Here is a 60,434-nt window from a genome sequence, read left to right as displayed (position 1 = left end):
TTTTCCAAAAAAATTCTTCTAATTTTTTCATAAATATTTTTGGTGTCTTTTATGTTTTCAGGATGATTCTTTTTTTTAAAAATCGACAATTTTTTTTAAATATTTTCCATTTCTTTAATATTTTGAAAATTATTTTGTGTCTTTTATAATTTCAAGATGATTTTCCCAAAAATCACTTTTATTCTTAAATATTTTCTGTGTCTTCAATAGTTTGAGGATTATTTTCCAAGAAAATCATCAAGTTTTTGCAGATACATTGTCTGTGTTTTTTTTCAGAATTATTTTCCAAAAAATTGTCATTTTTTCTTTAAATATTTTCTGTGTTTACAATATTTTGACGATTATTTTCCAAAATAATCTTTAAATTTTTTCTGAAATTTTTTGAGTCTTCTATATGTATAGAATGATTTCTCCAAAAATCATCATTTTTTTCCTTAAATATTTTCTGTGTCTCTAATATTTTGAGGATTATTTTCCAAAAAGATCTTTGAATGTTTTCTGAAATATTTTTGTGTTTTTATATTTACAGTATGATATTCCAAAAAAATTGTCAATTTTTTCTTTAATATTTTCAGTGCCTTCAATATTTTGACGATTATTTTCCAAGAAAATCATGAAATTTTTGCTGATATATTTTCTGTGTCTTTATATTTTCCGGATTATTTTCCAAAAAATGGTAAATTTTTTGTAAAATATTTTGTGCCTTTAATATTTTGAGCATTATTTCCCAAAAAATCCACAATTTTTTCTTTAAATATTTTCTGTCTTTAATATATTGATTATTCGGTAAAAATAATTTACAATTTTTTTCTGAAATATTTTCTGTGTCCCAAAAATCGTCCATTTTTTAAAAATATTTTCTGTTTTTAATATTTTCAAGGTTATTTTTCAAAAAATCTTCAAATTTTTTGAAATATTTTCTGTCTCTTATATTTTCATGATTACTTTCTTGAAAACTGTTGAATTTTTTGGAAATATTTTCTGTCTCTATATTTTCAGAATTATTTTCAAAAAATTTGTCAATTTTTTTCCTTAAATATTTTCTGTGTCTTCAATATTTTGAGGATTATTTTCCAAAAAATCATCAATTTTTTTCCTTAAATAATTTCTGTTATTATATTGAAGATTATTTTGCAATAATATTTTCAATTTTTTTCTGAAATATTTTCTGTCTTTTATATTTTCAGGAAGATTTTCCAAAAACCTTCAAAATTTTTCTGAAATATTTTCTGCATCTTTAATAATTTCAGGAAGATTTTCCCAAAAATCCTTAATTATTTCCAGAAATATTTTCTGTGTTGTTTATAATTTCAGGATTATTTTCCCAGTAGTCCTCATTTTTTCCTTAAATATATTCTCTTTAATTTTTGAGAATTATTTTCTCAAAAAGCCTTCACATTTTTTCTTAAATATTTTCTGTGTCCTTTATATTTTGAGGATTAGTTTTCTGAAGTTTTTTTCTGTGTCTTTTGTATTTTCAGGATGATTTTCTCAAAAATTGTCAATTTTTACCTTAAATAATTTTTGTGTCTTAAACATTTTGAGGATTATTTTTAAAGAATTTCTTCAAATTTTTTTCATAAATATTTTCTGCGTGTCATAGTTCAGGATTATTTTCTAAAAAGAATCTTCAAGGTTTTTGTAAAGTATTTTCTGTGTCTTTTATATTTTCAGGAATATTTTCCCAAAAATAGTCATTTTTTCCTTAAATATTTTATGTGACTTTCATATTGTGAGCATTATCTTCCAAAAAATTCTTCAAATAATATTTTGAGGATTATTTTCTAAAAAAAGTCTTCAATTTTTTTCTGGTATATTTTCTGTCTTTTATATTTTCAAAATTATTTTCCAAAAAAATCGTGTATTTTTTCCTTAAATATTTTCTTTGCCTTTAATATTTTGAGGATTATTTTCCAAAAATAAAAATCTTTAATTTTTTTCTGAAATATTTTCTGTGTCTCTTATATTTTCAGGATTATTTTCCCTAAGATTGTCATTATTTTCCTTAAATTTTTTTCTGTCTTTAATATTTTCAGGATTATTTTCAAAAAAATCTTCAATTATTTGTTAAATATTTTCTTTGTCTTTTATATTTTCAAGATTATTTTCCCAAAAATCTTGAATTTTTTTCTGATATATTTCCTGTATCCTTTATATTTTCAGTATGATTTTCCCAAAATCATCAATTTTTTTTCCTTAAATATCTCTATCTTTAATATTTTCAGGATTTTTCCAAAAAAATCTTCAATTTTTTTCTGATATATTTTCTGTGTCTTTTATATTTTCAGGATGATTTTCTCAAAAATTGTCCATTTTTATCTTTAAATATTTCATGTATCTTCATATTTTGAGGGTTATTTTACTAAAAAATCTTTAATGTTTTTCTGAAATATTTTCTGTATCTTTTAGATTTTTAAAAAGATTTTTAAAAAAATCATTTTTTCCTTAAATATTTTGTCTTTAGTATATTTAGGATAATTACAAAAAAATAACCTTCAAACATTTTCTTTTTTTTTTTTTTTTTTTTGGTTCTTTTTTTCCAGAGCTGGGGACCGAACCCAGGGCCTTGCACTTCCTAGGTAAGCGCTCTACCACTGAGCTAAATCCCCAGCTCCAAACATTTTCTTAAATAATTTCTGTGTCTTTTATATTTTCAGGATGATTTTCCAAAAAAGAACCCTTCAATTATTTTCTGAAATATTTTCTCTGTCTTTTATATTTTCAGGATGATTTTCCAAAAAATTGTCATTTTTTTTCCTTAAATATTTTCTGTCTTTAATATTGTGAGGATTATTTTCCCATAAAAATTCAAAATTTTTCAGAGAAATTTTCTGTGTCTTTTATATTTTCAAGATTATTTTCCCAAAAATCTTGAATTTTTTCTGAAATATTTTCTGTCTCTTTTATAATTTCAGGATGATTTTCCCAAAAATCTTCAAATTTTTTTTCTGAAATATATTTTGCATCTTTTATATTTTCTGGATGATTTTCCAAAAAAACTCAATTTTTTTCTGAAATGTTTTCTGTGTCTTTTATATTTTCAGAATTATAAATTCAATGCAATGCCCATCAAAATTCCAACTCAATTTTTCATAGTGTTAGAAAGAACAATTTGCAAATTCATTTGGAATAACAGATAACCCAGGTTAGGGAAAACTCTCCTCTACTATAAAAGAACTTCTGGATGAATCACCATCCCTGATCTCAAGCTGTACAGAGCAATAGTGATTTTTAAAAAAAACCTGTATGATATTGGTATAGAGTCAGGCAGTCAGATCAATGGATTAGAATTGAAGACCCAGAAATGAACCCACGCACCTATGGTCATTTGCTCTGTGACAAAGGAGCAAACCATTTAGTGGGAAATAAGATAGTATTTTCAACAAATGGTGCTGGTTCAACTGGAGGTCAGCATGTAGAAGAATGCAAATCTATCCCTTCTTATCACCCTGTACAAAACTCAAATACAAGTGGTTTAAGGACATCCACACAAAACAAGATACACTTGAACTAATAGAAGAACAAATGCGGAAGAGCCTCCAGCCCACAGGAACTGGGGAAAATTTCCTGAACAGAACACCGATGGCTGATGCTTTAAGATCATGAATCAACAAATGGGTCCTCATAAAATTGCAAAGCTTCTCTAAGGCAAAGGACACTGTTATTAGGACAAATAGCAAGCAACAGATTGGGAAAAGATTTTTACCAATCCTACATGGGATAGATGGTTAATATCCAATATATACAAAGAACTCAAGCAGTTAGACTCCAAAGAATCAAATAACCCTATGAAAAATGGGGTACAGAGAGTTCAGCTGAGAAATACTTAAAGAAATGTTCAACATCTTTAGTCATCAGGGAAGTGCAAATCAAAACAACACCAAGATTCCACCTCACACCAGTCAGAATGGCTAAGATAAAAAACTCAGGTGACAAGAGATGCTGGCAAGGATGTGGAGAAAGAATACTCCTCCATTGTTGTTGGGAGTGCAAGCTGGTACAACCACTCTGGAAATTATACTGGAGGTTCCTCAGAAAATTGGACATAGTACTACCTGAGGACCCAGCTATACCACTCCTGGGCATATACCCAAAAGATTCTCCAACATACAACAAGAATACATGCTCCACTAAATTCACAGCAGCCTTACTTATAATAGCCAGAAGCTGGAAAGAACCCAATTGTCCTTCAACAGAGGAATAGATACAAAAAAGTAGTACACAAAGGAGTACTACTCAGCTATTAAAAACAAGAACTTCATGAAATTCATAGGCAAATGGATGGAACTCAAAAATATCATTCTGAGTGAGGTAACCCAATCACAATAAAAGCTCACATCGCATGCACTCACTGATAAGGGGATATTAGCCCCAAACCTTGGATTTCCCAAGATTCATCCACAGACCACATGAAGCTCAAGAAGGAGGACAACTTCTTCAGTCCTTCTTAGAAGGAAGAACAAAAATATTCATAGGAGGGGATATAGAGACAAAGTTTGGAGCATAGACTGAAGGAATGGCCATTCAGAACCTGCCTCACATGGAGATCCAGCCCATATACCTACAGCCACCATACCCACAAAATCTTGCTGATGCCAAGAAGTGCATGCTGACAGGAGCCTGATATAGCTATCTCCTGAAAGGATCTGCCAGAGCTTGACAAATACAGAAGTGAATGCTTGCAGCCAACCATTTAACTGAGAAAAGGGTCCCTATTGGAGGAGTTAGACTGAAGGAGCTGAAGGTGTTTGCAACCCCATAAGAACAACAATACCAAATCAACCAGAGCTCACAGGGTCTAAACCACCATCCAAAGAGTACATATGGATAGTCCTATGGCTCTAGTTGCATATGTAGCAGAGGATGGCCTTATTGGGCACCAGAGGGAGGCGAGGCCCTTGGTCTTGCCAAGGCTGGACACCCCATTGTAGGGGAATGTCAGGACAGGCAGGCAGGACGGGGTGGGTGGTTCAAAGGCAATAGCATTTGAAATGTAAATTTAAAAATTCAATAAAACAAATAAAGATAAGCACCACCAAAAAAAATTGAAAAATTTCAAGAACCAATAAGTTTGATATATATGCATAACTGCTCCATATGCTACAAGATATTGCAATTCCCACGGACCAACTGGCCAGATATAAGTATAGAACTGGTCCACATTATCTTTTACAACTGATGAAGTTGGTTGGATAGCTGGAGGTTTCCATGCATTTATGGCCTTCTTTTTCTGAAGCCTCTCCAAGATGTTGAACTGTCAAAACACTTATAAGATTCTCATAGGTACAGCTTGAGGTATACTTCTTATGATTTTATTCTTGGCAGTTTCATAATTTTAGCTTGTAAATTAAGGCCTTTGTTTCAGTTTGAATTTATACAGAGGGAGAAACATAGATTTAATTTTATTCTTCTGCAGGTGAATATCTTATTTGTTAGCACCATTTGTTAAGCAGATATCTTTCCCTCTTTTATTAAAAAATTGTTGAGGATTTCATAATGATGTATTTGATCCCATTAACCACAAATTCAGCCCATATCTGCACCACCACCTTTACACACCCAACTTTCTGTTTGCTTTCTTAAAAAATAAATGCATCAAATTTGAACTGTGCTATACATGTACTCTTAGGTATGTGGCCACCTATTGCAGCATGGTTGAGCCACTAGACTCACACAGTTAAAAATATGGCTCTTCTTCTTCCAATAGCTTCTTAGATAGGGGTGGGGCTTCATATTCACCTCCCCTCTCCATGGTTTTTGTTTGGCTTGAGTTTGGGCAAGACTAATTTCCCATTGTAACCATAGACTCATGTATCTCTTAACCCTCATTGGAGAAGCATGGCTATTTTTTAGTAGATGGCAATGAACACACAGATCTCCAATTGGCCAAGTGGAGAGATGAAGATGCTGAAAAATAAAGAATTAAGAATAATGGGGGTTGGGGATTTAGCTCAGTGGTAGAGCGCTTGCCTAGCAAGCGCAAGGCCCTGGGTTCAGTCCCCAGCTCAAAAAAAAATTAAGAATAGCTATAAATGGGCCACCTCTAGCATATGTCCCCCTCCTAAGGCCCATAGATCATCACAGAAGAGGTAGCATAAAGTTCATAAAATTCAGAGACTGTGACTACAAGAAGATGATGTGTGCTGCATAACATCGGAAGTTGCACATATGAGCCCACAGTAGCTAGGACAGAAGGCTGTCTTCAAAAACAAGTTTATGTTCAGATACTCTTGCCAAAACCACGTGGGTTTACTTCTGAATCCCCTATTCCATTTATGTTACCTACTTTTCTATTGCCATGATAAATATCATGACCAAGGCAACTTAGAGGGAAAAGGGTTTACTTGTACTTCTAGAGGATTTAAGAGTCCACGATGGTAACACGTGGCCGGCATTATGGCATGAACAGAGGCTATATGCTCACATCTTGAACCACAAGCAGGAGGCAGCAAGAGCAAATAGGAAATTGCATGAGGCTTTTATACCTCAAAACCTGGCCCAGATGATATGCTTCCCCCAGCAAGCCCAGATCTCCAAAGCATCTCCAAACAGCAATACTAGCTAGGGATCAAATATTCAAATGCCAGAGCCTATGGGGGATGGTCTCATTTAAAGTGCTACACCGTTATAGTATAGTTTGAGGCCATGTATTGTCATACTTTTAGCAGTGTTTACTCTGCGTATAATGGCTTTGTCTATGTGACATTTTGTGTTTCCATATACATTTTGAAATTTTCACAGTTCTATGAATATGATACCGAAAATTTGATAGGAATTACATTAGAATTTTGACAGTGTTCACAATAGTAATTCTGCCAACCCTGGACCATGGAAAGTCTCACCATCATTTCAACTTTCTTTAGTTTCTTTTTACACTGTCTTAAGTTTTTGTTGCAGAGGTCTTCCATTTCTTTTGTTATCACTATTCCTGGGTACTTTATTTTTTTTCAACTATCATGAGTGTGATACTTCCCCGATTTGATACTCAGCCAAGTTCATTTTTTTTGTATATATAGAAGATACTGAGTTTTACCTTAATTTTTATCCTGTTCCTTTACTGATCATGTTTATTATATATAAAAGATGTTTTTTGATAAAGTCTTGGGTTCTATTAAGCAGAGAATCATGTCATTTATAACCAGGAATAGTTGGACTTCTTTAGTTACCATATTTACCCCTTTAATAACTCTCTTGTCTTATTATAGCTAAGACTTCAAACATTAGATTACAAGATGCTGGTACACACATGCTAGTGATCTAAAAAGGAAAAAATGAGCATGGAAATAAAATCCAATCTCCAACCATAACATACTAATACATTACCCCAAAGGGCTTAAGCTCATGACATACCATGAAATGAAGAATACACATTGAAAAACTATAGTTTCTGATTTCCTTTATAAAATTATATATAAAGCTTTGTATGCTGAGTGCAGGTTTTCCTAACAGTAATAACATTTATTATTATTTTAAAGAACAGAAGATTTATTTGTTATATATGCCATTTGAAGTTAAATTATGCTTAAACGTGGTAATAGAGGTCTTAAAATTTTAAAGTTTTTCTGGACAAAATATAGAAAATGACAACGTGTGGATGGTTGGCTATTTCACTGATCATAAAATATAATAAATAGAATTATCAATCAAATAGTGAAGCTGAGCTTAGAGAAAGAGAACTTTCAATAATATAATAAAAGGAGCATAATCTACTTCATCATCAGATCAGTGTATTCAGATCTCAACATGAGGATCTGAATCCTGCACTCATGGGGATTTCTTAAGACTCAACAGGTGTGATTTGTTTCTATGTCAAAATAGAATGACCACGCTGTACAAAACTGGGGCTCTGTTTTCTGTGAGTTTTCTGTTGCAATAGAACTCAGGTATAGACTTATTCCTGTGCAATAAAATAAAGGGACAACTGAGAGATGTGATGCACAAGTAGAAAATGCTTTGTACTTCCCTTGAGCTGGTGAGATGGCATGTATGCAGGAAAGTATTTCAGAGTAAGAGCAGAGGATGACAATGAGGGATCCAGCTGCCAACGACACAGGTAAAAGATACACGACAAGAACCTCAAGGAGGTTGTCTGAACAGGCAAGTTGTAACACCTGATTAAGCTCACAGAAAAAAGTGATAAATTTTCAATTCTGTGCAGTAGGACAATTGTAAAACCATGAAGCCTTGTAATGAGACATGCAAGACATTGACTGTCCAGGATATCAGAACATTTAACACACAGAATCTGGGATTCATGACAACTTTGTAATGCAAGGGCTTACAAATGGCAACATATCAGTCATAAGCCATTATGGTAAATAGAAAGATATCCAGTCCCGAAAAGAATATGAAGGGAAGCATTTGGGTGATGCAGTTTTTATACATTGTGATTCAAGGTTCACTAGTATCTTCGGTACAGTGGTGGAGGAGAAACATATCCACAAGTGGCAAGTTGAAGAGGAGGAGTACATGGGTCTGTACAGGTAAGAGTCTGAGATGGTGAGCAAGATGATAAGCAAAGTCCCCAAGCACTGTAACTACGTACATGACCAGGAACAGTCTAAATAGGACAGGCTCCATTTGTGTCCTCTGAAATTCCCAGGAGAAGAAATTGTGAAATTTTTGTATCATTCTTTGCATCCACGTGGTTTAAATTACTAAAAATTGAAAACGAAACAGAAAAATGTAGCAATGTAATTATATTGAAACCTATCATATTCTACAGTCAATATTTTGTATACAATAATATTTTGTCTACCCATCTATGACATGGAAATCTTCACTAATTCTCAGAATTTTCTCAGTAAGTTACATACTGACATATTTAAACACTAACCCATGTCTCAATAGGCCTTGTCAACACTAAACCTAATCATTTCTGGGGAGAGAAAATATTAACTGGAAAAATGCCACCATAAGATTGACCTATGGACAAGCTTGTGGTGCATTCTCTTGATTGGTGGTCAATATGTGTGTACAACCCCATGTCAGACATGTGGTACCTCTCTGACCAGGTGGTTATGATATAAGAAAGATGTCTGAAGTTTAGCAGTTCTGGTCCCAAAGACATAGCAAAATCTAAAACATTTTTAAAATCTCTAAAGAAGATGATTTTACTAATAAGTTCTCAGACAATACTTAAACAAGGATGGTAAGTAGCCAAGGACCAAAGCAACCAAGATTCGGCCTCTTGTTATTCCACATATCCTGCAGCATATATGGTGACACATGGCTCTGAAGAAATAACACAATAGGACAAATAAGGAAGACACTTCAGGATATACTAACCTTTTGGCCAAAAGTATAAAAGAAGACAAAGAACATGGAGATCAGTTTGAGTGTGTGTGTGTGTGTGTGTGTGTGTGTGTGTGTGTGTGTGTGTGTGTGTGTTGGTGGGGGGGTGAGTATTTTGAAGGGGAAAGTATAGGATCACAATATATTGTATATAATTGTAAAAATAAATTTAAAAAATAGAGTCTGTAAAGGTATAAATGAGCAGAACTTGCTCCAAGGGGAAAATGAGGAGAAACAAAGTACCCTTGATGGTGCTAAAACATGAAGATACCAAAGTAGTGACTCTGATCAGGAGTTTCATTTGCATCTTAATGTGGCTGAAAAGTATTTTGTCAATTGAAATTACAATTTGTTATTTACAAGTGTCACTTTTTTTGTACCAGTTTCTTTAATATGTGTCCTTTGTTGAAATATATTGAGCCAACTTTGTCCTATCATATGTGATCTTGCCCCCACAGACAGACAAACCAGACAAACACATACACATAAAGCACACACATATATGAATGTACACAGTTCTTGAAAACAAGTCACAAACCATGACATTCATGGTTCTCATGTGCTTCTTGGTTTCTTACCAATATTATGTGATTCTTACTCCCATCATGTTATAGGCATTTTCCTTGTGTTATTCTAGAATTTTCAGCTTTAAAATCTTTGCTAAATCCAGTAAGCATATTCTGGTTCTGTCTTTTGTTTCATCCAACATGCACTTCCCCCAAAGCATGTTCTCTGGAATTCTTCATTCACCAGAAAACATCTCTCTCATATTGAATTCAATTCTGTGTGTAGTTAATCCCTCTGGCATCACATTGTACAAATCGTTATCATGTTCTGTGTCTGAACATTCTGGTGGGTAGACCTAATCTGCCTTGCTTATCTTTGTACTCTTATGGTGATAGTAAATATGTGTGCATTATATACTACAACAACATAAAACATAAAAAGAAAATTAAAAGGTATACAAATAATGACAATGGCTACAAAGTAAAAATTTCCAAACAGTTCTATGTTAAAGACTTGGACTGGTCATCAATAATTAAGTAATATATATATATATATATATATATATATATATATATATATGTGTGTGTGTGTGTGTGTGTGTGTGTGTTTCAACTATTTATCTGTGTATTTTGGAAATATTTTGCAACACAATCTCATAGCAGACTTTCTGGATTCCTGGCTCTTAAAATCTTTCTGTCCCTTATTCTGAGATGTTCCCTGAACCTTAGGTGTGAGGATTGTATTGTAGATATTAGTTGCAGTTGAGTAACTCCTAAAAAAATTGACAGGTGTTGGGAGCTATGCCATTAAAGCCCTCCATTATTTTTTTTCTTTTTTTTTTCAGAGCTGGGGACTAAACCCAGGGCCTTGCGCTTGCTAGGCAAGCACTCTACCACTGAGCTAAATCCCCAACCCCAAAGCCCTCCATTATTAATGTTAATATTATAGTTAAGAGTTAAGTGTGACTGGGTTCATGGAAAATCCCCAGCCAGCTGCAGAAGACTAATACAGATCTGGTGGTCAGGATGCCTAGTAATATGACAAACTTGTGTCCTTTCTGAGAAATACATCTGATATCAGGTTGCCTAACGATATGACAAACATGTGAAAAACTGAAGAAAAAAAAACTGAGAAACTGAAGAAATTAAGTTTCATAGATGTGAAAAACAAAGTTGTAAAAACAAGGTTTTGAGATATACATGTGACGTCAAGTTGCCTAATGTTATGACAAAGTTTTTTTTAAACAAATGGCTTTTTTAAAAAAAATATTTATTTATTATGTATACAGTGCTGTGCCTGCATGTCTGCCTGCAGTCCAGAAGAGGGCACCAGATCTCATTACAGATGGTTGTGAGCCACCATGTGGTTGCTGGGAATTGAACTCAGGACCCCTGGAAGAGCAGTCAGTGCTCTTAACCTCTGAGCCATCTCTCCAGCCCTACGATAAAGTTTTGGTGATAAAGATGTGAGCCACAAGAATGACCAGACTAGGGCTGGAGAGAATAAAAGTTGTGTGCTTTTTGAGCTTGGGGTTGCCTCTCCCTGTGTGGATGATCAACCCCATGTACGTGGAGTATCAATCCTCTTTATTACATCATTTCCTTTGTCAATTTGTGATCTGTGGGTTGCACTCCTGAGGTAAGGTCACTACGGGGTCTTACAACAAAACCAACATCCTTTGACATCAGCTGACAAGAGCCAGTGTCCTTGGCCTGCATAAATGTTTCCCAGTCCCCCCTCCCTCTGTTACCCCTGCTATGGTATAAATTCAACCTTGGGAAAAAATAAAATTTGTCGCCTTAATCAGACTCTTGTCTTGGCATCCTTCTTCGAGTCTCTTGTTCTCCATTCTCTCCTAGGTGGTCCTCAACCTCTGCTGACTGCCCTGAGGCAGACAGGGAAGCTGCATCCCTGAAACCTCAATACTGTGTCTGCCCAAACAAGATCCAAACAATATGATATCAGTAGACTTGTTAATGTATAAGGGGGAAATGTCATGGGCCCCATCCAGAGATGAAGATCTAGTCAATTAATGATTGCTTAGAATAGAATTAATCTTTCTCAGGGATGAATCCCCTACCCTCAATTAGTTATGCAGTACCAAGAGGCCAATCCTAAAAACATATAAGCAACAATGAAGGGAATCATCAGGTTGCATTTGCATATTTATGTACTATATAATGTTATGCATACACATATACTAATAATCAAAGAAAAAGGGGTATGAATTTGAAAGGGAGTGAGGGAGTGATAAAGGACATGAGAGGGGTCAGAGCAAGGAAATGGAGAAGAAAAATTATTTACTTATTGTACTGGCTGGTTTTGTGTGTCGACTTGACACAAGCTGGAGTTATCACAGAGAAAGGAGCCTCAGTGGAGGAAATGCCTCCACAGATCCAGCTGTAAGGCATTTGCTCAACTAGTGATCAAGGGGGGAGAGCCCAGCTCATTGTGTGTGGTGCCATCCCTAGGCTGATGCCATCCCTGGGCTGATGGTCTTGGGTTCTATAAAAGAGCAAGCTGAGCAGGCCAGGGGAAGCAAGCCAGTAAGACTAGGCCTAAGAATGAGGCAAGTCCAGGCAAGTCAGTCACTAGAAAAAAAAAACCCAGGCTTCAGGCAGCTAGTCAGAAACTGCCATGCCATCCGAAGCTGCCCGACACCTCGCCTGAAGCAAGGACAATTTCCAGACTTCCCAAGAAACAGTTTCCACCCCTGGGAATGACTGGAATGTCTGCAGATCTGGACCCAACAGATTAAGATAGAGATCATCTACCCCAAAATTCCCCTAATGTGCTTTAAATCAGGTCTTCAAGCTTACTTGGTGGTCTATCTTAGTTATGGGAGACCCCTGTTAGCATCAGAAGTGGTTTATAGTTAGTCTCCAAATCCAGTAATGACATCATCCCTTTCATTAAAAACCCTATTTCCTGGGAATTGTGCTGGCCCAGTGTGATCTGTTTAGAAACAAGCTGCCTTCCAACTAACATGTGATGTGGAAACTGGGGATTCATTAGTGACTAGCCCAGGTGGGCCAAGGCTCAGCCTCCAGCACCGCAGCAGCCACAGCCACCGCTGGGGTCATCACCGCCTGCAACAGGTACACCAGTTGTACGATCCCACTTTTTCTGCCACTGGACCATCAAACCTTCACACGAGCATTAGCAGATTGGTAAGGTTTTCATTCTGGTCAGTGGGGGGGGGGCTTCTTTCAGAGAGGTCTAGCCACCCTCTATGGGCTTAGGGGTGGGCTTTACATGGTCCCTATGACCACTGATGCACAAAATAAGACTTCGACCATTGGATGATTTCCCTCTGGAAAATGGTTTTCATGACCCCTTCCTCTGGGGTTCTAGTAGCCATAGGGGGAAAAAAAACTCCTGAGCTTAGGTGGGCCACTTTTTGCTGTGAGTCCAAGACTCAACCAGCCCCTAGCATCTGCATGATGACCCAATAAATCTAGACTGGCTTCACATTTGTATTAGTTGTTGAATTTTTCTTGGGATGCTGGTATGAATAGTTCAATAACATATACTCGTCACCCAGTGGATATCTTGTCATCTTCGATCATGCCTCCAGGTTCCCATCTGGCATGTATCCTGGCAAATCTCAAATCTCTAAAGCTAATGCCCAATTTGAGGGAGGGCATCAAACTTGTATACCTCTGCAATAAGGTCCGGATTTAGTACCCATTAGACAACGGCTCTAAGTGGCCACTTAATGGCACATTAGATCCAATCATTTTAGTCTGTATGAAGGAAAATAGAAAGAATTCCCCTATGCCCAAGCTTTTACCTATCTTCACTCCAAACCCTCTCTGTTCTTGTCCCCCAACTCAACTCTTAGCTATGAAACCTCTACCAGATGACACCACAACACTCAATCCAGCTAACAAACCAGCCCCTTGCCATTGCAGACTTGACTCTATATGCCTTTCAAAACCCCAACCACCTTAGCTTCTTCTTAGCAGACTTCATCAGAACCTCCTTGCTCGACCTCTCCAGACGCCCCCTCCTCCTGTGCCAGCTGCAGGCTGCTCCAATCCTCCTACCCTCTCACCTACTTTCAGCCCTCCCATCACTTGCTCTAAGTCCACAGCTAAACCCCCTATAAGTTCTTCTCCCCGAAGGACACTGAACCCAGCATTGGTCCTTCTTTTAAGGAAAGTTGCTTGGGTATATGGTCTAATCAGTATACATATTCCTTTCTTATTAAGTGAGCTTTCTCAAATAGAAAACAGACTGGGATCCTCTATCTTTAACTCCCCTGTCTTTATGAAAGAAGTTCACTATGTTACTCAGCCTTATAGCTTGACTTTCCACGATGTACATATGATTCTCACTAATAATTTGCTTACTGACAAATGAAGTGAGTTTGGGAACACCCAAGAATCCATGCAGACAAGACTCATCAAACAGATTCAACATATCCAATTGGATCTGAGGCAATACTTGATCAGGTTCCCTGATGGAATTCTAATTCCCCAGGTGGTATTTTTGTCAAAGATAGATTCATAACCTGCCTTCTGGCTGGTGTCCCTAGGGCAGCAGCATTAAAACCAGTAAATTTTGAAAAGCTCCAAGAGGTCATCGAAGATAAACAAGAAAACCTGTCACAATTTTTAGAGTGCCTTACAAAGACCATATTACAATAAACTAATTTAGACCCTGAAAACCCAGAAGGTAAGCAACTCTGGATGACCGACTTCATTTCCCAGAGCTACCCTGACATTAAAGCCAAACTTAGATGTTTGGAGAAGGGACCCCTAACACCACAGGCAGAAGTCTTGGTGCTGGACTTCAAAGTTTACCATCAGAGAGATGAAAAAGGCCTGCAGACAAAAATACCATATGCTGGCAAAGGCTGTCCAACCAGCCCCAGCCACTGCCCCGGACTCCTGGTCCTCTAAGGCTTAGAGACAACCAGGCTCCTGTTACAAGTGTGGTCAACAAGGTCATTGGGTGAGGGCTTGCCCTAATCCCTGCAAGCCAAAAGAGCCTGCCCTAGGTACAATCAGGAGGGACATTGGGGTATCGATTGCCCTTATGCCACTCAGGACAGAGGGACATCACTCCCAGGTAACCCTCCAGCTGATTTCTTAGACTTGGCTATGGACAACTGAAGAGACATGAGCTCCCTTGACGGACCGCTTCCATCACCAGCAGGATGCCCTGGGTAGTCATAATGGGTATGTGTGTGGCCAATCTTCCTCTTGAACACTGGGGCTACTTACCCAGTCCTGACGAAGTTTGGGAAATCCACCTCTTCTTCTTGTTCCCCTGTTGTCAGGGTAGGAGGACAACTGTACCTTCCTCACCAGATCCCACCACTTAGTTGCATTTTTAGGGGTGTTCTCACCTATTTCTTTTTGGTAGTGCCAACATGTCTTGTCCCCTTATTGGGAAGGGATCTTCTAGCTAAGCTGGGAGCCTCTATTTCCTTTGCCCTCCCTATTAGTGTAAACACAAGCTTGCCAGCAGTCCCTCTGCTCCTCCTTCTAGCCAGTCAACCTACTAACTCTAACGTGTTGCTTCTTTTGCCAGCTTCTTAGGTATATCCCCAAGCCTGGGATGTCCAGAAACCCTCTGTTGCTAAACATCATTCTCCTGTTGTCATCCAATTACTGGATCTATCAGGCACATCACCCAAGTTCAGTACCCTCTTTCTCTCCAGAGCCTTAGGGGATTTAAACCTACCATCTCTGACCTCTTAAGAAAAAAAACGCCTCCATCCTACCGCTTCCTTTTTTCACACCCTATACTAGCAGTTAAGAAACCTAATGGAACCTATCACCTGGTTCAACATCTCAGGTTCATTAACTCTGCAGTGGTTCCTCTCCATCCTGCTGTGGCTAATCCTTACACACTTCTTTCCACTATCCCCTTGGGACTTCACATTTATCAGTTCTTGATCTTAAGGATGTGTTTTTCTCTATCCTTCTAGATGCCCAGTCACAGAACATACCTGGATTGATCCTGACAACTGGACTGTTCTACCTCAGGGATTCTGGGACAGCCCACACCTATTTAGCCAGGCTCTGGCTTCTGACTTGCTCTCTCTGTCTCTCCCTAAATCTAAGATTGTCTATTACATAGAGGAAATTCTTCTTTGTAGTCCCTTTCTAGAAATTAGCTAAGCTGACACATCTGCTCTTCTAAATTTCCTGTTCAGTTGAGGCTACGGAGTCTCACCTTCTAAAGTCCAACTGACCACTCCTCACATTACCTATTTGGGACTAACTATTACCCCAACCCACAAAGCTATTAATTTAGTTAGGAATCTAATTCAGTTTCTAACTGTTCCTTCTACAAAGGAATAGCCAGTTTTTCTTTTACATTCCTGGGTTCCTTCCTTTCCCCTCCTTTCTCGCCCTTTATATGAAGCAGAGTTAAGCTCCACCCATGAACCTCTTCAATCCTTTTCAAAGGTTCCAATAGGCTCTCCGTAAGGATCTGGACTTACACCTCCCTGACTTGACTCATCATTTTTCCCTCTGTGTAACTGAAAATGGGATTTGCTCTTGGAGTCTTAGGCCACCAACTGGGGCCCTCTTTTGCACCTGTAGCATACATGTCAAAAAACCTAGATCTAACAGTCCAGGTATGGGCACCTTGTATTCATACCTTAGCAACCGCTGAACTTCTTATTCAAGAATCTAAAACACTAATCTTTGGGTTGCCTATAACTGTCTTCTTTTCTCATAACCTGTCACAACATCTAAGTTACCAAAGCTTACAAACTCTACCTCCTTCGAGGGTTCTTTTTCTTTAGGTAGCACTAATAGAAGATTTTATACTCACCTCCCAATCATGCCTGCCTCTTAATATTTCCAATCTTCTTCCTCAAACAAATATTAACCATTCCCTATCTCATTTCCGCTCTGAAACTTTAGAGGAAGTATATTACCTTATTCTTCACACACACAGGAGAACACATTACCTTAGACCATCTATACCTGGTATATAGATGGCAGCTCCTTTCTACATGACGGGGCCAGAAGAACTGACTATGCTATAGTGTCAGACACAGAGGTGGTTGAGGCACAGGCCCTCCCTGCTCATAGGCTGAATTGATAGCCCTTACTCATGCCTTGCAACTGGCACAGGGACAATTCCTCCACATCTACACAGACTCCAAATATGCTTTCCCTATCCTCCTGCCCCACACGGCTATCTGTAGTGAGTGCAGGTTACTTATGATGAAAGGAAGATCAGTAACGCAAACCGACTTATGGCCATGCTAAAGGCCTCCCCACCTTCCCACAGCGATTGGGATTGTCCACTGTACATCCCACCAGACAAATGGCTCTGTTGTCTCCAAGGGAAACAACCGAGCCGACGGGATAGCTAGAGCTGTGGTGGCCTTAGGGGCCTAGACTCATTTTACCCTCCTCAGAGCATTCTTACACCACAACCCACATCCGCACGCTCACTACGTGACACTTGTCAAACTGTGTCCTATCCTCACCAACTCTTTCACCCTGATAGCCAAGCATTGTCTTATTTTGGTACTCCTGAGGACTTATGTTTCTTAAAATCTATCATTGCCTCTTGCAAAATCTGTCAGATGTCAGACTGTCGTGCCCACCTCGTCCGGCAAGGAAGACGCAACACCGTCGGATTCTTCTTAACAGCCTTTATTGCAGGACCACCTCATTTGCTGATATGGGGACTTCAAGCAGCAAAAGCGCTCGCCTTATATAGACAGCAGGCTGAGGCTATGCTAATTGTCCTTCAGGGATTGGTGGAGCATGAATCACCTCATTAGCATGGTACTGCTCCCTCATTAGCATATTACTGGCCAACTGATGCCAGTGCAAAACCTGCGCATGCGCAGTACCGCTGTTCACCACAGGAGGGCGCCCTACATCAGACTCCAACTCCGGATATTGTAGCACCCCTTTTCCTACCCGTCAGGGTAGAGGTTCCATTTCTGCAACTCGCTGGAAACTTGACTTTACCCACATGCCCAGTGTCAAACATGTCAAGTACCTCCTGGTCTTGGAAATTTTCTTGCAGTGGGTAGAGGCATTTCCCACCACTAACAAAAGGCTTCATCCCATGATTCAGTGTTCTAGTCCCCCTCCAGGCAGACAATGGTCCTGAATCCATTTCCCAAAGTTTTCAAACTCTAGCTAAAACTCTAGACATCCCCTGGCATTTTCAAAATCCCTATCACCCCCAGTTCTCAGGTAAGGTGGAAAGAACTAACTGCTCTTTAAAAACCACTCTTGTCAAACTGTCACAGGAACATCAGCTCTATTGGGTAAAACTCCTACCTCTGGCTCTTTTTAGGCTACGGGGTCTCCCCAAGTGATGTCTCTTCATCTCAACTTTTGAACTCATGTATGGACATCTGGTCCTAACTCTTGGTCTTTCACTTAAGAGCTTCTCCTCACTGATCACCTACTTACCCCATGATTTTGCCCCTCTGCTCTCTCCTATGGAACTTTGCTGACAATTGTCTAGCAAGGCCACAAACTATCCCCTGTTCACTGCCTGTCAACATTGGAGACCAAGTTCTTCTATACTCTCCAGACCATTGGCCCTCACCTCTCTCTCCTAAATGGCAGGGCCATTTCAAGGTAATTCTTGTGACTCCTACAGCTGCTAAACTCGAGGGACTCTCTCATTGAGGTGAGGACTGTCTCACCTTAAACCTTTCACTCCTCCACCGTGAAATGACTCATTTTACTACACATTGACCCCAATAGGACCCTGCTCTCTTAAGCTCCAGAAGATGTCAGGACCACTCACGTTGTCCCCAATCCCAGAAAAATGAGAGTCTACTCCAGGAACTGTGCTTGATCCCACTGGATTAAACATGGGCTTCTCATCCTCTCCCTGCTGTTCATTTCCATGCAGGATAACCCTTACATCTGGAGATTCAAGGTTCAAAAAAACCCACACTGATAACAAAAAGTCTTTCTACATAAGGTCGGGAAACTGTTCCATAGCTAAAAGCTGATACAAATTGCTGTCAACCCTATTTCTGTCATTCCATCTAAGTATTATTACCTTGTTGTTTGTTTCTTCTTTGACCAGATGAAAGATGATTGTAAAATATAGCCTGACGAATATGGGGGCTGCCCATATTGGTCTTGCCAGATACATATGTTAGGATCATGGATCAATCGCTTCTTCTATCAACAGTGTAAGACCCTCTTCTTCTATATACAAGACCCATGGAATCCCAGGCGGCAAACAGGAGTTATTGGTAAGCTCTTCCGTAAAAACCAAACTGGGTCCCTAGTGAGTACTATTCACATCTACAGAACATATGTCTTAATTGCCCAACCTCTAGATAGCATAAAAGTAGGAAAAATAATCAAACACTCCTCCAACATCCTTACCTTCTTGATATTCCCCCCTCATAAATGGCACTAACTTGTAATTTTGCCTTTTGCTGCAGACCATGACCTTGCATACCAACTCCTTAATGCCACGTGACCTGGTCATAGAGATTGCTGGCTATGTGTACCCCCTGGAACTAACTCCCAATTGCCACTTACGATCTCTCCAGTGATACTACTAAGTAATCTCATCGTACCTTTTATAAGCTGCCCTGACTCCGATGTTGCCATGACCTCATACCTTTTCTTTTTTTTTCTTTTTTTTTAATTTTTATTTATCTAATGTATATTACAGATGGTTGTGAGCCACCATGTGGTTGCTGGGATTTGAACTCAGAACCTCTGGAAGAGCAATCAGTACTCTTAACCACTGAGCCATCTCTCCAGCCCCTCATACCTTTTCTTTATCCCCCTTTTTGGCATGGCAAACTGTTTTAAGACATCCAGGAAATGTTCTGTAGGAACGCCCAGCTCCCTAGACTGCAATAGAACCATGACCCTTGAGACCTCATCTATGCCACAGTGTTCTGCACTCCAAAACACATGAACCCTTTGTGGCACTCAAGTATATCATCGCCTACCTGCCTGCTGGTTAGGAGTTTGCATGTTGGTGTTCCTTTTCACTGAAGTAGGAGTAACCCAAGGAAAAGAACCTCTAGCAATCCTGGTTGTAGACATGATACCTGCCCAACATGACAAGAGGACAGTTTAAGTTGTGCCGCTCCTGATCGCTGTGGGAATAGCTATCGGTCCTGGTGCTGGGATGGCAGGGCTGGGCTGACTACTTACTTCCCTAACACTGTGCAGTAAGTTCTCTTCCTGGATTGACATTTTTTTTTTAAACAAATATCTGAAACCATGCTCACAATCCAGAAACACATCGATTGTTTGGCAGCAGTGCTGCTTCAGAATCAATGATTTATGTGCATAATTAGAGAGAAGGGTCTATTACCTTTCCTCAGCCTGTGGGTATCCAACTTTGTTAGTCTGGTTTATAGGATGAGAACTCCTAGATATAATGTTATCCATGTGTCTGTTTTTACGCTAGTACCATGATTATTTATTTGGTTTCTATAATTTGAAGTTGGGTGTGCTCCATCTGCAGTATCATTTTTGTTTAATTTTGCTTTGAATATCCTATGTCTTTTTACCTCCATATAAAATTTCGTATTTTCCCCACTATGGTTTTAAAGAATAGCATTGGATTTTTGATTGGAAATGCACTGAATCTATAAAATAACTTCAGCAGGATGGTCATTTTTGCAAGATTAGGTCTTTCAACCTATGAGCACAGGACGCTGTTCCTATCTTCTGGTATCTTCCTCAACTTCATTCTTTGGTGTCTTTTTATTTTATTTTATTTTATTTTATTTTATTTTGGTTCTTTTTTTTCGGAGCTGGGGACCGAACCCAGGGCCTTGCGCTTCCTAGGCAAACGCTCTACCGCTGAGCCAAATCCCCAATCCCGGTCTTTGGTGTCTTTAAAAATGTCACTTTAGACACTGCAGAAATCTTTCGTTTCCTTGGTTAGGTTTTTTTTTCTTAGATTTGTTTTTTATTACATTATTTTTTGTGGTTATTGTGTGATTTCTCTGATTTCTTTTTCAATCTTTTTGTTGTTGGTATATAGGAAGGCTACTGAGTGCTGTGTGTTAAGTTTGTATTATGCTACTTTCCTGAATATATTTATCAGCTTTAAGAATTTTAAGTGTGTATGTGTGTGTAAATTTATTTCTATTTCGTTAATTCCTGATGATTTTGATTATTTCTTCTCTCCTCTCATCTGATATTTGTTTTGTTCTTGTTTTTTCCAAAGTTTTAAGGTATAAAGTAGAAAAACTGAAATGCAATAGAGCCAAAATAGAAAAAAAAAGCCAAAAAGCTTCCAGTCTCAAATCCCAGGTGGTAATGAGCTGAATGCCATAACCAGGTAATAATCATAATGTGCAAAGTGCCTTGCTGCAGAAAGAGTGTCACTCTTTGTCACCAGAGGAACTTGTGATAGTGACAAGCGTTAATCCAGGGGAGTGACTTTTCTCTAACTGAGTCTTTTTCTTCATGGCAGACTAGACAGAAAGATAGGTTTCTCTTCATCACAATTATGGAGTGCTATAGCCAGAGGGCATATTAAACATATGGTTTCAAGGCTCAGTCAAAATGAAATAGGGAAATAGGGATGCAAACACAGCTTTTTTTTTTTGTAGCTGGTGTCCACAAGAGGCAGCTATTGAAACAAGCATGATTAGATGGAGATTCTATAAGAAAGTTAAGGAGGGGAGATAAGATTTAGGGATGGGGTAGCATGACCTGCATGCCTTTGGGAAGACGGACCTGCTCGGGACATGGAAAATGAGAGCGATGCATATGAGAGAGCTGGGACTGGGTGGACCCTGGGCTTTGCCGGAGATGCACCAGCTGCAAGAAACTTGGAACATTATTATCTCTAGCTGAGTGAGAAGGCAGGCCAGTTGTCGGAACACAGTTCAAGAATGAAGCTGTATGAGAGGGATTCTGAGTGTTTGTGAGAAAACTCACAAGAAAACAAAATTCCTGTGACCTTAGTTCCTTCAAAACGTAGGCTTATTCTTAGAATATGCTTTTGTGCTCCTCCCAGGTGTAGCAAAAAAAAAAAAAATGGAGTGAAGCTTTTTTCAGATTACTCCTTGCTGCTTATAATTGTGATTCAGATAATATTTCTACACACTTGTCCTTATAATCATACACAGCTTAAACTCATGTGAACTTTGCTCATATGATCTTGCTTAACCCTTAGAATATTGCCTGATGCTCTAAATAAATTTATTTATTGCACGGGACTTTTGTTCACCTCGCTTTTAGGCCCATTGTCCCAGGTCCCACTGCCTCCAGATCTTTGACAGTTAGGTGATCTTGGTAGTGGCTTTCTATAGGGGAGCAGTCTCAGGCTACATTCATCTGGAAACTATAAATGACACTTTCTTTACTTTCTGTCAACATTCATTCTCAGAGGAGAAGGCTTTACTATTCCCCCTCAGCCTGATCCCTTCGTTCCCATGGGTCTGAGGCACTGATGTCCTTAACATGGCTGTGCTCATATCAACAATACATACTCACACTTCATCTGTTTCTCATGATGGAGGATTTAGTTGTCTCATTCTCTGTGATGATGAATGAGTCCTGGTTCTTACAGATTTTCACAGAGAACAGGAGTTCGGAGCTCAGAACCAATGCTTAGCCTCCGAACAACTTTTGCCTAGGCTGTGTGTTCTGCACCATGAAACTGAGAACTCTGAGTCAACAAATCATTGGCTTTTTACAGCCTTCTCCTCACCATAATCAGTTTACTGGTCATAGCACTCTGAAAGCTCTGAGGAACTCGAGCAAGAATCCCAATTCCCTTTTTACTCATGTATTCTGACACTTCAAGGGACACTCCTGTTCTTTTTTTCTTCCCTCCGTGTAAGAAAATTGAGGTTTCTGTAGTGAGTAAATATACTACCTAATGATAACCTCAAAAGGCTCATTGACTTTGGCAGAGGCTTCTGTGAAAGCAAGGAGGTTTCTCAGCTGAATGAAGCCCTTTGCTGGCAAAGAACACCAATTAGGGAGGCGAGAACCAAGAGATCCTTTAGACAAGAACCCCCATCTGGTAAGTAAAGCACCTGTTAGCAGATTCCACAGCTAGTGGATGTCTTAGTCAGCGTTCGATTGCTGTAAAGAGTTACCATGGACTCAGCAACTATTACACAAGAAAGCATTTAGCTGGGGCTGGCTTACAGTTTCAGACGTTTACCTCGTTATTGTTATGGTAGATGGGACGACGGCAGAATGCAGACAGACACGTGCTAGAGAAGTATTCGGGAGTTCTACATGATCTGTAGGCAGCTAGAAGAGAGCTACTGGACCTGGTTTCAAACTCAGGCACGGGGCTCATGCATGTGCTGGGAAAGGCTTTCTCTTTGACGCCCCTACCCCAAATAAATATTGTGTTATGCTGAGTTAAAAAAAATCTTTATTTTTCTTTTAAAGGTGTGGAACCAGTTTCCTTTTGCCCTAACGTCTTTCCTCCTTCATCCCTTCTTTCCTGTCCTGTTCTCGTTGTGAAGCCCAGGATGAACCAGAACTTGGAGTTCTCCTAACTCCTCACCCTCCACAGTACTGGGATTATAGCTATGAGCCATCACCTCAGGAATAATCAAAACTTACTGTGGTAGTTTGAATGCACTGACTGGGGAGGTGGTGGACCATTTGGGACACTGAGCCTTGCTAGAGGAAGTAAGCCCCTGGGGGCCAACTGTGACAGTTTATACTTCTTCCTTATTTCCAGTTTTCCCGCTTTACGAGCTGGCCATGCTTTGACTGACGGTGCGATCTCTAAGCTTTGTGCTCTGGCCACCTGCTCCTACGTCTCCTCCACCATTACAGATTCCTCCTCTGGAACTGCGAGCCGAAATAAATTCTTCCTTCCGTAAGTTGCTTTGGGTCATGCTGTTTTATCATGACAACAAAAAGTAATAATACAGTTATTGAATACAGTACCATAGGCCCAGTGGCAGGTGGTTTATATGTATAATACATTGAGAGAATTGATTAATGAAAAACGTTTCTCAGTTTTGGATTGTGTTCAGGGACTAAAGGTCAGTGGTGTGATATGATCATAGCATGCAGGAGGGCTGGATTCAGTCTCCCCTTGTTTGCATTTGAAACCCAGTTCTCCCAATTAATAGCTCAGCAATCCCGGGCAAGCAATTTTCCCTATAAGTGGCAATCCCTTCACCTTAAAATGTATGCCCCACGGAATGGCTGGGAGGGTGAAATGTGTTAGCCACTGTCAGCACAGATTTGGAAGATTGCGAATTCTCAATGCAGCACTGGCTTCAGTGGTGCACCACTGCAATCCTAGCACTTGGGAGGCAGATGCAGGAAGAATAGGATTCCAAAGTTATCCTGAGTTATACAGAGAGACCCTGTTTAAAAACAAAACAAGGGATACCGGACAGTTTTTAGGCATAGAGCACTCACCTATCATTTATATGACCATCTCTTAGATCCCAACTACCACAAACCAATAAATAAATAAATAAATAAATAAATAAATAATAAAATAAACAAACACCCACTCCAAAGAACAAACACAAACACTTCCGTAAAACTAAACAAAATAATCTCTCAACATGGTGAAGACATCATGTTAAATCGACTAATTGTTAATACAAGGCACAGGAGCGGCTGACAAACTGAGCTGCTCCGGTTTCCTTTCAATAAAGAACTGATGATGCAGCTGCTAAAAGTGAACAGAATATCTGCTGTGGCTGAGTCAGTTGAGAGTAGGAAGGTCCTGATGTTTCCAGTGATGGCATCTGTCACAGCCTGAGGGTATCCCCACCCAATTAATCCTGCTCTTTCTTTTCTTGGGCATTATGCATCATGAAGCTTTAGTTCCCTTCATGTTGTATAAGTGTTTTATATTTGGAAGAGGAAACAAACCACACGGCCTTTAACGTCTCTGCACTTTTTTATTCCCATGATTTCCCTGCTTTGGGTCCTCTCACAATGGCGGAGAGGATTACACTGTGATGGATGACACAGTTCCCTGGCAGAGCAGAGTGTTTATGTAGCCCAGTCTGGTAAAGTTCTAGGGTTCTGGCACCAGATAGAACTGTCCTCTGCCCTGCTAGAATCTGGAAATGTGTTGTCCCCAGTACCCTACTTTCTCGGGTTATCGAGTGGTGGTGCTACCCATATCCCTAATGCATGCCCTACACACACTGTAGTTAAACTCTTGGGAGGCTGGCAAGATGGCTCATCATAATATACCAAACTGTGCTTGAGTAGATCTGAGTTTTTGGTCTGTTGTTTTTGTTCAGTCTGGGGGAGAATAGAAGTTTGTTCAAAAAGAATTCATAAGGAATTTAAGAAACCACTAGGAAGTAATCCTTAAAAGCTATTGTTTTGGGGATTGGAGTCCAACTGAATGCTCTGGAGAGCATTTTAACTATATTAATGCCTGGGTTTTAGATTCTGAATTCTGACTTCACTGGCTCCTTATTTCACTGTAAACCTTTGCTACAATGTCAGAAGTTACAACCACAAGTTCTGTGGTTTGTGATGCCTGAACTATGCCTGATATCCATGCATGCCCTGAGGCATTGTCAAACAGCTTTGCCTAGCTAAGATCAAAGAACAAATTCAAGACACACTCCCTTGTTCGGCTACATTGTTACAAGAGAAAATGTATTCTTTGCTTACCCGTCTGTATGAATGCCCCTTGCTTTCTTGGGATGATGACTTAATAACAGAGATTTAGTTGCTGTTTATGTTGGAAATAATAAAAAAAAAGTCCTGCAAACCCCAAAAGGACTACTTCTTCTTCTTCTTCTCCTTCTCCTTCTTCTTCTTCTCCTCCTCCTCCCTCTCCTCCTCCTCCTCCTTTTTCTTCTCTCTCCTCCTCCCTCTCCTCCTCCTCCTCCCTCTCCTCCGCCCTCTCCTCCTCCCCCTCCCCCAACTCCTCCTCCTTTTTCTTCTCTCCTCCTCCTCCCTCTCCTCCTCCTCCTTTTTCTTCTCCCTCCTCCTCCTCCCTCTCCTCTTCCTCATTCTCCTCCTCCTCCTCCTCCCTCCCCGATCCTCTTGTTTTGTTTTGGTTTTGAGATAGGGTTTCTCTGTGTAGCCCTGGCTATTTTGGAAGACCAGGCTGGCCACGAACTCACAGAGACAAGTAGGCCTCTGTTTGTGCTGGGATTAAAGGCCAAGGAACGGAAATATTTTGTATGTATGCGGGGTGCATTATACATGTTTTCAAATATTTCCTAAGATAAGCAATGAAAAGCAAGGCATTGTTTTTCCAAATGGTACTTTTTACAATCAAATTCAAATGCTTGTTTTGATTTTTTTTTTTTTTTAAGTGAATACTTACAATTGTTCTTGGAATACTTCGGACACGAACAATGTATATAGACTTATATACAATTCATAAATTTTTATATACTTCATCTACAAGGTTAAATGCAGACAAAAAGGAAGGAGGATCAGTCATAGGAACCCCTGTCTTAATTTATGCGTGAAAGAAAGGCCTTTTCATTCTGGCTCCATCTACCCTAGGTTGGAACACGAACTGTCATTCAGGGTGGGACCTGAAGCGCTACCCTATCAGAGGTACTAAGCTGAAGGCTACCCAATCAGACACACGGTCGGAGAGGAGGAGGCGGGCTTTCAGCCCTGCAGAGGTTGTTGCTAACCCCGCCATCTTGCCCTCTGTGGCCGCTTTCTTCTCCCATCTCTAAGTTCTGGATTGCACCCGGTATCTGTCGCCGCGTGACTCCCTACTGTCTGGACGCCCAGCAGGAGGCGGGCGCTCACTGGAGTCCCGAAATGGTGCGTTTACCCACGGCAGCGTCCCCAGCTCCGAGCCCCGCGTCAGGGTCGCTTGCGCCCCTGCCTCCTGCACTGTGGCCAGGCTGGGCCCCCTGCTGCAGCTCGGGGGTCTTGTCGCGTCTGCTCACGGGGTACCCGCAGTGACGCCCGTGACCAGGGCGGCTACAGATGCCTCCCAGGTAGGCTGGCCGGGGCCGCGGGACCTGTGACTGCCCGAGCGTGGCCCGGAGCTTGTCTGCTGCCTCCAGATCTGGTAGGACTTTGGCTAGCATGAGGGGATGCTGCAGACTTGGTCTCTGGGCTCTCAAGGCCATTGGCCTCCCCACAGTTTTTTCTGCAGCTGCCACCCTGCATCTTGCATCTCCACGTTTGTCCCTGGCTGCCCATGTCGCAATCTTGTGATGTATCTCTCTCTGAAACAACCTCTATGGGAGTCTGTGAGCAGAATCTTCCCCACCCCCTTCCTCCGCTCTTACTAGCATCTCTCAACACTTTTTTTCCCCCACGAGACCTGTCCTTCAGTCTCTGCGTGACCTGGAGTAGGTACTTCCCCCTCCTCTCAGCTGTTTCTTTCACTCTCCCTCTGTCTTCTGACTCTGTCTCTCAGTATTTCTAGGGATGGAATCTAGGAATTCATTCATGGAAGGTAGTGCTCTGCCCCAAGCCTTGTTTTACTTTCACGCTTTTAGTATTATATATTAACAGCGCATCGTAGTTACTTTCATTACATTTTATACCTGCGTGTAATGTATTTTCTTCACCCTAACCCCTATGACCCCCCAGTCTTTTTCCTACTCCCACAGATTCCCTTACTCTTTTCCAGTGCTTCCCCTTATTCTTAGATGTCTTTTTTTATGAACCCCGACTTTTACAGATGCATAGGAAGAGGGTTAGTTACAGGAGCATGGGCCTCACCATTGTCAACCCTACTATACTACTGAATAAAGAGGCTATCCTGAGCCTCCCCCAAGACAACCATTAACTGCCTATACATCCTCAAGGAGAAATGAGGCCTTGTGAGCTTCTTCCCATTTTTTTACAACTTCACTTTATTTACTTATTTTTATTTATTTATTTAAATCGGGGTTTGTGAGCCGCTTCCTATTTTTTTCCAATATTTATTTACTTATTTATGCATAATTTTAACTGTAGCACAGGTTGGCTTTGAGCTTAACTGTTCTCCTCCCTGAGCTGGGAACACAGGCCAGCCTTTTGTACTATTTGACAGGAGCCCAGGTACCGGCTGTCCTCCTTCCTTCACCTCTGCCCCCACATGCGCATTTGGGGGTTGGGGGACATCCTGGATGCTTCTGGCACACAGGTATAACTCACGTAGTGCAGTGTGGTGCTGGGGGAATTAAGGTGCAGGTAGCAAAAGAGGACTAGAGTCAGAGTAGACATGAGAGACAGCGTACAGCAAGACCTGCAGACATTAAAGGGAGGGGACTAGCCAGGTGCTTAGGGACGTTTGTGGCCTCATGTACTCCCTTTTTGGAATACAGCACTAGGCTTTCCAGGTTTTCCTTGGATACTGGTGTGGTTCCTGGGTGATGGAGGAGGAGTTTGGGAGACTCAGGGTGCAGGAAATGGGGGAGTGCATCCTAAACCCGAGCACTGCACTTCTCAGTCTCAGTCCTCTCTGTGCCTGCAAATCTGTCCCTGCATCCTTTGCTTCCTTCTGTGCCTTGTTTGTGGGATCCGTTTGTTCTTTGTATCTGATCTTTCATATAGGATCATACACTGTAGCATAGTCTGGTCTCAAGCATGTGATGACCCTCCTGCCATAGCCTTGAGATCCTTGGGGATTTTCCCACACGATGAATCAGGTCCATCTCCCTGCCTTGTATAGCCTCCTCTCTGTCTCTGTGTCTTCGCTCTGCCTCAGCTTCTGAAAGAGCCCTGCTCCGGAAGGTAGTTGGGCTGACTTTGAGCCCACTCAGAAGGATTTAATGTGGGAGTCCAGAAAGAGCCATGCGTAGAAGCTTCACCTCTTCCCCTTTTTCTTCTCTAGATGTCTCAATCCATGTTCTAATAAGGTGAGACAGGAGAGGGAGACCTATCTCTAGGTTCAAATCTCACCTCTAAGCCAGGCGGCCTGGTGGTACAGGCCAGCATATATAGATTGCAAGTTTGAGGACTGTAAAGTGAGTTCATGGTGGGCTTGGGCAATTTTGTGAAGCCTAACCTTACAGAAAAAGATACAAAGATACAAAGTTCAGTGATCTGTATGTGTGACGTGTGTGGTAGGTTCCATTCCCAACCATCTGTGGGACTTCAAAGAAGCCAGTACCTATCTTTAGATTCTGTCTTCTGGGCTGATGTCACCCCTTATCTCTTGTGCGGCCATAAAAAGAGCCGTGAAAAGAACGATGGATGCTTTAGTGCATGCAGACCTTTCACTCTGAGACCCTGAGACCAGAAGAAGGGTGCGATGTGAAGCTGTTCCCACCATAATGAGTGGAAAGCTGGTCCAGTCAGCGTCAGATGGCTGGGAGAGATGGTGCTGATGCGCTCTGGTTGCTGCGGATGCATGCGATACTAATGGTTCTGAGAGAGGAGAAGGACCTTGTGGGAGGAAGTGGTGGAGGGAATTCTCACTCCCACATACAGCCGTGTGGGACTGCCCATGTCCCAGATGCTGCTGACAGTAGGAACACCCATTGAAGACACACTTCTGTGACGTGAGAAGGCAGTGTCTGGCGACCTGGCATGATGCAGTGGAAGGAAGCGAGGGTTGAGCCTGTTCTGCGTCTATCTTTTTCTTGAGTGTCCTCCTGTTCATGAAATTTCCAGCCTCCACAACGGCCTAACGGTAGTCTCAGGAATCAAGGACGTGGTATATGGATGACCAACTCTTTGGCCTCCCCTCTTCCCTATGGGTAAACTGTTTTCCCTGATGAGCCTTTCAGTTGTGTAGGAAGCAAGCTTGAAAACCCAGAATCCTGCCTAGTACCTCCAACACCCTCTGTGTTTCTGCTAACAAATTCCTAAAATGTCCTTTTCCTTTTGCTTGTGTGAATGAATTTATAGGCACCACACGCATGCAGTAGTCTGAAGAAGCCGGAAGAGGGCCTCAGACTCATAGGAACTGGAGTTGCAGACAGCTGGCTACTGTGTAATGCTGGTAACTAAGCTTCAGTCCTCTGCAAGAACAGTAAATGCTCCTTAACTACTGAACCACATTTCCAGCCCTATCATCATCTCTTTTCCATAATATTAGAGCTATTCGTTTCATGTAATATATAATTTATTGAAACAGACATGTCTTTATTTTTTTCTCCCTGAGTCCTACTATCTGTGGCTAGTTGAAGATTTTAATTCTGATCATGAACATGACACATGAGAGGAGAGCTGAGGAGACTTACATGTGTTTCTCTCCTGTCTTCCCTACAGACAGAAACCTCATCTGGTGACATTGTGTTGAGCTTATCACTAGGAAACAAACTGTAGTGTGATGTACCCCCATCCCAGTATTTGTACTTCCTGGTATCAAGTGCCCATGGAAGCTGTGTCTGATCATTTGGAGTGTCTAGTGAATACCAGCCCTTGGGTTCTCTTCTACCAGGCAATCTCATATGTATGCTCTGTATGTAGAAGGAATGTCCTGCCATCCCCTCATCTAAGGGACACTTCACTATTAGCATTCTTGGCAGCAGTGTATGTGGCTGTGAAACCATTTCTTCACCTTTAGATTTCTCTTGCATCCATTCTAGCCATCGTGGTGTTGGATCATATGGAAGATCTGTGTTTACATTTTTACAGTGCTTAAATACTACTTTGAAAAATGACTGTACCAACTTTACACATCAATGCAAGAACACCCGAGTTTCCTTTTTGCCATGTCCCGTTGTGATCTGACCTTTGAAATCTGTCATTGCTTTGACATGATCACTCTATTGGCTTTACTGACGCTGCAGGAAGTGTGCTCTGTGCTACATCTATCCCCTGGGGCAAATTTGTTACAATTTAGGCTGTACAAAAGCGTCTAAAAGAACTGATAACTTCTGGGACTAGACAGCAGTTTGTCTTGTCATCCTTTTCTGTATTATTGCTGGATTTTAGACAGTTGTTTTTCTAGATCTATGGAGATTTGCATGTGCCAGATTGCTCTGTTCGTAGATCTTGGAAATTTAGCATATATTCCCACAAGTAGATCCAATCTAAAGCTGAGGTATTGAGTGAGTGCAGACAGTTGTATAAAATTATTAATCCCAATCCGGGGTTTCTATCCTACCTTGATCATTCACTTTCCGGATAAAAGACCCACAACTTTTTATTATTCACAATAAGCCTTAAACATCATACAAGCTGGGCTGATATTTATCCTTTTTGCTATTAGAATCTATTTTCCAATTGATAAACCCAAATTACTTACTATGAATTATCTGGGCTGCTCTTAACTCCAATTGGCCAGCCCTCAGGCTCACCTTTTTATAAACTCAACCCATGATGGCTGCTCTTCCTCCTCACGGTCTTCTGGCCATGTACTCATAGTCCGTCTCCCCTAATGGCAGCTTCTCTCCACCTTCTCCTCCTTCCTTTGGTCTCTCCTCCTCTAACCAGGTCACTCTAAACCCACCTACCTCCCATCCCTCCAGTAATTGGCTGTATCCAGTTTTATTTAACTAATTGTTTTAAATCAGGGAATAAAGTTTGTACAACAAAAGCTTGTAAACTGGAGAAGTTGCTTGTAGGCTTAGACCTTCTGGTATAAGACTTTTTAGCCTTATAATAGCCGTAGATCAAATCTCAACAGCAGACTCCTTCCATGAACAGCTAGTAGTCGTGGAGATGTTGTATGGTGAGCAGTGGAGGGGCTCTAACTCCCATCGAGGCTACCAGAGGATACTATAGCACCACCCCCCACCCCCTTTGTTATTCTTGAGAGACAAAGTAAAACCTCAGCTACCAGTAATAGCAATAGACTTGCTGGAGAGGAGCAAGACTTACAGGGAGAAGCAGGGTCTTAGAATTTTAACCTCTTTTCTTTCCTGATCCGAGGTGCTGAGGCCAGAGGAAATACTTGTATTAGCATGTGAAACCACGATTTTTCTCAGCTTCCTAGAGGGGTGTGCGGGTCCATGTATTCATTATTTTCCCATCCTCTGGATGACCTCAGGAGCAGAGAATCATTTCCTCTTGTATGGCACGCCATCCAAGTTGAGTTGTTGCTCATGTGTAAGCATTTCTGAGCTCTCGGTGTGATTGTTTCCTCAGTTGGCCAGTGTAGAGAGGGCAGGCAGGTAATTTATGCTTTTAAGACCGAAATGATACGTAGAAATGCTTTCTAGGGGTTGGGGATTTAGCTCAGTGGTAGAGCGCTTGCCTAGCAAGCGCAAGGCCTTGGGTTCGGTCCCCAACTCCGAAAAAAAAAAAAGGGAAAAAAAAAAAAGAAATGCTTTCTACTTAGTGATCTCTTTTTTGCCTGAGAAACTGTGTGAGCTCTAAACTCATAAAATAGGAGTACAAATCAAACATTTGTGTTATAATAATCTTATACACATTTTAAAATATTTTCTTATAATTTTACTAACTGCAAAAGATAAGATGAACTTTGCATACAGATGAAATTCATGCGCTCGTTCCTGTAACACACTAGTCGAATGTATGCTGTTTCCATACTTAGGGAACAAAGGATAAAGTTGAGAATGCATTTAAAATCTTTCATTTCTGTGTGACACTGGCAAGACACAAACCCCCAGGGAAGTGGACTCTGTTTCCGGTACTGAGGCCTGGGGCTGACGAGTAGTGTGTCATTGCAGGGATTGGTGTCATTTGAGGACGTAGCCGTGGACTTCACTTGGCAGGAATGGCAGGAGCTGGATGCTGCCCAGAGGACCCTCTACAGGGATGTGATGCTGGAGAACTACAGCAGCCTGGTGTCCTTGGGTGAGTCTCATTCCCTGGCAGCCCTCAGCAGTTTCCTCTTGGTCGAGAACTGCAGGAATTAATGCAGACTTTTAATATAATACTAAGTTGTTCACATTTTAGCTGGCCTGTGTTAATGCCGTGCATTTATAAAGATCTGTGTGTCTTGGGGTTACACTTAGATAATGTATGCTCATCTGATGAGGACGGCTGGTAAGTCTGCCAGCTTAGACACAACCCGTTTATGGTAGGAACATTTAAATTCTCCCTGATAGCTACTTTGAAAGCTTTAATTAATTGTTGTCAAATATATTTATTATCATCCTGTAGAACATAAATTCGGTGTCCCATGCCTGTATCCTTGGAGCAAATACCTGCTGTCTCCCCAGTCTCTATCTATGTTCTACTCTCGTAACTGCCATTTTTTCTATTTCTTCGAGGTCACCTTAAACTTGCAGATATCATGAGGGCATGTGGGATTTTGTTTTTCGTGACAGACGTAGTTCATTTATTTTGTGTCTGTCTTAAGTAGACATCATCTGTAAGAGATCATCGATTTATCCCACCTAAGACAATATCCATCTCTTCCAGTCTGGTGAATCAGAGAGTGTATTTGTTGTAGACAGCTAAAGTGACTCTCAGACGGTAACCCTAAAAATACCACATCTTACTCAGTTTTGCCCTCTCCAACACATGTACTTGGGCAGAAGGAGTCTGGATTAGAACCTGTCTTGAGGGCTTCGTCAAGTGTTCTGGGGGAATGTTAGAGGTGCCATGACCATGGCTTTGCTGTATCTTTTTATTTTATTGCTCTATTTGGGTACCAAGCTCTCTTGTGGGTTACCAGTTACTCAGCTTTAAGGTAGTGGTGGTCGTTGCAGGCTCAGAAATAATGGCAAACAGCCTCACAGTGTGCTCTCCAGCTGTGTTCCGGGACAGAGGTTTCGGTTTGTGTGGCGATGCCCAGGAAAGGATGTTAGGATGTCAGTACCTCCTCCTTTTGCTCTGTCTGTAGTGGGGTGAGGAACAGAGCTCAGGCACTGATGCATTTTCTGTGCAGATGATTTTGGATCTGGTGTGATCCCATTCGCCGATTTTGCTTTGATGATTGCGCATTTGGCAGACACCAAAATACTCTGTTTGCCTCACTGTCCTGAAGTGTTTACCGCACTCCTCAACCTTCCTAATGCCGTGTTAATTCAGTTCCTTATATTGTGGTGGTTCCCAATCATAAAATTAGTGTTGCTACTTCCTAACTGTAACCTTGCTACTGTTGTGACTTGTAATTTAAATTTGATATGCAGAATGTCTGATGGCCAACTCCTATGAAGGGTCCATCTACCCACAAAGGGTAGACTATACAATAGTTTATCGAATGTTCTAGGGGCATCATTATATCAGGTCTTACTTTGATTTACTTTTGGGGTTTTCTTTTTCCTCGTTATGCATTTGCAGTGTTGTTTCTCAGGCTGACTTTGAATTTTTGTAGCCAAGATTCTTGTCTTTCTGATACTCTTGCTCCGTCTCCTAAGTGCATGCTAGCACACTCAGAATTGAGCACACTCAGAACTTGATCTGTTATTTGATTTCTGTATAAGGTTTCGAGAGAGAAATCTGTTGCCTTTTATCAGCCGAATAGTCCATGTTTCTCTGCAAGATGAGAACGTCTTCCCTACAATATGCTGCTTACTTCCCAGCTCCCAGAAAGCAAGGAAAGGGGGTTCTGATGGGCCAGCATCCCTTTTTGGGGCATCTCCCCATGACCTCATTTCCTTCTTCTAGACTGTTCCTGCTAATGCTATCAGACTGGTAACCGTGAATTCAGCATCCAGTCCTCCAAATCCATTTCCAGTCCCCGTATAGCCCTGAATAAGTATGGTTTTCCAGTCCCCGTATAGCCCTGAATAAGTATGGTTTTCAAGTCCCCGTATAACCCTGAATAAGTATGGTTTTCAAGCCCCCGTATAGCCCTGAATAAGTATGGTTTTCAAGTCCCCGTATAACCCTGAATAAGTATGGTTTTCAAGTCCCCGTATAACCCTGAATAAGTATGGTTTTCCAGTCCCCGTATAGCCCTGAATAAGTATGGTTTTCAAGTCCCCGTATAGCCCTGAATAAGTATGGTTTTCAAGCCCCCGTATAGCCCTGAATAAGTATGGTTTTCAAGCCCCCGTATAACCCTGAATAAGTATGGTTTTCAAGTCCCCGTATAACCCTGAATAAGTATGGTTTTCAAGCCCCCGTATAACCCTGAATAAGTATGGTTTTCAAGCCCCCGGATAACCCTGAATAAGTATGGTTTTCAAGTCCCCGGATAACCCTGAATAAGTATGGTTTTCAAGTCCCCGGATAACCCTGAATAAGTATGGTTTTCAAGTCCCCGTATAACCCTGAATAAGTATGGTTTTCAAGTCCCCGTATAACCCTGAATAAGTATGGTTTTCAAGTCCCCGTATAATCCTGAATAAGTATGGTTTTCAAGCCCCCGTATAACCCTGAATAAGTATGGTTTTCAAGTCCCCGTATAACCCTGAATAAGTATGGTTTTCCAGTCCCCGTATAGCCCTGAATAAGTATGGTTTTCAAGTCCCCGTATAGCCCTGAATAAGTATGGTTTTCAAGCCCCCGTATAGCCCTGAATAAGTATGGTTTTCAAGCCCCCGTATAACCCTGAATAAGTATGGTTTTCAAGTCCCCGTATAACCCTGAATAAGTATGGTTTTCAAGCCCCCGTATAACCCTGAATAAGTATGGTTTTCAAGCCCCCGGATAACCCTGAATAAGTATGGTTTTCAAGTCCCCGGATAACCCTGAATAAGTATGGTTTTCAAGTCCCCGGATAACCCTGAATAAGTATGGTTTTCAAGTCCCCGTATAACCCTGAATAAGTATGGTTTTCAAGTCCCCGTATAACCCTGAATAAGTATGGTTTTCAAGTCCCCGTATAATCCTGAATAAGTATGGTTTTCAAGCCCCCGTATAACCCTGAATAAGTATGGTTTTCAAGCCCCCGTATAACCCTGAATAAGTATGGTTTTCAAGCCCCCGGATAACCCTGAATAAGTATGGTTTTCAAGTCCCCGGATAACCCTGAATAAGTATGGTTTTCAAGTCCCCGGATAACCCTGAATAAGTATGGTTTTCAAGTCCCCGTATAACCCTGAATAAGTATGGTTTTCAAGTCCCCGTATAACCCTGAATAAGTATGGTTTTCAAGTCCCCGTATAATCCTGAATAAGTATGGTTTTCAAGTCCCCGTATAACCCTGAATAAGTATGGTTTTCAAGCCCCCGTATAACCCTGAATAAGTATGGTTTTCCAGTCCCCGTATAGCCCTGAATAAGGTTTTGTTTGGGGCCGTCCATTCTCTTCCAGTGCGTCTGTGTCTCTTTGTGGCAGTTCCTACCGTCTCTCTAGAGTGGGTTTGAAGGTAGATATCGAGAGCTACACGTCTGTCCTTTCTGACCAGGATGCTTTGCTCCCTTCAGGTCTTTATAGTGCTTTCACACTCTATTTAAGACATGGTTTGGTACAGCATTTTTCTGTTTATGTGGAGAAGTGCATAGATTTTACCACAAGGACATTATTGAGTCTGCAAACCACTTTAAAAGTGTGGGGATTGTTTCCTTCAATATTTCTTCCAATTTGTTCACATGTAACATAGTGACCTATTTTTCGTGTCTTACCCTGGGTATCCACCCACCCTGTGCATCAAGTCCTCTTCAGGGTTCAGAATATCTCCCTCTGGGGCCAGACAAAGCAGCCCTGTTGGGGAACAGATTTCACAGATAGGCAACAGCTTTAGGGATAGTCCTGCTCCAGTCGTTGGGGGACCCTCATAGAGACTGAGCTGTACATCTGCTACATATGTGACGGGGGTTCTTGGTTCAGCCCATATATGCCTTTTGGTTGGTGGTTCAGTCTCTGAGAGCTCCCAAGGGTCCAGGTTAGTTGACTCTGTTGGTCTTTCAGTGGAGTTCAGATCCCCTTCAGGGCCTTCAGTCCTTCCCCCAGTTCTGCCATAAGATTCCTTGACCTCTGTCCAGTGTTTGGCTGTGAGTATCTGCATCTGGACTAGTCAGCCGCTCTGATGATTTCGTGCACATATGTGATGTATTCTCAGTTTTACAGTCTGCTATCCTTGTACTGGGCACACTCTTCTTTACGGTCTCTGTCTACCTTCTCTCTCTTCTCTCCACTGAGTTTGATTCTTTGCATGAACATGGGATGTGGTGGGTTAATTCTTGAAATGTGGGCATTTTTTTTTTCTTGGTTTTCTGAGCCACAGTTTTACTATTCGTCCCAGCTTGCCTTGACCTTGCTGTATAGTGTAAAATATTTTCAAACTTAGAACAGCCCTGCTGTCTCAGCATATTGCATCCTGGGATCTTTCCATCTGGTACAGGGGAGGGTGTGACCTCTTTTAACTTCTCAGTGTTTGGGAATTTCAGACTCCTTGGTTAATAAGTTATACAATAGAACTGGGAACATAGCTCAGTGACAATTGATCTGCCAAGCATATTCAAGTCCGTCAATTTAACCCCTAGTATCACAAAATTAAAAAAACAATAAGTAAATAATAAAATCATTGAATGTTTTAAGATTCCTTTAAATTTTTTAAGGTTTTTAATTATTAAAAATAGACTTTTCATATACTATATTCTGATTATTATTACCCCTCTCCCAACCCCTCCCAGATCCTCCTGACCTCCCCACCCAAATCCACACTCTTTCTTGCTCCCTCTCATTAGAAAACAAGCAGGCATCTAAAAATACAAAAAAGAGAAAAATATTTAGGTAGCTCTTCTGAATGGGAATGTAAAATTGAAACTTCTCAGCATTTTTCTTTGATTACATATATTCTATGTTAGTTTTTTTTGACTCTTTGTTTTTTTGTTCTTTTTTTTTTTCCTGAGTCCTTTAAGCTTTTCTCTATGTAGCTCTCTTTACCGTTCACAGCTCAAATGGAGCAGTGTTCCATCAGTGAAAGGACTTCTTGGCAAGAGTTTATGTATCATTTTCCGTCTACAGGGCACTGTGTAACCAAACCGGAGTTGATCTTGAGGTTGGAGCATGGATTCCGGCCATGGAGCATCGGAGGAGACGCTTCTGTCTGGAGTCTCCCAGGTCAGTGACTGAACTGGGGAGGGGACGTCAACGTGGACGACTGCTCACAGGGCATTGGTCATCTTGGACTTGGACTGTCCTCACCATTTATTTTATACAGTTTCCAAACGAGGATCTTTGTGTCAGTTTGTGTCCTTTGTTGTTGTTGTTGAAGTCAATTTTCCTAAATTTACTTTAAAAAAAATCATCTTTGTTCTCTTAGATATTTTTGTCATTGCTTTGAGATGGGGTCTAATATAACTTAGACTGCCCTGCAGCTTGCCCTGCAGCTTGCTATATAGGCAAGACGGAGCTCAAACTCTGCGTTTTCCTCCACCTCCCACTATCAGGATGTGTCGTCATACTTGGCCTTGTCTGTAGATTTGTTAGTTAGATACTTTGCCTAAAAGTTTTATCTGAATTCTTAATTGTAATATTGAAGATTCCTTACTTTAGGGCGTGGTCTTGATCTGGAAGTTTAATAGCAATAATTAACACTCAGATGCATCTCTTCTTGAAGGGGCTTACAGTCAGCGAGGGGAGAGCGACACAGTCATATAACGTACCACAGAGAGATGAAAGACACAAAGAGTATTAACCCAGAGAAAGGCAAAAGAGCAGATGGAGTTTTATTTTAAGAAAGGCATAAAGACGCTGTTGAGGAAATACTCATTTATTTTATTTTAGTGTTGTGATTACTCTTTTTAAAAACTTTGAACTAGCTGTGTGGTGGTGGTGGTGGTGGTAGCACAAACCTTTGATCCCAGCACTCAGGAGGCAGAAGCAGGCAGATCTCTCTTGAATTTGAGGCCAGCCTGGTCTACAGAGTGAGTTCTAGGATATCCAGGGCTACACAGAGAAACCCTGTGTTGAAAGAAAGACAGAGAGGTGGAAGGGGGGAAGTGGGAGGGGGAAGGAGCGAGGGGAAGTTAGAATGGGAATTGGTAGCCTAAAAACTATTAACTGAATTTTTTTTTTTAATTAGAAAAGAAAGTACTGGAAGTTTAAGGATGGGATTGCAGATAAGTTTTTTTCTATGCTAGTACGTGAATGCCCAATGTCATTGTCACAAATGAGAGAATGTTTTCCAAGGAGAGCAAGAGAGAAAGAACATTTGGGATCAAGAGGTGACAGGGCAGTATGCCCTAGAACAGAAAAGCTATTGAGGAAAGTATACACGTGTCACAACGTCTATCCACAAATCCCAAGTAGTAATGAGCTGAATGCTACGACTAGGTAGTGACATAGTGTACAAAGTGCTCTGCTCTGATCAAGTGGCATTCCTTGTCGTGGAAGAAACCTGTGACACTGGCAAGTGTTAATAGAGAAGTAACTTCTGTGATGGTGTCTTGTATATTCTGGCTTAATAGATTGAAAAATAAACTAATTGCATTTATCCACATGTAGAATGTTAAACCAGAGGCTATCCACGCTGGGGACGTGTATAGTTAAGATCAGTCAGAAACTCAGGAAACTGGGGACATACTAGCAGTTTCACTGTGGGTATAAGGAGTGGCCATGGAAACGTACATGGTGAGATGCAGGCTCCTCGAGAAAGGAGCATGGAGTATTAAGTATGGAGTCTCACGTTTCTGGTGAGGATATGCCCGTTCCTCATAAACATTGTCAGAGTGTAAGAAGAGTGGGCCCAGTGTCAGCCCGTTGCTTGGTTTCTATACTATTTTCCATCTCAGTATGTTTACTGTACCTTAGGACTAAAGGATTTGAGCCTAGGGACAAGAATTCTTTAGGCTTTCACAGCTGTCTTCCAACTAGAATGTGCTCATTGGGTTCCAAAGGACCTGAGAAACCCAGAGTCTCCTTAACCTTCTTTCTGCCCTAGTCTAACACTCTAAAGACACCCATGTCTTTTTGTTTTCCATCAGTGAGTGCAGAAATACTGAAGTTTCTGAAGGAATAGTATTACCACACTGGCTGACACCCTCATAAGCCTAAGTTTTACTGTCATAAACGTTCTGCATACTGATAGTTTTATATCAGTTTAAAAATTTTAAAATATTATTTCTATATCTTGTTTGTTCTGTTGTTGCTCTTTGAGCATTTTGATTTCTCTCTGAGCTTGTGTCAGGAGTTGAAGCCACAGGTGAGCACGGCTGAGAGTACCCTTTTTTGTAAGATGAGGGGTGATTTCCATCCCCATTCTTACAAAGTGACAATTGAGGACAAAAAAAAAAAAATCCTAATATATATGGCAGCAATCAGGCAAATAGTGCTATGTATTGGAAAATCTAAGACATCTTCAATAATCTCAATTCTTAGGATTTTAGAAATAGCGAAGTATTAGGCATAAAATGCAAAAGCGTGGTTTTAGTAATGATCCTTACAATAAAATAGTAGTCAAATAAACAGGTTCAGCAAACAGGGATAATTATAGAAAATACAAACTTAAAGAACAGGACCAAGAAGCTCAGTAAGTAAAGCGTTCATTAGAAAGCAGCATTCACTGGAGTAGACTGTAGGAAAAAAAATATGAGGAATGAAGATAAGGTTGAGAAATTATTTTAGTGAGAGAACCATATAGGAAAATGAAGAAGAGTCATGACTGCAACATTTAATCCCTGGAGCTATGGTAAAGAGGAAATACAAAATAGACTAAAGACACAGAAAGTATACTCCATGGCCTACAGCTTAAAATAGCATAAATCCATGGAAAGAACAAAAAAGCAAAACCAGAAAACATACACCGAGGGACTCAGCCATTCAGAAGCGGGTCACGGTTGTAGTTAAAATGCAGAGTACAGAATAGAGAAAGATAGCTTGCAGCATAAGAGGCAAGGACTTAGGTACTAGGATAGCAAGTCCCTTTAGTCTTGTGATCTTTTAACCGAGTCCCTGATACCAGAAAGCATGGACTCCTAAATTTTCAAGCTCTGAAACAAATTAATTGCCAACTAAGTTACCTCTTTCCAGCAGTGTTACCCTGTAAACTGTAAGATAAGTGAAGAACTACAGATCTTTCTTCATGAATATAAAACACATCGCACTGAATATTAAGAGGAATACCATGAATACTTCAAGAAACATTGCACAGGAACCAAAAAGGCGAATGTAATCATAGTTTGAGTGATGGCTCAAGGGTTAAGTGCACTGACTGCTCTTTCAGAGGGCCCGGGTTCAATTCCTAGCAATTGATGCCTTCTTCTAGCCTCTGCAGATACTGCATGCCTATGGTACATAGACAAAGCACCTGTGATGGTTTGTATATATTTGGCCAAGGGGAATGGCACTATCAGGAGGTGTGGCCTTGTTGGAGGAAGTGTGTCATTGTGGGCATGGGCTTTAATACCTGCTAGTTGCCTGGAAGCCAATATTCTGCTAGCAGCCTTCAGATGAAAATGTAGAACTCCCAGCTCCTCCTTCACCATGCCTGCCTGGATGCTGCCATGGTCCCATCTTGATGATAATGGACTGAACCTCTGAACCTGTAAGCCAGCCCCAATTAAATGTTGTCCTTATTAGAGTTGCCTTGGTCATGGTATCTTTTCACAGACAGCAGTGAAACCCTAACTAGGACAGCACCCAAACACATAAAATAAAAGTAAATCAAATCTCAGAAAAAAATCAAAACAATGGGTGCAGTCAAGAGCCTTGGAAAGAATTATACTTCACTAATAAAAACATCAGAGTGAAGGAAAGTGCTAGACATTATTAACTCAGTAAACTAGCAGACCTCTAAGATGGAGAAATAAAAATTTAATAATTGTTCTTTAATAAGACTAATTGTAACTGAGTTTTCCAACTCATAGCTGAACACTGACAGCCTGGATTTAAAGAAAAACACTTCCAGCTCCTGCTAAAATGTGAGCTTATAATACCGGTGAAGACGGACTCAGAAAAAGGAAAAATGCTTTGGAGCAAACAGAGTATGAACTCAACAGTAGCCATACTTACATTAGTCAAACCATAGTGTATGCCAGAGTAAACCAGAAGTTTCTTACACATGAAATATTGGACTAGTGCATTATGATGACCACTAATAAAAGAGAATCTACCCAAATTAATAAGATTGGTGAAATGGACTATTTCAACAGACATTTTTTGAGATAAGAAAGATTTGTTGGGAATATTTTTAGAGTGTGTATTTTGGGGTTAGAGAATAGAAAACTTGAATAGATATTTATTTGTGTATATGTATGACCTATCAAAATTCTACAAAATGCCTATACTACATTAATCAGTAAGAAGCGCTGCCATTGAGGCAACAATAGGGTGCCACAACTAATCAAAGCCCCTTGTAAAATCTCTTTGACTAGTTCATCTACCAGTCAGGTGTAAAAGTGTCTCTGCTCATCAGACTCATTCATAAAATGGAAAAGGAATATGGGAGTTTTCAAAACTTGCTATATAGGGGTTGGGGATTTAGCTCAGTGGTAGAGCGCTTGCCTAGGAAGCGCAAGGCCCTGGGTTCAGTCCCCAGCTCCGAAAAAAAGAACCAAAAAAAAAAAAAACCAAAAAAAAACTTGCTATATAACCAGTAGTAGAAAGATAGCAGAAGTAGGCAGGAATATGAGAACAAAATATACATGTAAAAGTCTTCAGTAAAATACCAGAATTCTTTAAGACAATTGCAGAGATGCCAGGTAGTTTAATTTATGGGAAACATTATATGTGGCGTGCATGTAATTAGCGTTTGGAACATACACGCTTATTTCATTTGACTATCTGATAGAATTTGGCATCTCTTCAAAGTTAAAACTTTTTCAAGTGGCCAATGAAAGGAAGATGCCAGCATAATATCACAGTCTAGACAACTGTATGCTGAATGTAGAAAAGAAGAAAACATTTCGTCTAAATAACAACACAAATCGTAGTCTCCTTTCCCTCTCGTTTGCATTGTTTTGAGAATTTCATATTTGCACAAACGATGTGAGCTTCCTTTCCTTTCCTTCCATCCAACCCCTTTCATATCCTACTATCACATCTCCCTCCCACATTCATGCGCTCTACTTTTTTTTTTTTTTTTTTAAAGATTTATTTATTATATATAAGTACACTGTAGCTGTCTTCAGACACACCAGAAGAGGGCATCGGATCTCTTTACAGATGGTTGTGAGCCACCATGTGGTTGCTGGGAATTGAACTCATGACCTCTGGAAGAGCAGTCGGGTGCTCTTAACCGCTGAGCCATCTCTCCAGCCCTGCGCTCTACTTTTTAACCCACTGAATCCACTTTGAGCTACCAGTGTGTGTGAGGGCATAGGGCTGTTCATGGAGCTTGGGTACCCTCTTGGGGGCCACATCCCTGTAGAAACCTCAACTCTCCATCACCTAGTAGCTGACAGTTACCAGTTGCTTCTTAGTTATTAATGGGACTTTATCAGTCCCTTCTTCATGTATGTTGGGATTTTGGTTAGCTTTATCCTGCAAAGGCTTTACACATATAGTCCTAGCTATTGTGAATTCATGTGCATGGTGGCATTGTCTTTTGCATGGTGGCAAAATCATCTACCACTTCTGTCCCTACAGTCTTTTGATGATCCCTGACCTTTGGGAGGAAAGTGTGCCAAAGATATCTCATTTAGGATTGGGCACTCTGACAAGCTGCATGTGTGTATAAAGATAAGTACTTAGGGGGCTAATTTAATACTATAGCTATGTAGAAAAAAGCTTGAGGTAGCTTGTGTCTGACAGTCTGTGACGTATCCACCCACAGGTTCTCGACCCAGTTACAAAGCAAGAGTTCTATCTCATGGAGTGAGCCTTAACTCCATGAGTGGTTGGTTATCCCTATATATTTCATGCCACTATTGTGAAACTAGGTATATCTTGTTGGGCCAGTTATTATTGTAGCTTTCAGGGTTCACAGCTGGCGAAGAATGTTGATAACTTTCTTCTTTTAGTATTGTGATCGCGCTTCCCAGCACTACAAGAGCAAGCCAGTAGGCATGAAGCTTCCAGATCAGTGTCAGGTTGATTTTCCATGTTCTTTCTATAACTGCAGTTTAAAGTTTCTTAAGAAATGGGGTCTTACCATCAAGTTCTGGAGGGTAACTAAGAACAATAGCAATATTGTTGAATGTTGGTGCAGCGGTGGTCTTGGGGAATTACACTGTCAATACCTTGAAAATAGATTACCCCAGAGCACTAAACATTTTGTTCAATAGTCAATGGCATCTGGGGCATTGTATTTCTCCCCCGATAATGTGTCTCCATTCTATCTATCTCTATATCTGTCTGTCTGTCTATCGATCATCTTTCTTTTCCTTCCTTCCCTCCCTCCCTCCCTCCCTCCCTCCCTCCCTCCCTCCCTCCCTCCCTCCCTTCTTTCTTTCTTTCTTTCTTTCTTTCTTTCTTTCTTTCTTTCTTTCTTTCTTTCTTTCTTTCTTCCTAACCTTTCTTTTAGAACATTCCAAAGTAGGTTCCATGAGGCTTTTAAAGAAAGGCTTTTTAGTGTTAGTTATCCCGCCCTATGTACCTCCTCTCTGCCCTCTCACCCCACCTCTCTGAACCCTACCTGCACCATTATTCCCCTTTACTCCTTTATAACATTTGTGTTATATCCCCCATTCTTTATCTCTCCTCTTTTTTTCCCCCCTGACTTCTATAGGTCCTCCTATTTAAGCACACACATCTAAAGACTCAAAGCTAGGATCCACATATGAGAGAGACCTTAGGTCATTTTTCAGGATCCCGATTATCTTTCATTGAATAATCTATTTCTAGCTTATTTATTTACCTGTAAAGTTCATAATTTAACTTTTATTTATAATGTAAAAATTTTATGTATAAATAAATATATATCATATTTTACTTATTTATTTATTAGATAATGGACATCTATGCTCATTTCAGTTTTCTAGCTTTGAACAGTAATGCATGTGTGTGTTAATCATTATTGACTGCAATTAGAAGCCTTTTAGATCAAGTTTGAGAGCAGTGTAAACCGTAGATAGAAACATAGCTGTTTGGAAGACAGCTTGATAGTATGAACATTCAAAAGACAAAGTAGGTTCTTCCTTAAGGACTCTGACTTCTCAAGCTGTGAGTTGGATAAATTATGTCCAAAATTTTGTACAATTAGTATGTACTTAAAGACACCTAGAAAAGTGTACTTGACATTTTTTATGTACAGGCACATACCAGTCCAGAATTGCAACATTATCGTTTCTTAGCATTTATTTTTAATAAAATGGTTTATTTTCAAAATGTATCTTTGTCCAAGAGGCAAAGAGATATGTTGAACAAAAGATGGATTACACGGAGCTTCTGATCACACTGTCCTCTAGTGTGAGATAAGGGTATGTAATGACCAATGGAAGACAGACAGACCCTGCTGTGGCTTTTCAGGGCAAAGGAATCAAATTTATAATAAATATATAATAATTCTTTAATGAACCTACATTCTTGCTCATAAAACAGAATATGAAGCCTGCGTCGTGTGGGTAGCTAGTGAAAGAAAATCTCCCCACCTCACATGGGAGAGGTGTGATATCAGATACAGTGTGTACAATTAAGGTGATAGAGGACTGGAGTTCAGGTTAACAACAGAGTACAAACAAGTGTGCCAGAAACAGTAGCTAAAAGTAGGTCAGTAACTTCTTTCTATTTATTTCTCAAGAATAAAAGCAGTGAAGGAACACGACTTAGGACTGCTTTGCCTGTTTGTGTAAAATTTCCCTCAGTAAGTTGAAGAATCATGAAGAAACTTCACAATTGTATTTGAACTGAATAAATAATATATTTGATTTATGGATAGTAATGGGTTTTTAATATCGTTTCAGGTGTTCTTGAAGTGTATACTCCAGATGAGAGTTGCCTGGAAAATCCAGAGAGTCATATGTGGCCAGTGGGAAGCATCAGCAGAAATCTTTCAAATAAAGAGATGATTGAAGTAGGTAAAATGTGACCGTGAACATAGCCTTCACAATTTGATTGTGGACATAAGGAGAATTGCTCATAAATATTTTTTAAGGAAGCTATCCTGTGGCAGAATGTGTCTGTAGTGAGCCTAATGTGATGCCGATTAGTGACAACCCTGATAATATAACTGATAAACCCCTCTGGCACCCTGAGCATCTTTTTCTCCCCAACATGGTTGAAAGTTCACATTATGATATTCATAATATTTGACTGGGGATATACAGCTACGCAAAAACAGTGTTACTGATATCTAAGAAGTTTTATATTTAAGAAACTTCTAGTTTCATGGATTGGAAATCTTTTTTTGTTTGTGTAAAGTTAACTGTGCAAAACATATGTCATGTAAGGAAAATGTTTCATATAGCCAGACTCAGAACAGAACATGGTAAAGTATGGGGCTAAGAGATAGCTGTTAGGTTCCCAGCACATGTTGTGTGGCTCTTAACCAGCTGGTAACTCCAACTCCAGGATAATAAGACACCTCTGGCCTCTGTGGACACCTGCATCTGAACGCACATATCCCTACATGTATGCCTAATTTAAAATGGTAGAAAGAAATTAATCTTATTTTAAGTGACAAGTTATATACCAGGGAAAATTGTGAGTGTACTTTGTGTAAAACTTTTAAGATGTTATCATCCTCACAGAACATTATCAGTAAGTACATGCTAGAAAAAAGGCCCATTAATACAAAACCCTGACAGATTCTTTTGTCTTAAGGCAGAAATGAAGGTTCAACTGGAACTTTACCGAGGTACAAAACCCTGTGAATGTAAACCGTGTATGAAAATGGTTAGCCTGCCATTGCAGCGCAACGAGCAGCATGCCTACTATGCACGCGTGAAACCCTACGAATGGAAGGAGTGTCAGAAAGCCTTCTGTTACAAGTCAGCGCTAACTCAGCACCAGAGACCTCGTACAAGATTGAAGATCTATCAGTGTACAGAATGCAGGAAAGCGTTCCCCTCCAAGTCAGAACTCACTGTGCATCATAGAATTCATACTGGTGAGAAGCCCCATGAATGTGACGAATGTGGTAAAGCTTTCTATCGTAAGTCAACCCTTACCGTACATCAGAAGACTCATAGAGGTGAGAAACCTTATGAATGTAAGGAGTGTTGCAAAGCTTTCTATTATAAGTCAACCCTCACTGAACATCAGCGAATTCATACCGGCGAGAAGCCTTATGTGTGTAAAGAGTGTGGCAAAGCTTTCTTCTACAAGTCAAACTTAACTCGCCATCATAGAACTCACACAGGTGAGAAGCCTTATGAATGTGAAGAGTGCAGGAAAGGTTTTTCCTCCAAGTCAGAGCTCACTTCACATCATAGAACTCATACCGGTGAGAAGCCCTATCAGTGTGAAGAGTGTGGTAAAGCTTTTTACTGCAAGTCAACCCTCCGTGTACACCAAAAAATACATACAGGCGAAAAGCCTTATGAGTGTAAGGAATGTCAGAAATCTTTCTATTATAAGTCAACTCTTACTGAACATCAGAGAACTCATACAGGCGAGAAGCCCTACGAATGTAAAGACTGTGGCAAAGCTTTCTTCTACAAGTCACAGTTAACACGCCATCATCGAATTCATACAGGTGAGAAGCCTTATGAATGTGAAGAGTGCAGGAAAGCGTTCTCCTCCAAGTCAGAGCTCACTGCTCATCATAGAACTCATACTGGTGAGAAGCCCTATGAATGTGAAGAATGTGGCAAATGTTTCTGTCGCAAGTCACACTTAACTCTTCACCATAGAATCCATACAGGTGAGAAGCCCTATGAATGTAAAGATTGCAGAAAAGCTTTTTTCTGTAAGTCAGGACTTGCCCGACATCTGGGTACTCATACACATGGTACTAATACAAAGAATAGAGAAAAGCATTTTCCTGCAACTCAGAGCTCAGTGAATATCAGAAATGATACACAAGTTCGAAACCCAGTGGCTATAAAGAATGAAGAAAAACACTCTACTATAAATCAGTCCTCAGTCCATATGATGGACTTCTTAGAGTTGAGAAGTCCTATAGATGTACATAATGCAGGAAAACTTGCCTTCTTAACTCATACCTCATTCAATATGAACGAACTTAGGTGAGACACACAGAGAAGATTAGAAAGTGTGTAGTCAACCAGGATCACTTGACATCAGAGAATGCCTGTAGAAGGAATACAGCAAAGAACTGCCACAAGGGAGACCTCTCAACATCAGAAGAACATTTTGTCTGGAAAGAATACAGGAAAGCTCTACCATAGTTGTCTCAATGCAAGCAACTCAAACATGGAAAGAAGCTTATGAATTAAAAGCCAAAAGTTTGAATTTATGTAATGAAGAACCCTGAGAATCTATAAAAATCAAAAACATTTTCCAGTGTAGACTAGTATCTATGTACTAACCTTGAAAAACAAACATTTAAAAGACCCTTTTAAAGAACATAGAAAAACTTTGATAAGTCAGATCACATTCTACATCAAAAAAGTCATACAGGTGAGAGACTATGTACAAATCAATTTTTCATTCCATTTCATTGAGACATAGATATTCAAGATTAGGGACATCATATCCTCTCCAATTCTGGGTGGGCCTAGAGTGTTTAAGGGCATGTGTAGAAATGTGATGTTTTGAAGTGGTGTTAAGGTATCTTGGAAATGACTGATTCTGTATCTGGTAGGAGGTAGTGGCTTACTTTGTAGGACTGCTAAAGTCACTGGTAATCGGTGTTTTCTGATTCTCATTTGCAAGAGAAAAATGTGGTAAATCTTCTGATAAAGTCATTTTAATCTGACAGTCAATGGCATAGGAGGTCCAGAAATTAACAGTGGTTATTTCCTGATCTCAGAGAAGTGACGATTGAGAATGGTAACATTTATACCAAATTAGTAGCACAGGAGAGTTCAAGGTAGTTGGGGTTTGTACCACACTTTGCAGATACAGAAGGGAATCCAGACCAGTGCCTAAGATAACAAACCAAGTGAGTGTCAGAGCCAGGACCGAATATCCTATCTCCGCTCAGTGTTGCTTGCGTCAACCCTGCACCATTTTACTTGACCAGTTTATACAGCTTCCTGTTGGTGGGTGAAGGGAGGAGAGTCTTCATTATCATTTTCCAACTCTGGCAGAAGAGAATCTCAATAATATTGTCATGAGGGACTGTCTTAAGCCAAGCAATAGCCATCTCAGGGAATTCAGCTGTGTCCCCTTCCAAAAGCTCATCCCAACTGGGCTTATTGATGGTCTCTACTCTCTTCTCCTCCCAGCATCTAACTGCTCCCTACCAACTGGCAGTTCTGCAGACTGCCTAGGGGAAGATTTAAAGTGAGTGCCAGGGAAGACGAGGGAAGGGGTCACATCCTCCATCTATGCTGTTTTGGGGGGGAAAATCCCATTCTTGCTGAGTAAGGCTTTCTAGTTGTGGCCCACTAGGGGCAGTATACCGATACCCTTGTAAGTATCCTTACCAGTGCTCTGTAAGGAAGCCAAATAAAGTCTTTGGTTTATTTATGAACTTTGTGGAATCCTGGCTCTCTTTGTCATTAGTACCTTAGGGGAAGAGGTAGAGATTTCTTTACACCTCCCCCTGCAAAGGAATTTATAGCAACATGGACTCCCCATTAGGATGAATCTTAACTCAAGATGAGGCAGTAGCATTGAGCATCCCTATGGTAGGTTGGATCTCTAGGAAGTCAGGGTGATCTTCTTATTATCCAAATCCAGCCTTTCTTTCCGTTTCCCTTGTTAGTTATCGATACTCCATTAGAAAGAGTAGATAATGCAAGAAAATTTTATGCTCAGAAAATTCTACACTTAGGTCGAATTGAAGAGGTACTGATTAGAAGAAGTTTACACAAGATATGTTAAAATATTACTATTTACTTTAATATCTTCCAAGAATCTCAGTAATCTTCCCTGACTCAGTGTAGTGAGAAAATGAGAGGGTGACTTCTGGAAACAAGTTAATGAGTTTTTAGTTGAGTAACCTTCTGGGCCATGAATGGGTACTGAGGTATGGGCATTTATTATCATTTCTACGACTGTGTTGGCACAGTGTCATTCCTTTACTTGCCACCTTTCTCACTGACCTGGTGCTTCTGGATCTTCGTGAAGGATTATGTGGATGTGTGTAGGGAGCTGCGACGTGCCACGCCTCAAAGATGGCGCTGGTTTCTGCCTTCCACCTTCCCAACGGTGAGCACTCCTTGTAGTAAACAAGTCCTCATTTGGCTATGCCTGCCTGGCCTGCTAGCTTCCGCATAGTGACAGCCTATCTACATGACCCACGTGGCTTGCTAGGTTTGGCCAGCGCTAGCTATTTAAGTGTGGTGCAGGGGCTCCCTGGGGTCAGAAGATTGTATCAAGGTTTCTGAGTAAAACTGTTTGAAGAAGATCTTCGCTGGTCGTGTCTTCCTTGCTGGTTGAGGTTGGGCGCAGCAGATGTGAATAATCCTGGAGTCAAGAGTTTTGAGACAACTTAGGAAGAAGTCTCAAAATCTTAGTGCATAGAAAATGTCCTTCCAGAAGAGTCTCAAATCTGAGATTATGATCTAGGCTTTTCAGAGTCATATAATCTTGACACGATACAAACCACCCAACCTTTAACATGTCTGAGTATACACACATGTCAGGTTTTCGATGACTTATACTTAGTTTCTTGTGTGGGATGGTAAAAGGTAGCCTGTGTTCTTCCTAAATCTGGGAAAAACTAGTGGCTAGTACTCAGCTTACTGTTTGAATCCACATGTTCCCAGCCTGTGGTCAGAGATTTAGAATTATGACCAGTTCCTGTTTTTCTTCTAGAAGAAAAAGCCTGGCATATAATGACCAGCCTTTTTCACACACATCTGACTGTACAAGGTTCTGGAAATAGCGCAAGTGGTAGAGGGTATGGCAGCAATGATGAAAGGGGGATTTTGATAGACTCTGGCTGCTTGCCCACCAGGGCAATATTACACAGTTTTGAAAATATACAGATGGTGAGCAGCTAGCTGTCTTATATAGTTCAGGGTAGGAATGGGAGTGTGGTAGTCATCCTCCAGCTCACCCTATTCGCTTATTAGGTTTTCAAAGATACAAAAATTACACATCAGGATCAAAAGAGGGTTTGTGGATGGGACTAGAAGCATAGACAACTAGTGGTGTGTGTGTGTGTGTGTGTGTGTGTGTGTGTGTGTGTGTGTGTTCTTGTGTGTGTTCTTGTGTGCACACATGCTTTGTAAATTCAAGAGTAAACAATGGTTTATATCCTTGCCTATATTAAGAAGGCTCTAGCAAGAAGTCTGAGAGGACATCATCTACTTGCCATCACCTTATAACATTCTCATCAAGCAAGAAAGTACATAATCCCATGAATAAGCAAACATGGAACCAGAAAAGAGAAATTTTCAAGCTATATTTAGGGAAATAGAACAATCCTTTCACAGGGGTAAGAAGTTACTAAGACCATTGGCAGGTAGAGATATTTACATCATGGTTCATAATAGTAGCACAATATAAAATAGCAATGGAAATAATTTTATAGTTGGCTGATAAAAGCTAGTTGGTATCTGAATTCCATAGAATTAGTTAGTAAGACTCAAGGATACAATAGTTAATGTGCAAAATGTTTAGAAGTTCTTTTAAAGTTAGGCAATCACCTATCTTACTCAGAGAACCAAAACCTTGATAGTTACTGTTGTAACTAAGAACTGAATCTTTAAACAAATATCCATCCTACTATATGTGGAGATATTACTGTATTTCAGATTTTAAATGTCGATCAGGATGTTGGGAGGATCACAGTGGGTAGACTATAGTAAGTGCGCATGTATGTGTGGCACACTGATTGAAGAAGTCATGGAAGGTGCGGAGTCAAGTAACAAGCAGGCTTCTGACTGTTCTCCAGCTATCAGACTGCACAAACTACTCCAGTTGCCAAATACGTTGTTAATCACAGGTATACAAGTTTGCAATTATCAAAGTACTCTTGGAAGGGAATACATTATAGATAAGTGGGACTGATTCCTACAGTCTAATTGGGTAATTTGTAAATGAAAATGCTCTAACAAACACTGTGCCCGTGTATAATTGGGATCATCAATATGAACCTATCCTCATTCCACACTTTAATCACTTTGTGACTATATTTCCCTGCACTCCCTTTGAACCAATATTGATACATTTTCTTGTGTTATAATCATGCACATGAATATGTTTTTCTGTATTGTATCATTGGTAGAATATCAAATATATTTACCAGCTAATTTTGCTAAATGAATAATAATTTATATTTAAATTTTTATTAATGAGTATTCACTTATTCTAACTTCACAGGTCGGGGTTTTAAAAAAAATTTTTTTCAAGTTAAGATATATTCTTCTCTTTCCTCCGTCCAATCTTTCTCATGTACTCCTTGTACTCTCAAATTCATGGTCTCTTCAATTTTTGTTACAGATATGCATCACACACACACACACACACACACACACACACACACACACACACACACACACAGAGTCGCTTAAGTCTGCATAATGTTATTTGTATGTGTGTGATTTTAGGGTATTGGCTAACCTGTTGGTTGGTGTGTTCTTCCCTTGGGAAGATTATTTCTCCTCAGCATTCCTTAGTTATCTATAGTCCTTTGTATAGAGTTAGGACCTTGTGAAATTACTGCCTGCCCCATGTTAGAATGTCTGTTGATGCTATCCTTTAAAGAGAGATTTTAAAAATTGTATGTGTATGACTGTTTTACTTTCCATTACGTTAATACGCCACGTACATGCTTGTTACCTGCAGATTCCAGAAGAAAATGTTGGATTCCCTGGAACTAGAGTTAATAGATGGTTGTGGGTAATATGGACACTGAGAACTGAGCCTAGGTCTTCTGCAGAAACAGCAAGTACTCTTCACTACCGAGCCGATGCTTCAGCCCATGCCACTGGTGTTTTAGTTTGCATTTACATTGATTTCTCTAATTTCTAAACATATTGAGGGTAATTTATGATATTAAACACTTATATGCAATGTAGCCGTTCAATTTTCTTGCCTATTTTTATGTTCTGAGCTGTCTAGCTTTTCCTTTTATTTTTTAAAGTATTTGAAGGTGGCCCAAGTTTTAATCCTATCAGTTGGGAGAGAGAGGTAGATGGATTTCTGTGAGTTCAAGTTCAGCCTGGTCTACTTAGTGAGTTCCAGAACAGCCAGGGCTATGTAGAGAATAAACAAAACAAAGTAGTCGATCTATATAACATGATGCGGCTTCTCCTAGTGTGTTATTTCTTCTTACCCTTAAACTATATAGTCTGATGAATAGTCTTTTTTAAAAAGTCATTGCATTTTAAATACTTTCTAAAGTCATGGCTTTAGGCAAATTTGAAAGGAAGTCATACACGTGAAGATCAATTTCTTTATCAAGTTATTAAGTTTTAATGCTGATCTAGTATCATGGTAATAAAATTCTTAGATACTCAGAACAGCAGAAAGATCTGTCACCCAGAGGGACTAACACCCAGTACAGCTGTGCACCTGACAACACTTAGGATTTAGTCTTCTGAGGCCTTGGCTTTCCTAGAATTCACTGTGTGAAACAGGCTTCCCTTAGCCATGCTAGAATCTTCTGCCTCTCAAATGTTGGGATTGTATGCCTTGTTCGACCACATCCAACTGCATTCAGTCTTAAAAGTGTGATTATTAGAGGGGCTCTAGATGCAACTGTGAATATCTAAATGGTTCTACTACCCAGAAGAACTGCAAACCAGGAACAGTACATGCAATAACTTGGTTATTAGAGTTTCGAGATGTTCTCTTACAGATGTTCTCTGTGTCTGAAGCCTGTTTATATATGTGACAGTGTTGAGGTGCTAAATTAAGTATGAAGTCTCTACTGGTCCTTCCCATCAGACAGATTTTTATCCCTCCTCCTTCTTCCCTTCCTCTTTTCATCCTTAGCACTGGTTAGATGACCACTATCTCTTAACAACAATTTAAGCTCCTAGACTCCAAATTTATTAACTATAGTTCTTATACATAATTACCAGTTAAAGTACTCCATTATTCTAAAAGAGTTTAGCATCACACACACACACACACACACACACACACACACACACACACACTCACACACACACACACACTATTTATATAAATATATGATATATTTATGTTCTTCAAGGAAGCAATTGCTCTTGATTTTTATTAATTTGCGCTTCCCTGGGGAAAAAAATGACCTGTGGCAAGAAAATGTAAAAGAAGAATGCTTATTTTGCTTCCTGGTTTTCAAGAGTTATCAATCCATCATAACAGAAAGGTGTATTAACAGGATTAGCTAAGTACCAGGTAGTGAGAGCTGGGAGTGTCCACTTCTCACATGATAGAGGGCAGGGAAGCAGAGACTGAAGGCCAGATCCATTAGTAGGTATGAACTTCAAAAGTCTTTGAGTAATGATAAACTTCCACAGACTCAAACTCATCACTGTAAGTTGGGAGCCCAATGGAAGATTGAACTAAAACAAGAACAACAGTTATCATAAGAAACACCCAAAACTTCAGTTTCATAACTAGCAGCTAAGAGTTGTATTGAGATCATCTGGTCCCCACTATGACATCTCCACCCTTCAGATCTGCTTCCTATAATGCATGTTACCTCTATCTTTGTTCAGCTTCACATCATGCATAGACCCTTAGCTGGGTCTCCTAAGCTGGGTCTCCTACATGCAGTGTCCTCAGGATTTCCTTACAGTGAATTGGAGCTCCAAGGCACTGCTTGTCCTCTGTAGCATTCTGAATCATCAGTAAGAGCTTCCATAACCCCTTCATGTATCTCTTACTCCTACTTGCAAACCAGTCTTGGTTTGAAAGTGTGACCTGACCCCTGGTGCCCTAGACCCAGTGGCCTCTGCATGATGATCCAAGGGAATATTTATTTAGTTGACCTTTCTCTACAAGGAAGCATTTGGTTAGCATTCTCAGGTCAGATACATTTCAAAGAAACTTGTGTTTTCAGATTGTTCTTACTGGTACTCTCAGGGGACCCCCCTGGTTGTTTTGGTTTAATGTTTAACCTAACAGTTTCAGAAGCTAGAGCATGACTTGGCTACAATTTTAAACTTGCCAGGATATGGAATTAATTATTTTAGTTCTTTGGTTCTTTGGAAATGTTACGCAATGTGTTTTGAAACTTTAATCCCTTCCCCAAATCCCTGCAGATCTACTACCCATGCCTTGCCCACTCACTTTTATGTCTGCCATTTTTCAACAACAAAAAAATCTATTTTGTACTTTCTATGGATTCTTTGATGTGTGGGCTTCCGCTGGAGTATAGTTGAAGTTACCAGATGTCTTAGTCAGGGTTTCTATTCCTGCACAAATATGACCAAGAAGCAAGTTGGGGAGGAAAGGGTTTATTCAGCTTACACTTCCACATTGCTGTTCATCACCAAAGAAGTCAGGTTTGGAACTCAAGCAGGTCAGGAAGCAGGAGCTGATGCAGAGGCCATGGAGGGATGTTACTTACTGGCTTGCTCAGCTTGCTTTCTTATAGACCCAAGACTACTAGTCCAGGGAGGGCACCTCCCACCTTGAACACTAGTTGAGAAAATGCCCTACAGCTGGGTCTCATGGAGACATTTTCTCCACTGAGTTTCCTTCCTCTGCGATAACTCCAGTTTGTGTCAAGTCGATGCACAAAACTAGTCAGTACAATTGGCCCCTTGTCATCTTGACACACAAACATATTGCTATTAAGCCTCAACCCTTCCTTTCTTCTTCATCCCCAAGATCTAAATAACTTTAAGAGTTCCACAGTCTTTACAAATTCTTACATGTTAAAATTTCAATCCCTTTAAAATATCCAATCTCATTTAAAATTCAAAGTCTCTTACCTGTGGGCCCCAATGAAATACTTTCTTCCTTCAAGAGGGAAAAATATCAGGGCACAGTCACAATCGAAAGTGAAATCAAACGGTTGTCCAGTGTTTGGGATCCACTCATGATCTTCTGGGTTCCTCCAAGGGCTTGGGTTACTTCTCTAGCTCTGCCCTTTGTAGCGCACACCTTGTCTTCTGGGCTCAAGATGCCTGTTCTCCACTGCTGCTGCTGCTCTTGGTGGTCATCTCATGGTACTGGCATCTCCGAAACACTGTTGTCTTCTCCTGTAACTAGACTTTACCAATAGCCTCTCACAAGCTCTCTTCATGGTGCCAGACCTCAACTCCTTTGCGTGACCCATTTCAGTCCTGGTCCATCAATTGTAACTGAGGCTGCACCTTCACCAATGGCTTCTTAGAATGCCCAGCCTCAGCTGCTTTCAAAACCAGTACCACCTGGGTGATTCTTACACACTACCAAGTCCAGCCACGGCATGAGGCTTGCATCTCTGGAACACAGCTTTCAAAAAACACCTCCCAGAAGATACCACCTCAATGAAGCTGCTTGATCACTGCTAATTTCTTAGCTCCAGCTGACCAGTATCAATTGTCCCAGTAACTCAAATGTTCACTTCAGTAGTTCTGGTATCTTGTTAATCACAGCTGATTCTTCAGCCCCAGCTAACCAAAAGCACAGAATCTTCACAATCAAAACAACATGGCCTTATAAGAGTCTTTAATCTTCCCTCTGAAATTTCTCAAGCCAGGCCTCCATCTTCTGCACTGTTCTCAACATTATCTTCCAAGCTCCTACAAGAGCTCTTAACATCCCAATAGTTCTTCTAGCTCAAAGTTCCAAAGTCCTTCCACAGTCCTCCCCAAAACATGGTCAGCTTGCCACAGGAATACCCCACTATGCTGGTACCAATTTGTCTTAGGGTTTCTATTCTTGCATGAACATCCTGACCAAGAAGCTAACTGGGGAGGAAAGGGTTTATTCAGCTCACACCTCCATGTTCATCACCACAGGAAGTCAGGACTGGAACTCAAGTAAGCCAGTAAGTAACATCCCTCCGTGGCCTGTGCATCAGCTCCTGCTTCCTGACCTGCTTGAGTTCCAATGTCTGACCTGGAACTTGGTATGGAGATCTTGAGGCAAAGTGGCTATGAGTCCCAGGAGCTTAAGGCCGGGAGATCTCTGAGTTCTAGGTCACCTGGGACAAAGCATTCCCAGATCCAGGCGTGGTGGGACACGCCTTTAATCTGGGACACACCTTCTGCTAGAGACTTACGTAAGGACATTGGAAAAAGGAAGACTCTTGTCTTTTCCATGCCTCCCTGCTTTGCAGGACTGAACTAGATCCACTGCTAGATCCACTGCTGCTGCTAATCATTGTTGGGGAGTTGGACTACAGACTGTAAGGCCAATTCTCATACTATGTAGAGACTGCCCAAAAGTTCTGTGACTCTAGAGAACCCTGGCCAAGACAGTAACTTAGTATTTCCATGCTACAAAATGAGTGGGAAGAGTCATAGTAATGAAGGAAAGAGTGCATTCCTAGGAGAATGAGCAATGAGGAGCCTTAAGTCAAGAAACGAGTGCCAGGGCTTGTGTAATATAGGAAAACAGAAAGGCAATGTAGCAAGAAGGAAACAGCCCACACTTTTTAAAATTTTTATTGGTTATTTTATTTATTTACATTTCAAATGTTATCCCCCTACTCAGTTTCCCCTCCACAAGCTTCCTATCCCCTCCCCTCCCTCCTCCTTCCTACCTCTATGAGGTTGCTCCCACACCTGCTCCCCCACTCCTGCCTCAGCACCCTAGCATTCCCCTGCCCTGGGTCATCTAGCCTTGACAGGACCAAAGCTCGCCTCCCAGTGACGCCTGATAAGGCAATCCTCTGCTATATATCCACCTGGAACCATGGATACGCCATGTGTACTCTTTGGTTGGTGGTTTAGTCCCTGGGAGCTTTGGAGGGGGATTCTGCTTGGTTGATAGTGTTTGTCCTATGGGGTTGCAAACCCCTTCAGTTCCTTCAGTCCTTTTCCTAACTTTTCTATTGGGTTCCCTGTGTCCAATGGTTGGCTTTGTGCTTCCACATCTATATTGGTCAGGCTTTAGCACAGCCTCTCAGGGGACAGCTGTAACCAGGCTCCTGTCAGCAAGCACTTGGCATCTACAATAGCTTGGTGTCCGCAGATGGGATGGATCCCTAGGTGGGGCAGGCTATGGATGGCCTTTCCTTCAGTTTCTGCTCCACTCTTTGTCCCTACATTTCCTTTTGACAGGAGCAATTCTGGATTCATATTTTTGAGGTGGGTGGGTGGCCCCATCCCTCAACCAGAGGTTATGCCTATCCACTGGATATGGTCTCTATAGGTTCTATCTTCCCTTTGTTGGGTTTTTAAGCTAATGTCCTCCCTGTCCTTTGCTTTCCAGTTTCATGAGGTTCCATTTATCAACTCTTGATCTTAGAGTGTGAACTATTCGTGTTCTGCTTAGGAAATTCTCCCCCTGTGCCAATGAATTCAAGGCTCTTTCCTACTTTCTCTTCTATTAGATTCAGTATATCTGGTTTATGTTGAGTTCCTTGATCCACTTGGACTTGAGCTTTGTGTATGGTGACAAATATGGGTCAATTTTCATTTTTCTACATACAGACAGCCAGTTAGACCAGCACCATTTATTGAAGATTCTTTCTTTTTTCCATTGTATAGTTTTGACTTCTTGTCAAAGATCAAGTGTGTTTAAGTTTGTGGTTTTATTTCTGAGTCTTCAGTTCTATTCCAACCACCTGTCTGTCTCTATGCCAATGCCATGCAGTTTTTAATCACTATTTCTCTATAGTAGTGCTTGAGATCAGGGGATGGTGGTTTCCCTAGCGATTCTTTTATTGTTAAAAATTGGTTTTACTATTATGTTTTTTTTGCCTTTCCAGATGAATTTAGAAATTTCTCTTTCCATGTCATTGAAGAATTTTGTTGGGATTTTGATGGTGTTGCCCACCTGCAGCCTGCAGCTCGCTTGCTTGTGGCCCGCGCACCTGCCACCCTCAGCCCCACACTTCCCTACTCTGTGCTGTCCTTCCTTAGAGGCTGTGAATGTCTAAGCAACAGGGAGATCCTTTCTTCAGGATCCAAGGCAAAGCTTTCAGGTTCTGCTGATAGAGGTACACAGTTAGTTATAGATTAGGAATGCAAATGCTGTTTTTAAAATGTATGCAATGCCTGCTCCAGACAGAGTCACTCGCTAACCTGGAGTCCTTCATACACATGTGTGATAAACTGTTAGCTATACTGGGCAAGGGGAGCAAAAGGAGGGGCATCTCTCCTTAGGGAGGAAGCTCAAGAAAGACAAAACTCCCTGGCAGGAAACAATTTATCTCAAGCAAATTATTTTCAAGTTATGCACCAAGAGGACCAAGTAAAAGACTCTTTATCTTGACAAACAAAACAAGCAGTTTCATGATGCCAAACACAGTCATCAGTCCAAGTCCAAAAATGAAACAAAAGCCAAAAAGCCATGACAATACCACAGAAAACAAGCAGGATAAACAAGACTAAGAGAAGGTGTCCTATATGTGATTTCCACAAATGCCTGTTACTTTCAGTACCTGGCTCAGATTGCAGCTTAACCTTAGCTGCCTCTGGGTAGAGGTGGACCGTTTCTGATCAACCTCCCAACGGGATTCTGAAGCATCCTCCAGATTCCCCTCTCCTGGAGTGTCCTCCAGGGCCTGTGGCCTGTGACAACTAGCACGTCTGCCTGTCACAACCGTGAGACCCTCACGGGACCTACAGGAGCCACTGAGGGTACTCTAACCCCTCTCTAAAGGGACTCTAACCCCTCAGAAACAAGTTGGTCTCACCTGGCTTGAGAGCACCCACAAGGGGACTCTAACCCCTCTCTGAAAGGACTCTAACCCCTCAGACAGCAGACTTGGACAACACAAGACAAAGATGAGACAACATGAAACAGAGACAAAACAGAAAGTAACACAGAACACAGATTTACTTGAGCTTACCTACAATCTCTTGGCCAATTGTGATCTGGGGGAGCACTGTTCCCGGCTAGTGCACCAAAATGTTGTAAGACCCCGAAGTGGCTTTACCTCAGGAGGGCAACCCACAGATCACAAATTGACAAGGAGACAGAGGTTTAATGATCCATGTATGTGGGGTTGCTCATCCATGCAGGGAGTGGCAACCCTGAGCTCAAAAAGCACACAACTTTTATTCTTTACAGAGGGCAGACTTCAGCAACAGAGTTAGTGGGCTCATTCTCATTGGTGGGACACAGGACAAAGGATCTGGTCAGGTATTGACTGGCCTGCTCAAGGGGCTGTTCTTGGCTCAGTTAGATACTTTCCATGCCCAGCCCTTCACCTGGCCTTGGAAATTTACTGGGAAAGGGCTAAGTTGGCAAGTCCCTTAGTAGGGGGGAGGAACTGGGTGGTCGAGCAGGGTCAGGATGACATCTTGTGGTCGTTCTCAGAATTTACCACAGGGAGGGGTGGGGGTGGGGTCTTTCCAAGAACAGTTATCTTTGTTTTGTCCTAACTTAACTAAGTCAGAATAGTCTGGTCATTATTGACTACTAAAACTTTGTCATATCACTAGGCAAACTGACATCAGATGTATTTCTTAAAACCTTGTTTCTACAACTTTGTTTCTCATATCTATGAAACTTTATTTCTTCAATACATAAACCACACAAAGACCCAACAAAGAAAGAGAACCTCAGACCCACTTCCCTTATGAATATCGACACAAAAATACTCAATAAAATTCTCACAAACCGAATCCAAGAACACATCAAAATGATCATCCATCATGATCAAGTAGGCTAAATCCCAGGGATGCAGGGATGGTTCAACAAATGGAAATCCATCAACATAATCCACTATATAAACAAACTTAAAGATAAAAACCACATGATCATTTCATTAGATGCTGAGAAAGCATTTGACAAAATTCAGCACCCCCTTCATGATAAAAGTCCTGGATAGATCAGGAATTCAGGGCCCATACCTAAACATAGTAAAAGCAATATACAGCAAACCAGTAGCTAACATCAAACTAGATAGAGAGAAACTTGAAGCAATCCCACTAAAATCAGGGACTAGACAAGTCTTCCCATAAGACAATGAAAGGAGGTCAAAGGGATACAAATTGGAAAGGAAGAATTGAAAATACCACTATTTATAGATGATATGATAGTATACTTAAGTGACCTCTA

At 40.7% G+C, this 60,434-nt stretch overlaps 1 protein-coding gene, 1 long non-coding RNA gene and 1 pseudogene across 12 annotated transcripts; 1 reads left to right on the top strand and 2 right to left on the bottom strand.

Moving 5' to 3' along the window:
• Positions 1-4,423: 4,423 nt before the first annotated feature.
• LOC134481271 (uncharacterized) lies at positions 4,424-17,497 on the bottom strand. Its single transcript, XR_010056730.1, has 2 exons — positions 17,387-17,497; positions 4,424-8,657 (listed from the first exon to the last, which is right to left on the bottom strand). It is a non-coding gene; the product is annotated as an uncharacterized LOC134481271 (long non-coding RNA).
• Positions 7,854-8,644, bottom strand: Or7a43-ps1 (olfactory receptor family 7 subfamily A member 43, pseudogene 1; annotated as a pseudogene).
• A 355-nt stretch (positions 17,498-17,852) lies between the features above and the next one.
• Zfp157 (zinc finger protein 157) lies at positions 17,853-54,606 on the top strand. Of its 11 annotated transcripts, XM_039089573.2 has the most exons (9): positions 17,858-17,990; positions 18,664-18,735; positions 18,844-19,015; positions 20,968-21,081; positions 23,458-23,598; positions 32,264-32,390; positions 37,401-37,496; positions 45,218-45,327; positions 46,077-48,855. In XM_039089573.2, the coding sequence occupies exons 6-9, from the start codon at positions 32,357-32,359 to the stop codon at positions 47,445-47,447; spliced, it is 1,611 nt and encodes a 536-aa protein (XP_038945501.1). In that variant the 5' UTR covers positions 17,858-17,990; positions 18,664-18,735; positions 18,844-19,015; positions 20,968-21,081; positions 23,458-23,598; positions 32,264-32,356; the 3' UTR covers positions 47,448-48,855. The 11 variants fall into 11 exon arrangements, 10 of the variants coding, with proteins under 10 accessions (XP_038945498.1, XP_038945501.1, XP_017453872.1 ...); XM_017598383.3 differs by lacking the exon at positions 20,968-21,081; XM_039089571.2 differs by having other exon boundaries at positions 20,968-23,598.
• Positions 54,607-60,434: the final 5,828 nt, after the last annotated feature.

This window comes from Rattus norvegicus, chromosome 12, assembly GCF_036323735.1.
Source record: "Rattus norvegicus strain BN/NHsdMcwi chromosome 12, GRCr8, whole genome shotgun sequence".
NCBI classification, from domain to species: Eukaryota; Metazoa; Chordata; class Mammalia; order Rodentia; family Muridae; genus Rattus; species Rattus norvegicus.
Note: the sequence above shows the minus strand (reverse complement) of the source record. Positions and strands in the feature narration are given on the sequence as shown.

Excerpts from the sequence above, each read along its gene's own strand:
- Zfp157 (XM_039089568.2), top strand. Across the intron at positions 37,497-45,217 it reads TTCTGTCTGGAGTCTCCCAG|GTGTTCTTGAAGTGTATACT; the intron begins GTCAGTGACTGA and ends ATATCGTTTCAG. Across the intron at positions 45,328-46,076 it reads CAAATAAAGAGATGATTGAA|GCAGAAATGAAGGTTCAACT; the intron begins GTAGGTAAAATG and ends TTTTGTCTTAAG.